This window comes from Oreochromis aureus, linkage group 6, assembly GCF_013358895.1.
Source record: "Oreochromis aureus strain Israel breed Guangdong linkage group 6, ZZ_aureus, whole genome shotgun sequence".
Lineage (NCBI taxonomy): Eukaryota > Metazoa > Chordata > Actinopteri > Cichliformes > Cichlidae > Oreochromis > Oreochromis aureus.
Window position 1 is genome coordinate 7,024,890 of NC_052947.1, and position 72,089 is coordinate 7,096,978.

Sequence of the window (72,089 nt, forward strand, 5' to 3'; positions counted from 1 at the left end):
TTTGTTCACTAGGTTTCTTGAATTCCTGGATTTTAATTTGTTCTCATTTTTGGAGATTTACCTTAGATTGCAAATTTTGGCTTTTTAAAATTAAATTTCCCTCCAAGTTTTGCATTTGCTTCGACTCTTGCTGTACCCAGACATAAAACAGGATACAAATGAAATGAAGTTCTCATCCTCATCTCATCTCATGGTGTTTGTTTATGTTTGTTTCAGTTATTAAGGATTCAGACTTTCCTGTCTTCCACAAAACACTGATACACTAATACAGAGACAGACTGTGGGCTTCACCTCTGTTGTTACTGCCTATATGAGTAGTTACCGAGAAGATATCCCACAATCCAGTATACGTGGATATACGCAGATCTGCTGTTTTACTGATTGTTTTGAAAATATATGCTGTACAAACATGATGTAACACTCAATTAACTGTCATTTGACTTTAATTACTATTTTCACAGCCGTATGGAAATTAAAAGCTGTTGGATTAACTGTTGTTGCCTTCCAGTCTGTCAGCCTCCTCTCTGTCATAGTCTTCTCCATATTCTTGTGGATTTGGTGAGCAAATCTGTTACATTATTAAAGTTCAGTTTGTAACAACCCTTTTGGGTTATAGCACCACTAGGGGGGGTTGCCCTACTATTGTAGTAGTTGTGGGAGTCTCCTAGGGGGTGTGTGTTGTTAGCGGCAGCCATTCTATGCTGCTCATGTTCCCTTCTCTCAAAAGAAACTATACTATTGTGACCAGCTGGCGCCGGCGATACCAACCTCCGCGCACGTATGCATGGACGAGTACAGCCGTGGAGACCTGGCTTATGAGGTGTAATGTTACCACAACAAATAAAGGTCTGTTATTGGATTTAACCGACTGGCTTCGGGTTATTCGGCTAACCTCCACACCACATGCCTGCTGGACCGGCTAGCCGCTCCCGCCTCGCCAGACTGCTGTTACAAGTTTCAGAAATAATAAATGTTATAGATTTAGTCATCACCAATTGTCCTAACCAGGAAAAGGAGGAATTCCAGGGAATCATCTGAGAAGATGACTGAAGACATAGCAGACAACAGAGAACAGGTGAAAATAGTTATATAATTGTTATGCTACACAACAACATTTTGGTTTAGAGAAATAATTCATGCTCCTGTCTTTAATTTAAACACATTTTTATTATGGAACAGTGGTGAGCACTTTTGTGTCACAGCAAGAAGGTCTTGGGTTTGAATCCACCATCTGATCGGGGGTTTTCTTTGTGGAGTTTGCCTGTTCTCGCAGTGTCTTTGTGGGTTCTCTCCAGGTACTCTGGATACTTCCTCCCACAGTCCAAAGACATGAGGTTCTGGGGTTTAGGTTAACTGGTAATTCTTAAGTTTCCCATAGGTGTGAATATGAGTGTGAATGGTTGTCTGTGTCTCTATGTGTTTGCCCTGTGAGAGAGTAGCAACCTGTCAAGAGAGTACCCTACCTCTTGTCTTATGGCACCTGGGATACCCCATCCCCACCTCACATCCTGATCACTGGATAAGTGAATGGACTTTTTTTCATTGCATGTGAAGCTTGTAACTGACACAGATTTTCTATACAGTTCCTGTCTGTTCAGGAAGAGCTAGAAGAACAAGAACTGCTTCAGTATGCCACTTTCTACTTCCCCCAAAACAAAGAAGATCATCTTCACTCCAACATCAGAGCAGTTCAGCTCCACAGAGACACGGAGGAAGAGCAAGTTACTACAGCCCTGAGGTGATTTTTTTGTTACAACACATGTCTGATTTTTGGGATACTAATGAGAATATTCATTTAATGCTCTCTGTCTCTCTTTCTCTTTAAACCAGTGAAGAGACATTAGAGGATTCATCTGCATTGTACTCCACAGTCAACACAACCAGATAAAACACAAACATTCTAAGCTTGTATTATTCATTGCATATACGCTATATATGCAAAAATTATTTAAGTTGATATTTCCAGCTGCACGGCCCTATCGATATTAGGAAAGACAGCTTGATTTAAAAATGGACAAATAGAAATTGAAGAGGAGCTCATGTCTGGAGAACATGAAGTCACCACATGTTAGCTACTGCTCAGAAAGGCATTAAAAGCGAAAATGTTCACTTTTGAGTTCAGCATATCAAATCAGCACTGTGTACTGAGAGCAAAGCAGCAGTACAGCAGGTCTCTGGTGGGGTCATTGAGAAAATGGGGGTGGCAGAGTGTGGTTTTTGGCTCAGCTGCAGGGGAATGGTGGAGCAGTGGTTTCACAGTGCGGTGTCTGGAAAGGCTGACCAACACAGTGGATTTCCATTATCTAAACATGCCTCCCCTATTTGATTAGGATGCCATGACCTGTCGGAAGAGCAGTACTGAACTGAAATGAAGGATGGCAGCTGGAAAGCTACACAAGCAAACTGTTATCACAACAAATAAACAAACTCTTGTCTGGCAATACTGTGTGCGATGAATCCCACTGTTACAGTGAGCATCATCACACATGTTTTGAAGAGAACCACAGCTACGGGAGCTGTGATTAAATTTGCTTACATCAGAAAATGTAATTGATTGGAAATATTTTCTAAGTCTTAGCCAATACATGTTATGTTATTTGTCTAATCAGCCATATAATCTATATTTTACTATAGCAAAGATTTTTAACGGCTGAATTTGGGTGTGAATATTTTAACAGCTTTTAAGAGAACTACTTCATAAGACATAGATGAGTGTGTGTGTGCTTTTACTCAGATTTTGTTGCCCCTTTTTCAAGATGTAAAACAACAAATATGATCAACACAGTTGTTATTAGAAAACATGGTCATCACCGTGTATTTTATAATATTTGTTCTCCTGTGGTTAAATGGGTATAGAGAAACAAGTTGTCCTTTATTCTGCTTGTCAAAATCAAAATTAGTATATCAAAGAACTGTACAATTTCAATCATGCAGACATTTCTTCACTCATACTGTGAAGTAAATATAGATTACTATGTCATCAAGATTATTAATTAATCCAATTTATCAAATCTGCTTTTAGCTTATACACACACTGGAGTTGGTATTTTTATAGAGCCGTTAGCCTGCAGGTGGCACCACTTACATCAGCAAGGATAGTGTGCCCTTCTTCACCTGCTCCTGCTTTTCAAGGATGAAGGGTGTGACCTTGTGAAATGAGTGGGAGGACTCTTTGAATAGGATTAACAAACAAAAAGATCAAAAGAACAAAAAGGGAAGAAAAATTATTCACATGAGTCAGAAGGATGTGATTAATTAAAGCCAGCAAGATTTACTTTACTTTTACAACTGACATCAGTTCACACAGAAGATAAAAGCTCAAAGCAGAACATACTGTGATACATAACAGCAAATCATGTTTATTTAAAACTTGTCTGTGGTACATTAAGTGATAGCCAATGCATTCTTCTTCTTCTCTGCATTTACTCTCTATTTAATCTTAGTCTCCCCTTACTTGGTGTGTGTATCACTGTGTGTGTGAGTGAGTAGGTTTATCCTGGAGTTATGAGATCCTCTGAAGGGCGAGGCCATTTAAGGCCTGGTTCCCACTGGATTCCTGGCTGACTCATCAAACAATGGCTTACCTACATTACTTAAAAACCAGTTCATCTCTCCATTCCTCATCATAGTGTTAGAGCAGGATTGTAAACATGTTCCTTATTTTGCTCCTCAGACTTGATTTTGCTTCTTCTTAAACACTTGAGAGCTCTTTCAGAATTATTCACATATACCGAGGGTACAGTCGGGTGTATATTAACAGTTTCTGCTTTTAATTACATGCCTCAGAAAAAAGCCAATTTTTTTTTTTACAGCTCTTTGAAGACAGCTCCATTGTGGATTGTATTTAAAGGTGTTGCTGGGACTCGTTTACTTCAAATACACATTATCAATCAACAGTTATGTTTTATTGAGATGAGAGGAACAGCTATGAGTTTAATTGCTGCAACCTGTGGACTTCTTGTCCTTCTCAGTTTAACGGGTAGGTCTACTTTACAGTATTTATTCTAACATCAAACCAAAGTGATGCAGGAAAAATATTTGTACAACCACTATTTTACTGTTTTCTTTAAAAAAAAAAAAAAAGAAAAAAAGAAAGAAAATTTTGACATACAACCCCAAATCAGAAAAAGTTAGGACGATATGTTATGAAAATGAAACTGAAAACAGTATTCCAATTTTGGTTCATGCAACACATTGTAAAAAAAAAAAAAAAAAAAAAAAAAAAGTTGGAACAGTAAGGCATTTACCACCTTGAATTGTTGCCATTCCTTTTCACAACACTTTAACAGCATTTAGGGACTGAAGACACCAAGTGATGAAGTGTTTCAGGTGTAATTTTGTCCCATTCTTCCTGCAAACAAGTCTTAAGGTGGGCAACAGTACGGGATCTTTGTTGTCACATTTTGCACTTCAAAAGCGACACACATTCTCTATTGGAGACAGGGCGGGCCTGTGTGTAGAATGTAATATTGCATTGTCTTGTTTAAGTATGGGCTTCCCTGGAAAAGATGTCTTCTTGGAGGCAGCATGTTGTCCTCCAAAATCTCTGTGATGGTGCCATCAAAGAAATGCAAGTTACCTTTGCCAAGGGCACTGATACAGATTCCGTACTGTTGACAGAGCCAACTTGTTGCTGCTAACAGTCTGGATGATCCTTTTCTTCTTTGGTCCATTTCTCCCAAACAATACCTGAAATACTGATTCATCTGACCACAGCACACGTTTCCCATCCCAGATGCCCCGAGCCCAGAGAAGTCGACGACTCTTCTGGACACTGTTAACATAGAGCTTCCTTTGGCACAGTACAGTTTCAGCTGGCATTTGTGGATGTAACTACATGTTGTGGTATTTGACAAAGGTTTGCCAAAGTAGTGCTGAGCCCACGTGGTGATATCGCTCATAGATGAATGATGATTCTTGATGCAGTGCTGCCTGAGTGATCAGAGGTCACGGTGGTTCAGCTTTGGGTTTTGCCCTTGTCCTTTATGCACTGAAATTCTTCCAGATTCCTTGAATCTTTTAATTATGTTATGCAGGGTTGAAGGTGAAATATCCAAATGTCTTCATATCTTTCTTTGAGAAACATTGTTTTTACACATTTCAATTATTGTCTCACGTATTTGTCAGCAAACTGGCCCATCTTTGCTCCTAAAGGACTAGACCTTTCTTGGATGCTGCTTTTGAACCGAAGCATAAGTACAATAACCTGTTGACATCACCTGTTTCAAATCACATCATTATTTAACCAATTTAACTGATTACTAGCCCTAAATTGCTCCTGTCACAACCTTTTTTGGAATGTGTTGCAGGTCTGAATGACAGGAAAGGATGTGCATGTACAAATGAAATGAAGTTGACCAGACAAAACATGAAATATTTTGTGTTCATATTGTCTCCAATGAAATACAAGTAAATTTAAAAATCACTACTTTCTTATTTTATTTGGTTTTCCACACTGTCCCAACTTTTTCTGATTTGGGTTTTTATTATCTTTAAAATGTAGGGTGATAAACTGTATAGCATCAAAGCTCTAAATATGGCACCGAACATTCATGGAAAAGTGATTAACACAATCTCATTATCGACTTGTATAGATGCACAAATTCTCTTTCTCTCTCTCTGTATCCATATATACACACATACACACCACTTAGTTTGGAATACATTATTAGTTCAACTTCAGTATTTACTGTTAGAAAATACAGAGTATGTCCTCTGATGTAATTTTAATAAAAGCAACATCCTTTAGAAAAGGAGCTGAATCTTTTAACATTTTTAATTATAAAAATGTATTATTTATTTTATTATTTTTGTCCTTTCTCTCTCTCTTTTTTTCTTTCTGGTTATTATAGTTGTGATCTCTCTGTTTAATATTGGTATTCTTGCTTTTATTGTCAAGTCTTGAGGTTTCTGTTTTCATTCCTCCCCCTGTGTTCCCCGTCCTCTTTCTAGTTTCCTGTTTTAGTTATTTGTGAAATCAGTCTTTTCTCCATGTTTATTTACCTATTAGTTTCCTCAGTCATATCTCCCCCTGTCTCTCGCCCTCTCTTTGTGTTCTCACTCTCGCTCTCTCTCTGTTTTTAGTCAGACTCTTATTGTGTGTTTCTCATACTTCCTAATTTATTTTGACAGTCTCTTGTCCCATGTGCATTGTGTTCAATTTTGCTTCCAGTGTCTCGTCAGTTAGATTATGTTCAGCTGTGTTCCCCAGATGTGGCAGGGAGGTAGGTTAGGACCCAAATGTAAGACTCTGCCCTGATTCCCTCCTGTATATTGGCACTCCCACTCTGTCTGTTGTTATGATCTCCCTCTTGGTGTGTGTCTGATTTGTTTTGAGCCTGCAGTGTTTATATCCATGAGTATCTGCCAGTTAAGCTGGATTTAGTTATTTTTATTTTCCAGCAATGAAGCTGTTGTTAACTCCAGTCCAGCCTGAGAATCTTACATTTGGGTCCTAACCTACCTGCCAGACACACACAGCACTTCATGACATTTAAAGCTTCCTTTCTATGTAACCTGGCTCAATATTCCCATCAGAGGTGTATTTCTTAAATACACAGGACGTCTGACAGTTTCCCCCTAAATATTTTTATTATACGAGGTGTACTGATGAAAATTCACAACTAATAGATCGTATTTTGTCTTTCTTATGTTTTGCTTTGAGAACGAGCTGGCTATTCACAGTGAAAATCTTGTCCAACAGGTACAGCTGGGTCTGCCAGCATTTGGGTTGTACGTGAAGGAGAGGATTTTTCACTCTATAATCTCTTCACTGTGTCTGGAAACACAAAGTTCTTCTGCAAGGAAAAATGTGAGCGAGCAGAAAACATCCTCATTAAAACAGATGAAACCACAGCTCAGAGCAGCAGATTCAGTATTAAATACAAAGATGCAGCTTCAGGAAGAGGAAGCCTGACTTTTACCATCACAAATATGAGAAAGTCTGACTCGGGAATGTACCGGTTTGGTTTGGGTAAATCTTCAGCTCCAGATTCATACTCAGACTTTGAGGTCAGAGTTTCAAATGGTGAGTTTCTACTAAAAGTCACTGAAGTCAAAATTGGGAAACCATTCACCTACTCTCATACCTCCATAAACTCTCAGGCTAAATACAGACTTATTTAAACTCATTCACTTTAATTATTTATTATGTAATTCATGGATGTTCATCTATTTTACAGAAATTGCAAAAAACTCTGGAGTCTCCCGTGCACAGAGTGAGGGAGAAGAAATCCTATTTCCATGTGTCACTGCTGTCCATGCACAGAGGAAGTTCCTTTGTAAGAATCCATGTGAGAAAGAAGGAAATATTTTCATTGACACAACTAATGACAAAGTTCAGAATGGCAGGTACAGCATTGAATACACAAAAGGATCTGCATTTGAACTTCTAGCAACCATCAGACATCTGACCAAGTCTGACACGGGACAGTACAGGTGTGGTTACGGGGACCCTTTATCTCCTGATTCATATGGCACTGATGAGATTTTGGTTGTAGATGGTAAGTTTCTTTTTCAGAATAATAAAAATTCCTTGATATGTTCATCCTATAGCTAACAAACAAAATCTTGCAAATTAGGGATTAGATTAAAATTCATTGTAAAAGATGCCAGTCTTTCTACAATTCTCTCTGTTTTGTCCTTTTTTTGCCCGTCCTTTCCAGCACTGTAGCATTTAGAATTATTGTCTGAAGACCAAGAAAAATGCCCAACAGATTTATTTTCCCAAGTGGACCATCCTGGCTTTTGATATACTAGTAGATGGCCAGGTGGCCAGGAGGGGACAGAGGTGGAATGTTTTCCCTGCACCTCTGCAAGGCTCTGCATGTGCTGCATGGGTGGTGGTGTGATGGAGCGGGAGGAGGGAGACAATTGGGGATAGGGTGGAAAGGATTTGGGGAGGGGGGGTAGAATCTACCAAGGCCAGTGGGCCTGGGCCCATCCAGACCCGGGCCCCAGCAGCAGCACCACCAAGCCAGAGCATGGGGTGGCCCACCTGATCCCACCGCAGAGGAAAAACTACACCCATCCCAGCATTCACCCACCTCCCAGACTACATAAGACAATAGACTGTAAATTTTGAATAAAATTTTTAATTATAATTAAAAGAATCCCGTTATTCTCCCCTCTCATTTATTCACGGACATTTGGGACATTATTGGACACAATAGTCAGTCCATCATAAAAATTAGTCTTATTTTAATCAACAGGGGTGCAGCCTTTTTTATTGAAAAAACAATTTAAAAAAAAAAACCCCAATAACGTCATGACAGCTCAGTACTCTTCAGCTTTCTTCTCTAAACTTTATTTCAAAGACTTTGGAGGTGGTGGGTCTTCTTCAGTTTAAACCTTTTGCAAACATATATGAGATTCTTGACGGGTTCCAGTCTCACTTTAAAGCACAGTATTATGCTGTATTCTATCTTGTTCTCTATAAAACATGTCTAAATGTAATTTTAAAAATTGAATCCAGATCTATGAAAGTGAATATAAATAAGCCTGTTTACTGATTTTTCTCTAATGTGCTCTGTGTTATAGTGGTGACTTACACTTCTACTCAGGTCTGCGCCTTCAAAGGATCAACAGCAGAAATACACTCCACATTCAGATACCTATCGACTATAGATGACATAAATACAAGAATCCAGAAAATGTTCTGGTTTACTGCAGTCAAAGATAATGAGCCTGTGGACCTGAAAACAGAGGCAGAGTATTCAGGTCGAGTTCAGTATCAGTGTGAAAACAACGACTGCACTCTGAGAATCACAGACCTGAGAGAGAGCGACTCAGCTGAGTACAAGTTCATGCTCATAACAAACGATCCAGGAGGGAAATATACTGGATCACCTGGAGTCACTTTGACTGTTACAGGTAAAAAAATATTTCACTGGAATTCACTTTAAACATTTCCATGTGTATTTGTGCAAATGTTGAGATATTTCTGACATAATGTCATTGCTTTTTTTTTAACTCCCAGATCCACAGCTCCAGGTACATGTGAGGAGATCAAACTCTTATTCTAACTGGACAGAGCTGACATGTCACAACAACTGTCAGCTACCTGTTCAATCTTCCTACATCTGGTACAGGAATGGACACAAACTTTCATCAGAAAAACAATATTTACACCTGAACACATTTGATTCTGCAGATACTTTTTACTGTGCTGTGAAAGGATATGAGACATTCCCTTCTCCAACAGTGTGTGAGTTCACTACTTTTTGTTTCATTAAAGGAATTATATTTAATCTTTCTTTATTTACATCAATGTGTGTGTATGTTAGTTTAGGCAGAGTCCTTTCTTTTGGGAGGTTTGCAATGTTTTCTTTTTAGAATATTAATTTATAACATTTGGTTTTGTTATGACCATGTTATCATTCTTATGTTTCCTCCTCCAGATGCTCCAAAGCTTCCCTCTGTGTCAGTGAGTCCCTCTGGTGAAATAGTAGAGGGTAGCCCTGTGACTCTGACCTGTAGCAGTGATGCTAACCCAGCAGCTAGTTACACCTGGTACAAGGAGGATGTCATCAACCCTCTCAGTTACCAAAACCAACATTTTTTCAGCTCCATCCTGCCTTCTCAATCTGGAAAGTATTACTGTACAGCTGATAATGACCTGGGACAAAAGAGATCTGTAAGCAGAACTATTGATGTGAAATGTGAGTAAAAGACATTTATAAGCTGTAAATTCTTTGATCTCGATTAAACAGTTAACATCAACTTTAGAGATAAGATTTAGTTTTCATCATGAAGAGTGAAAATGGCTTTGCTGTACAATGATGTTTGTTTATTACAACATAAGGAGGTTTGACAAGGAAATAGGAAGGTTTCTGCATATTATTATTTTATAATTTTTGTAGAGTTATGAGAAGCCTGCAAAGACTTGAGTATATGTATAACCAACCACATTTTCATTCTCCTTATATCTCCTCCAGATGCTCCAAAGCTTCCCTCTGTGTCAGTGAGTCCCTCTGCTGAGATAGTGGAGGGCAGTTCAGTCACTCTGACCTGTAGCAGTGATGCTAACCCAGCAGCTAATTATATCTGGTACAAGGAGGATGTCATCAACCCTCTCAGTTACCAAAACCAACATGTTTTCAGCTCCATCCTGCCCTCTGACTCTGGAAAGTATTACTGTACAGCTGATAATAACCTGGGACAAAAGAGATCTGAAAGCAGAACTATTGATGTGAAATGTGAGTAAAAGACATTTATAAGCTGTAAATTCTTTGATCTCGATTAAACAGTTAACATCAACTTTAGAGATAAGATTTAATTCATCATCATGAATAGTGAAAATGGCTTTGCTGTACAATGATGTTTGTTTATTACAACATAAGGACGTTTGACAAGTAAATAAGGAAGGTTTCTGCATATTATTATTTTATAATTTTTGTACCTTTGTGAGAAGCCTGCAAAGACTTGAGTATATTTATAACCAACCATGTTGTCATTCTCCTTATTTCTCATCCAGATCCTCCAAAGCTTCCCTCTGTGTCAGTGAGTCGCTCTGCTGAGATAGTGGAGGGCAGTTCAGTGACTCTGACCTGTAGCAGTGATGCTAACCCAGCAGCTAATTACACCTGGTACAAGGAGGATGGAAATTTACCAAAAGCATTTGGACAGAACTTCACTGTTGCCAAGTTCACACCTGAACACAGTGGGAGTTATTACTGTGAAGCCCAGAACAAGCTGGGACATCATAACTCCACCTTACAGCTGAACATTGTGCCAGGTAATCATTTACACATACATACATACTGGATACACTCAGAAAGGAGTGCAGTCAAAAAGTCAGGCACAATCTACATTCATGCGCTATGGCTAATTATTGGATGGCACTATAATATACAGTGGCTTGCAAAAGTATTCGGCCCCCTTGAACTTTTCCACATTTTGTCACATTACAGCCACAAACATGAATCAATTTTATTGGAATTCCAGGTGAAAGACCAATACAAAGTGGTGTACACTTGAGAAGTGGAACGAAAATCATACATGATTCCAAACATTTTTTACAAATAACTGAAAAGTGGGGTGTGCGTAATTATTCAGCCCCCTGAGTCAATACTTTGTAGAACCACCTTTTGCTGCAATTACAGCTGCCAGTCTTTTAGGGTATGTCTCTACCAGCTTTGCACATCTACAGACTGAAATCCTTGCCCATTCTTCTTTGCAAAACAGCTCCAGCTCAGTCAGATTAGATGGACAGCGTTTGTGAACAGCAGTTTTCAGATCTTGCCACAGATTCTCGATTGGATTTAGATCTGGACTTTGACTGGGCCATTCTAACACATGGATATGTTTTGTTTTAAACCATTCCATTGTTGCCCTGGCTTTATGTTTAGGGTCGTTGTCCTGCTGGAAGGTGAACCTCCGCCCCAGTCTCAAGTCTTTTGCAGACTCCAAGATGTTTTCTTCCAAGATTGCCCTGTATTTGGCTCTATCCATCTTCCCATCAACTCTGTCCCTGTCATTCCCTGTCCCTGCTGAAGAGAAGCACCCCCAGAGCATGATGCTGCCACCACCATATGTGACAGTGGGGATGGTGTGTTCACAGTGATGTGCAGTGTTAGTTTTCCGCCACACATAGCGTTTTGCATTTTGGCCAAAAAGTTCCATTTTGGTCTCATCTGACCAGAGCACCTTCTTCCACATGTTTGCTGTGTCCCCCACATGGCTTGTGGCAAACTGCAAACGGGACTTCTTATGGTTTTCTGTTAACAATGGCTTTCTTCTTGCCACTCTTCCATAAAGGCCAACTTTGTGCAGTGCACGACTAATAGTTGTCCTATGGACAGATTCCCCCACCTGAGCTGTAGATCTCTGCAGCTCGTCCAGAGTCACCATGGGCCTCTTGGATGCATTTCTGATCAGCGCTCTCCTTGTTCAGCCTGTGAGTTTAGGTGGACGGCCTCGTCTTGGTAGGTTTACAGTTGTGCCATACTCCTTCCATTTCTGAATGATGGCTTGAACAGTGCTCCGTGGGACGTTCAAGGCTTGGGAAATCTTTTTGTAGCCTAAGCCTGCTTTAAATTTCTCAATAACTTTATCCCTGACCTGTCTGGTGTGTTCTTTGGACTTCATGGTGTTGTTGCTCCCAATATTCTCTTAGACAACCTCTGAGGCTGTCACAGAGCAGCTGTATTTGTACTGACATTAGATTACACACAGGTGCACTCTATTTAGTCATTAGCACTCATCAGGCAATGTCTATGGGCAACTGACTGCACTCAGACCAAAGGGGCTGAATACTTACTCAAACCCCACTTTGCAGTTATTTATTTGTAAAAAATGTTTGGAATCATGTATGATTTTCGTTCCACTTCTCACGTGTACACCACTTTGTATTGGTCTTTCACGTGGAATTCCAATAAAATTGATTCATGTTTGTGGCTGTAATGTGACAAAATGTGGAAAAGTTCAAGGGGGCCGAATACTTTTGCAAGCCACTGTATAATAACAAATCACTTTCAAACTACCTCAGCACAGATAGAACTGTATTACTAGCTAAACGTACACATGTACAAGTATTTATTTTGCCAAAACATTTCCCCTTTAGTGTTGTATGGATTCATAGTGCTGCTACAGATAATTAAACCGGAGCTGATTTTAAAAACTTTGCTCTTTTGAATCTACACTAATGCATCATCATCTTTAAAAGCATATATTTTGTATGGTGTCTGTCCTGTGAGGGCCATATATTTCAAATCAGTCATTGATGAGTTCAGAAATACAGACCTGCGACTTGATTTACAAAGATAATTTAAATATATTAAAAATAAAATACTGGCTGCACCTGTAACTGTTCAACTTGCCTGTTTGGTTAAACAGAATACGGCAGGAGTCCCACTGTCTGCTGTCAAGGTTTTCCATATTCATGTGCTAAAGAGTCCTAAGAATCAACATTGTAACTTATCTATCACGATGACAAGAAGCATGTTTATTACTAATGCTAGCCCTGTTTCCAGATTGTAACTGATCTCTGAATACTGAAAACAGAGCCAGTGACATTTTTAACCTCCTGTTAAAAACCAGGGATTTATCCATAATGCCCATGTGCACCCAGCCAGATAAAGCTGCAGGCCACTAAGCTTGAAGTGATTTTTAATTGAATGCAGATGAGGCTATTAAATTGAGATGTGCTACAGTTTTCAGTGGAATAAGGGGCACGCCCAGTTAACCCTGTTTCCAGAGACAATAGCCAACTGCTGCCACTGTACAGGATGAATGTTTATCGTGGGGTTTTTACTTTACAGTATAAAGTGCATTGAGACAACTGTTGTTACGATTGGGTGCTGTACAAATTAAAGTGAATTGAATTTAAATTAGGCTAAACTGGCAGAAGAGAAACTTTATGATAAAACACTGTTTGAGATGAACAGAGTGAGATCACTTTACTCTGGTGTGTTTAAATAGATTTCTATTTTTATTTTTCACTAGACAAGAACTTGGCTTCTCTAGCCTAAAACTCCAACACTGTTCAGGCCATACACAGGTCGAACATTATGGAATACTCAATAACTATTAGTGCTTTATTTTGATCTTGATCAGGAGCAAAGAAGACAAAAGCTGCTGGAGTAACTGCTGCTGTTCTCCTGTCTGTCACATTCCTCACTGTCTTCCTTTGGATTCGGTGAGCAGATCTGTCACATTAAACTTTTACTTTTCAGTCATTGTGTTGTTCTTTTGTTCATTATCATTTCACTCCTCAGAAAAAAGAGGAATTCCAAGGAATCATCCAAGCTTAAAGGCAGAGCAGATAACAAAGAACAGGTGACACCAGAAGTATAATTGCAGTAAAAAAAAATCATCATTCACCATTCTAATATAAAAGCTGAAACTTATTTTAACTGAGAAACACTTCTTGTTGCTTCTTTGTCAACCTGCTTGTAATGTAATTGCATTTTATCACATGCTAAATTTTTAGCTAAGATCATTTTTTCTATGCAGTGTCTCTCTGATCAGGAGGAGCGACAGGAACAGGATGATCTTCAGCATGCCAGCATCCACTTCTCTAACAACCAGGCAGATCCTCTCTACACCAACAGCAGTTCAGCCCCACAGACACATGGAGGAACAGAAAGTTACACTTAAAAACTGAAAACGATTTGAATGAACATAGAGTCCAGACAACCAATCAGTCTCCCTAGATTGTATGACATCATCTCAACGAGAATAAATGTAACAATCTTTAAGTTGTTGAACTTCATGCAGATCGTACATGATTTAATTACGCTCACCACCACTGTGTTACACCACTGTTAAATTAAATGAAAAAGTACAGCCCTGGAGTGAGCAGCTCCTCACATAATAAGATGAGCCTCGCTCGAAGAAGCATTCTTCTTCTGTTTTTAAGCTTTTTTCACCATCACAATACAATTTCAAAGGAATTTGGTTCCTGTAGATGGTGCCTCTCACAACAATATGTAAACGAGTAAACGACACAGTATCACACACACACACAGGTGTATAAACCAACAATATAATGTATACTCGGAATCAGCTAATTTCTCTCTGATCCAAAAGTCAGGGAGATGGAGAGGATCCATCCAGACTGCACCCTGCAGTCAACAAGATCTGGTCAACATAACCACAATTCCTATTATCAGAAAGAAGCTGCCTCATGGCAGGTTTGGTCTTTTCACTCAGTGAGCATCATAATTTAGCCAGCATGATGGCCACTGGAGCTATCCCACACAGACCAAGTTCATTCATGAGTGTGCTGACATGGACTGAATTAATTTGTTCTATCCTAATCCAATAGATCTCAACAACACCCCAGGTCAATCTAGATGTTTGCAGTTTTCCAATTCATGGATCTTTGTTTGTGTATTGAATGTTGAGTTCTCATTTTCACAAACCAAAATAATCTTTTGCTGCTCTTTTTCTTTCCTTATCACTTGTAGAAAAATACATGTATGTGATCAAACATGATTATCATAGTCTGTTTTCTGATGTTTGATATCCTGATGTATTATTATCATAATCACATTTATTTCATAAAATTGAGCTAAGAAATTTACTTTTTTAAAAACAATTAAATAACACCTGATTTTTCAATAACCTTAACACTTCATCACTCTGATGTCTCACAGTGATATAAACAGTTTCTCTTATAAAACATTATTCTGCTTCACATCAACTTCTATGTGACTTTAATTTTCCGTGGTACTTTTTTTGCATCAATAAAATTGTATAATATCAAGTTATGTCATGTTAATGCTGACTGGATATTTGACACAACAGATTCAAACAGGATACAATGTCTGGATTTATATACAGTGTGTTTGTTTTGAAAGAAAATCACAAAATGAACATTATATTCATTACAAAAAATATAAATTATGATGATTAACAGAAATATTCAGAACAAATTCTCTGTAAAAAAAACTCCTTTATGTATTGTCACAAATTGGGTCAAGGTAAGAGGCAAATAGAGAGTTCATAGGTACATATTTAACTGAACTCTTTGTGTCATGATAGTCCCATACAGTAGAAGACACATTAGTAAAATCCTTTAGCTACATTTATTTGTAAATTTACTGCTATATTTTGTGTTCTGTGCAAATGAAAGCTCAAACGATCCCTGTCAAAACCACCAAAACAAAGAATAAAAAAATGCCTTGAAACATAAGCAACATGCATTATTAAATTGACATAACTTCAGGTTACAAAAAGACACAGTCACTAATTAGTGAGATACACGCCTCTCACAATAATCAGTCACATGTTACAAATCTCACATGTTGGGATTTATCATAAAGACAACCCTAAATGCATTTGTACAGCTTGCTTTCTTAATAAAAAAAAAAAAAAAAAAACTCTTCCCAAATATAGACTACCACATGTTTGGATAAGAAAAAAAACAATTCCACCAAACATGGTGGAGGAATTATTATGGTATGGGCGTGTGGCTGCCAGTGCTGATGATGTGACTGTGGATATAAGCAGCAGACTGAATTCTGAGTACAGGTATACACTCTCTTCTCAGATTCAACCAAATGCTGCAAAACCAATTGGATGGTCCTTCAGAGTGCAAATAGATAATGAATCAAAGCATATTACAAAACCAACTGGAGAGTTTCTCGGTATTCATCAATGGCCAAGTCACCAGCTGATCTTAACACCTAAGAGCATCCTTTTCAGTTACAGAAGACAAAACTGAAGTCAGAGAGACCCACAAAGAAACAGCTACTAAAGGTAGCCTCAAGAAAGACCAGGCAAAGTGTCTCAAGAGAGGAAACTGTTAAAGTGTTCTCGATTTTTTTTCTTTTTCTTTTGTTTACTGCTCTCTAGTGATAAAATGTTAGCTTGCAGCTTCAGGTTTAATCTGTGCTGCTCTATTCTCTCTCCCTGAGTGAAAAAATCCTTTAAAGAATTTGGTCATTCAAAATAAAGAAAACTGTTTGTATATTGATAATACACCTTACGGTCTGATTTAATTCCACAGAAAGCACAGGCCTTGCCCAAAATCCCCCCTAACCGGGCTGGCCCACAGGTCACATGACCCCTACATAACTAGTAATCGTCCTTTTTTTTTCTTCCCCTGCCATATATAATGTGCAATACATACAAATCGTTTCAGTGTGTCCCCCAATTTCCTATTTTGAGAGCAATTATTTTCTAGATGTCTGATTGATTTATAAAATAAATAAAAAAAATCCAATCTCATGAATGTGAGCCACACCTAATATGCAAACAAGGATTAGTGAGTTCCTTTAAAATGGAAGGCAGGCAGGGTAGGGGAGAGTGAGGTGAGGAGACCAAAGACATTACTGCCAGGCAATCCGACATGTAATATGGCTCCCCAATACCATTCCAGCCTTCCACTAACTCCTATAGTGGATCCTGTTGTGTCATTTGTAAGTATAATTGTCTTTTGTGTTGGCAAGCGCTAAGCTAGTGCTATGTAGGTCTTATTAATGAGCAATAATAACAATTCAAAAGAGAAAAAACACAAGTCTTTTAAAATAAACTGCTAATTGACTTCCATTTTAGACATTCAGATAGAGAGAAGCAGAGTGTAGTTTGAGTTTTTTCTTTCACTTAGAGAAATCACAAGGGCTGGCGGCCTTACTGCAGAGAATGATAAAAGGCACAAAGTTACACGAGAAACAGATCATCAGAAAGAGCAAAACGAAACTAATCTACCACGCTAAGTGACTTGATAATCTGGAGTCTGAGTGACCGTGCTGATCCTTTTTTAAAGCAGTTGATTGCACTGATGATTAGCAGGTGACCTGAAGAGGAGAAGAGAAGGAAACTCCAGCTCCATCCCAATGGGTCAGAGGTAAACAGCTACCGTCCATGACCTTCCTACCTTCCTTCCTTCTTATGACAAGTGCATAAAATGACCTACATTCACATACTGGCCTCAATTATGCAGTTTCTATATTTCACTAGCTGGGACCACATCCTCGGTAACGATGGCCGATGAGGGATGAGGAAGTTGAACTGGTGCTGCAGTTTGGGGAAGGCCTCGAAGGGGACTGGAAACGGCTCCCAGGCCGGGCAGATCCCCCAAAGAAGGCATCCCCTACAGGAGTGAAGACTGAGCATTACGGAGGTCTTGGAGATTGTTGCGAATGTATAACTGGTAGGCTTGTGATGACCATCGGCCTAGGAACTTGATTAAGTGGTCGGGGATTCCTTTGCAGGAGGCAGAAGTTGCAGCGCCAATGCAAAAGGAATGGCCAGAGAAGAGATTGGGAGGAATCCCAGAAGACGAGAGCACTTGGCGAAAGTGTGAAAGAGAAACCACGACCTGGTTGGGGCGTGGCCAGATTCGGTGGTGAACAGTGGATCTGAAGGTAAGGCGTGCTGAAATTTTCTGAGGTGGAGGTAATGGATTAGCGATTCGAAGGGACTTAAAGGTGAGTTTATTTTGAAGTAGTAAATAGGTGTGGGGCTGCCTGATTGATTGGTTTTGCTTCATTTGAGGGAGAAAATGAGGCAGTGTTCGGAGACTGGGTGGATGTCGCTCAAGCACGGGTGAAGATCCAGAGGGATTTCGATTTCGAAGATGAGGAGGTGAATTCTGAAGAGCGTAAGAAGCCAAAGAAGGTGAGCAGGAACAAGGCTTCGAGTGTGCGTGCCAGGAAGTAGCCGCTATACTTCAGCCGGAGGGTAGAGATGCAGCGATGTAGTAGATCTGAAGTTAGGGATAAGCGGTGTAGGGTCGTGGCAGGTGACTGACGCTGGAGACCTTTGATGAGTAATGATATCTGGGACAACGTAATGGTTGGGCATGGCTAGGGATGGGTATTGATAAGATTTTCATGATTCCGATTCCATTTTCGATTCTGTTTAAAAAAGGAGAACACTAAGGTCGATTAGCTTAGAACTTTGTTTTATATCTTCTCTTTGAACAAGATAGAAATTTAGGAGTAACATGGCCTTACAAACCCAGCAGTGAGATCTTAAGAGATCCACAGCCTACGGCTCTTCAATGGGGTGTCACAGGGTCCCCAGGAAAAAAAATTGTAAATGTAAAATGATAAAATAAATATTCTTCTGTAGCAATAACAAAGTATAACATAAATTATTCTGTAGCAATTACACAAGAATATCCAGTAATGTCCCTGCCTACAATTAAACACATTCACTTACCGAAAATCGGGGGCATCTGCTGTGGCAAATGGGTGCAAGCCTTTGACCACAAACTTAGTCACTGCTCGGTGACATTCGTCTATCCTGGCCTGAAAGGAGACGCTACCGGTAGACTGCAGTGAGAACTGCCAGCCACACTCTGTCTCTCTCATTATGGTCACCTAAATGCAGCGCACAGTAATGGCAGGTTTTGTAATAAGGCAGATCGCACTAACATAATATGCACTATTAGTTGATTATTTACCTGCCGTATTAACGGGAGAGGACGTGCAAACGTTACCGCTGCTGCTGGGTTGAGATTCACGACTCCGGAGCGGAATTAAAAACATGACATTCATTTAAGGTTATCGTGTGTTTTGTGAGCGAATCAGAATCAGAATCAGAATCGTGTTTATTGGCCAAGTATATGTGCAGACAAATACAAGGAATTTGGTTCCGGTAGATGGTGGCTATCAAGCACAGCAATGTACACACACACACACACACACACACACACACACACACACACACACACACACACACACACACACGTCTATATATACATTACACATGCATACACATACATACACAAAGCTGTGTAAACCAACTATAAATAACTAAACTTATGTACATAAAATACAGAAATGAAATGAGGTGGAATGAATACTACAGAATGTACATAAGGTGCAGTTGCAGTCTGGCAGTGGGGAGCAGTGTGACAGGTCAACTGTTTAGGAGGGAGATGGCGAGGGGAAAGAAACTGTTCCTGTGTCGGGTGGTCTTGGTTTGCAGGCTTCTGTACCGTCTGCCAGAGGGCAGCAGGTCAAAAGTCTGTGTCCAGGGTGTGAGGGGTCTGTGATGATTTTCCTGCCCGTTTCCTGGTTCTTGAGAGGTACAGATCCTGGATGGAGGGCAGGGGCGCCGATGATCCTTTCTGCTGCCCGTACAGTCCGCTGCAGTCTGCTCCTGTCCTGTTTAGTGGCTGCACCATACCAGACTGTGATGGAGGAGCACAGGACAGACTCAATGACTGCAGTGTAGAACTGGGTCAGCAGCTCCTGTGGAAGACTGTACTTCCCCAGTTGTCTCAGGAAGTACATCCTCTGCTGGGTCTTTTTGAGGATGGAGTTGATGTTGGTCTCCCACTTCAGGTCCTGGGAGATGGTGGTACCCAGGAACTTGAAGATCTTCACAGTCGACACAGGGCTGTCTGACATGATGAGGGGGGGCAGAGTTGGGGGATGTCTCCTGAAGTCCACTGTCATCTCTACAGTTTTAAGAGTGTTCAGCTCCAGATTGTGCTGACTGCACCAGAGTACCAGCCGCTCAAATGCTTTTGCATATTCGTAGTGTTTCCTCCTTTAAATGAAATATCTACTTTGCAAGTATTGCAAGTTGCCCTGTTGTCATCCGTTCTCGTAAAGTATAACCAAACTTTTGAGCATTTGAGCCGCTTAGGCGTCCTGCCAGGTAAATGACGGGGCGACTGGAATCGATAAGGGAATCGTTTGCAAAAATGGCAAACAATTCCAAGGAATTGAAACAGTGGGTTTCGATACTCATCCCTAGGCATGGCGAACCTGTGAGCAGTTTGGCAAAGAAATTGATGCTGCTGAGGTATATCATGGGAAGTTTGATCCTCAGAAACCGGAAGGCGTGAGATATGAAGCTGGAAACTGTTGTGTTGTCGAATGACGGGAAGGGCAGGTTGAAGTTATTATGTTCCAAGCGGTCAAATAGGAGGACAATGTGCTTGCTGAGAGTCTATTTATAATCGCTTCTTGGGAGATACTGATGAGTTCTGCGATGCTAGGGTTTAGATCTCGAACGTCATGGCTGAAAATGGAGGAACTAGGGTCGGAGCTGCCTCTGCAGGGGGGCCAAGGCTCTGAATGTCTGGAGGGAGAGACGATACAGGGAGTCAGCAATGGAATTGAAATGGCCTGGAATGTGTTCTGCTCTGATTAGGAACTGGTGGGTGACTGATAGCCACGTGAGCTGCCGCATGAAGGGCATAACGGAAGGGGAATTGCTTCGGCCTTTGTTGATCATGTCACTACGGCGTGGCCCCACAGTAAGGCTGCGATGACTACCAGGTAGATTTCGTAAATGGCTGACGAAGGCATGAACCACTCGTGGATATATTGACCAGACCCCAAGCTGAAGAGAACCACCTTCCACTGTTGTAGCCCCCAAAGCCGGCAGAAGGGGCAGCATCTGTGTAGAGCTGAACGTCGTCGGGGTGGGACAAGCAGAAGTTGCCAGAGACGCATTTCAGCCCTGGAAGAGCTATTCAGTGTGATTGAGTCAAGAAGTGACGGTTTGGATGCAGCGAGTGAAAGCAAGTGAGAGATAAAGGAGCGGCCTTAAGGGATTATGCGTAGAGCAAAGTTTAAGCGTCCCAAAAGGGAGAGCAGCTGTTGTTTGGAGCAAGTGGGAGCGAGGAGAAAGTTTTGGAGGAGAAGTGTTACACGATTGAGCTTTTGGATGGGCAGGGAGGCCTGGAAATGTTTGGTGTCGAGAGTTATGCTGAGGAACTCCAGGGATGTTGAAGGCCCCTCTGTTTTCCTCTTCCAACAAAGGAACACCGAGTTCGGAGAAGACTGACCTCAGAGTGGATAACCCGTGAGCTGGTGGTGACGTGGGAGGGGAAATGACTAGTAAATCATCAAGAACGTGGACCAAAAATGGCAACTTATGGTTGTTGGAGAGGATCCAACATAGAGCTTCAGAGAGTGAGTCGAAGAGCTTGTGGCTGCTTTTGCAACCGAAGATCAGCCTGACTGCGAAATAATAGGCATCCCTCCACTTGACTCCGAACAAGCACCAGAAATCAGGGTGAATCGGCAAGGCACTTGTGATGTCGGCTTTAGAAAACCATGCGCCTCTGCCGGCGAGTTTAATGAGAGAAATGCCATGGCTCACTGTGGAGTATTTGAGAGAGTAGTCATCGCTGGGAATGAGGCTATTTATGCTTGGAATCTGACTGCCGTGAGGAGCGGAAAGATCTATGCTGATGCGCTTTTTGCCTTAATATTTTCTAGTGGCGATGCCCAGAGGGTTGATGCGAAAGAGGGGAAAAGGAGGTTCAGGGAAGGGTCCGATCATGAACCCCTCCCTAACTTCCTTGGCGAGTAGGCTGTCGACGGTTTCTGGGTCTTTGAGAGCTTACTGCAGGTTTTTACAAGCACAAGAAACTGATGGCTGGGCAACAATCCCTGGGCGGAAGCCTTCTGAAAAACCTTTTACTAAGAAGTTGACAAAGTCTGGGTTAGGGTGATTTTTTTAAGGCGTCTTTTAGTGCCGGAATATGGATGGGTGTGGAACCTGACAAAGCTAGTCATGGCATTGTGGGGTTGTGGGGACATGCGGGGCAGGAATGGCCGCCGCCACAAAAAGAGCAGCAGTGGAGATAGCGGCACTGAGACATGGAACCACCGGAGTTGTTGAAGTTATTGCAAATGGTGCGGCTTCCAAGGTGCATGATGGGCCTGCCCCGCTTGTCTGAACCTTGACGCAATGGCATGCTGGGCATGGAAATTGTAGATTTAGGAAGTTCTGGTACGGGAGCTGGGGTCAAACAGGTAAGAACGGATGAACGGCGCGAGGGCTGTGGATCGTTTTGGGCTGGGACAATGCAGGCGGAAGCAGGATGTGACGGGGCGCCGCATGACTTGCAGGAGAGAGAAGAATGGGCGGCGAAGACGCGGCAGTAGAGTTCCTGATCAAGACTGCCCCAGAAGGTGTCTTGGTTAAACTGCTGAAGGCGAGCAGCTGCCTGAGCAGCAAACTGGATGTGGTACTGATAGAAGCCGGTGCTGCTGAATCGTAATGTGAGATTGAGAATAATAGTCAGATAGGAGTCGAACTCTTGTCTTCGGGAGGGAAAGGCGGTGCAGAGAACGTCTCTGTATAACAAGAAAGCAAAAGCAAACTCAAGCGGAGTGAGCTCTATTGCCCGAGAAGGGGCCGCACCACGTATGATGATGGAACCGTCGTGGCCGTTGATCACCCTGGGAAGAGCAGGCTGCGTGAGAGGAGGGAGAATGAGCTCAGCCAAATCTACATATTTAACGGCGATACTCTTCACAAAACACCATATTGTGTCAAGTATATTAAAAATATACCCTAAAAAACATTAAAGATCTATGCAGTATATTAATCACTTATATTATTATTTTCCATAAAGATAACATTAAAGATTCACCTCTCATCATGATTGGTCAATCAGAGACATTATTCCAGTTTTTCCAACACATTCCAGACATATTCTTGTTTGATGAATTTCCAACAGTTTAGGTTCAAATATATAAGAAGAATATTCTTCCAGGTCCAGTTCACACATTTTTATCATCACTTGCATTTTGAGAAAAGAAATCTATAAATGTGAAGAAAACTTAGCAGTATCTGATTTGGTGAGACTCATTTCCTGCTGAGGCTCCACTTCTCAATGTGTGTTTCTATGAAGTCTCATACATTTAAAATATTTTGTGCTCTAAAAATCCAACCACAGTTTGTAAATATGTTGATGTTTCCTCCTCCAGATCATCCAAAGCTTCCCTCTGTGTCAGTGAGTCCCTCTGCTGAGATAGTGGAGGGCAGTTCAGTGACTCAGACTTCTTTCTGAGCGTGCTCACAAAGAAGAGCCGGCTCTTTTTGGCTCCCAAATGTTTCTTAATTTATTATCACCTGTAGCCTCATATTTTAGCCTTACTTGGCAAATACGAATTCTTTTTGTGTTGATGAACCCTTTTTGCATTTAGTGTTTTTATGAGAAGCCTAATTTTGTGTATTTGTTCTGTTACAAAAGCAGGCAATAACTTTTAGCAGCCAAACAGTCTGTCCTCAGTGCAGGTTGACCTTCAGAAAAATCAAATGCCTCAGCTTGGATGGGCTGATGCGGTTTCTCCTCTTAGTTAGTATCTGCTTCTTCTTTAAACTGCAGCCAGATGCTGCTTCAATTATGGGTGTCAGTCATATTTATGTGTTTTTGCAATGCACTCGCACTCTCCTCCTTACCGCTGTCTACCGTCTCACTCACTGACTGAGGGGTATTGATGTGCAGAGCGATCCTGAAATATTGATACTTCCAATACCAGCGTTTCATGTTGCAGGAATTCCCATATGAAAATATCAATATCTAATTTGATTACAATTGTTTTTATCATAAGGCAATTAGCGGGATAGTCGGCATCGCCTTCCGCCTCTCATTCATGTGAGTGCTATGGCTCCGCATGACTGTGAGCCAATGTTTTGTGTCTGGCACAAAACATTAGACCACAAAACACGCAATTTTGATTTTGTTCAAAGATCATAACTGCATTTACATTTAGCATAGAAATGATGCTGTATGTGATGTATGTGGGAAAACAGTTAAATACTGTTGCAACACAACAAACCCCGTTTAAAAAAAAGTAGGGAGCCGCTCTCACTCGATGGGAGTTGGCTCTTCTGATTCACTACAGAGCATCGGCTTTTAGAGCCATGCTTTTGTGCATGACAGATCTCTGTTCTCTTCATATCTGGGCCTCCTCTCCAGTGCTCAGCCAGCTTTCTTTTAAATAGGTCCTTTCACCAGCTGATAGGACCCTCAGGACACACCCACGCCTCAACAGGTGCCGGCTATTAGCCAATTTGTCCCATGCCCAGCCAGTCCACAGTGGATTAAAATAGTAAAAACATGCAATAGAAACATCAGAATAAAATCATGGAAATAAAACTAGACTCACAAATAAACACTAAAGTTAGAATAAAACAAATTATTATAGACAAATACAAATTTCCACTGTGTGACAAACACATGAAGACATTAAATGGATATCAAATATATCAAAGCTGAACTCATTTCCTGTCCATCTGCATAGAGCAAGAAACTGCTCTGGTTCTCACACCAAGAAATACAAAATTAGTGACACTTCTGTTTTCTGTTTATTTTCAGTTGGCTCATCTGCGTATTAGTGCTGTAAACAGGAAGGAAGCTGGTATTCTACAATAGTTGGATTTCTTTCTTCTTTCTCTTGCTCTTGACGAAGGCGGTCGCACTTTTCTCCTCTCCTCCTCCTCCTCAACTGGTCCCTAAATGCAATTGACACCCTTTTCTCAACGAGAAGTCTGGGCTCGGGTGAGCGTGAGTGCTGAAGATATCTACCTATTCGGAACCATGATAACAGGGTTCTTGCTGATCGGAGCTGGCTTGGCCCTGACTTATCGAAGAATTAAGGAAGCGGAACCAGCTGTTCAAACCCCCACAAGGCTGCCTGCTGGGGTTGAAACGATGGGACGAGGCGTGAGTTTCTCAAAATGGGCTCATTGAGTGCAGCACGGATAAGATCTTGGAGAAGCTTACGGCTGCCGTGAATACTCAGAACAAGACCTCTGAGTGCAAACTGGATTACATCTTGGAGAAGCTCACTGTGGTCATGAGTTCTCAGAATCGGATCTTTGAGCACAAGAATGACAACATCACGGAGCGTAAGTTTGATAACATCATGGAGAAGCTCATGGCTCTCCAACAGGAGATTGAGAGACCAGTGTTGGACTGTTAGAACAACTTTGAAATTCACAGGAGTTGTTTGCACTAAAGTAAAAACCACCATCACTTCATGCGGATACCCTTTGGGCGCCAGCTGCGGTCTCAAGGCTGGAGCTGAACAAAACACCCTGATAACGACTGTGTTTAGACTGTTCTTCCCATTCTATGCAAGGCCACCTGGGTTGGCTGGAAGACTGTTTACTTAGCCTGGCAGGGCGAAGGACACGGTCTCAGCTGAACTCTGGACATACACACACACACACACACACACACAGACATATATACACATGCAGATATACACTCATCCCCCCTCCCCCTCCAAACGCCTTCGACGCTCATTCCCTTCCGATGCTGACGGTGGATCATGGAGACCAGCGCATAGGCTGCAGGCCCGGATGTACTGTCTACACTGGCTGTCTCTCACCCTTTACCCACCCCTGTTGCTTGTCATGTGTTTCTTTGGTGTATTAAGAGTTTTTTTCATGTGCTATGTGCAGAGGTGTTTTTTTTCTGTTCTCAAACTGATCTCCCTGTTGGAGCTCAGTCTGGGGGGAGTTATTCTTTTCTCCTTATCTTTCCTCATGTGGTGCATTTTCCATTGTTATACCTCTCTGACCTGTCTTCCCCATGTGATGTTTTTGTGTAATGTATGTATGGTCGGAGGGTAAGATGGCGCCGCCATTGCGTGCAATAGGTCGGCAGCCTTAACATGAAATTTCCCCTTGTGGGACTAATAAAGGTATATCTTATCTTATCTTATCTTTCTTCTGCTTGGAGAGCACAGCAGAAAGGTATCTCAGTAAAACAGCTCCAATGATCATTTTGAATCAAAACTCTGGTTCAGTCCTGAATGTAGGCGACACCGGTAAAATCCTTCACTCCCTGAGGATGTCAGAGGACTTTTAGTCATGTTCAGGTCACTGAAAAGAGAAGATGGATCTCTGAGAGTCACTGACCAAAGAGAACCATGGAAAACTGATATCCACCACTGCAGTGTGGATTTTAAAAAAGGGAACCTTACAGAAAGGTTAGAGTCTTTAAATACTTGTCCACACTGACCATTTGTTGAAGCTGCTTCTTATGCTCCATTAAAGAAGATTATACCTTTAATTATTTCCTGTTTTCATGATTTTCAGAGTATTATTTTAAATAAGGTCAGAGAAATTTGTTTACTTTTTATAAAAATCCATGAATAAAATCATCTGGTTCCAACCATAAAATGTTTTTCTATTTTTTTTCTTTGAGTTTGTGATGTTTCAGTTTCCCCCTGTGGTGAGACTTTAGTGTTGCTGCTTCAGTACTGAGGACTCCACTGTCTGCATCCATCATTCCACCAATGCTCTTTGCACTGATCCATTTCAGTGCCACAGAAGAATCAGTTCATACAAGTAAAAATTATCTTTAATTTTTCATTGAACAAGTGAAGATAATCAGAGTGGATTAATGGTAGTTTTTAACTTCTGTGTTTACTTGCATTTGTCTTACTGTGAACAGGAAGGAAGGTGGTGGCATTTAAACACTTCCTTTATCTGCCTGCAGACCACAGCAAAAGAAATCTTTAGACAACGTCCTTCACATTTGTAAGTAGAGCTGTTCTTTGATGGGTCTGATTCCTGGATATATTATTTACCTGCTGACGTGTTTTATTGTCTCTGAAGTCACACAGACAGATGAGAGGAGCAGCTATGAGATTAAATACAGCAGTGAGAGGATTTGTTGTCGTCGTTCTCTCTGTGTCAGGTACTGTGTGTCGACATTTACATTCACTGTTGTAAAAGACAAATGTAGGAAAGTTGAATTAAGTCTTTGAAATCAGGCTTAAAATCAGAGTTGAGAGCAAAAAATAATTATAGAAATGTTGGTTTTGTGAAAAAGCAACAATTTCCTGGACACTGAATCCAAATTCTGGGTTAAGGATTTTTCAATTTTTATTTATTCATTTTTTATTGTGACCAAACGTTTGTATAGACTCAACATTACTTTTACAAAGGTTGAAATGGAAACAACATGTATTTGTGGCAACTACATATAATATATGACATCTGTGAACATGGAAAACAACTTTATCCCAAAAGGCTGATTCTGTTCTGGATGTAACGTTTTCAGTGGGAGAAACATGTTGTCACTCATCCAGGTGACTTCTTCAGTCTCAGCTGACTGCAGGTCTCCCCAACCTTATAAACAGTACATCTGCACAATGACTGAAACCAGCCCACTGAATGAACTATAATGGGCTGTGAGGTCAGTTCCTTGATCAATAATATGCAAATTGTCATGGCCATTGATCAAGAACCACGGATCAATGGCCATGAGTACTCTTCACAATGAGTTGGGGAATGGCTGCAATCACAACATTGTAAGATGGTGAAAGATGTTCCCTTAGGCTCCCTCCTGGCCTTCTTGCTCAAACCAGCGTTCCTCCCTGTCCAGGATGTGTACATCATTGAAAGAGTGTCCACTGGCCTTTGGGTGAAAACAGTCCAGGCTGAGTTAGCTCTTCTATGTTGTGCCATCTGCTTCGCCAGAGGTTGTTTGGTTTCCCCAATGTATAAATCATGGCAATCCTCCTGGCACTTAAGAGTGTACACTACATTACTCTGTTTGTGTCAGGGGACCCGATCCTTGGATCACTTGTTGGCACAGCCTGTTTTAGGGTTTAAAAGCCACGGAGATGCAGTGTTTAGAAAAAAAATGCGTCTCAAATGTTCCTCTTTTCCACTTCTTCCATGTACATGTTGGCTGAAACTGGGGAACCCATGGTGCATCATGTTTCTGCCTGTAGTACTGACACTTGTATGTGAAATACGTGGAATTAAGACACAGTTCCAAAAGCAAACACACTTGGTCTGTGCTGAGAGTGGTCCTGTTGCTGAGGCTGGGGTCATCCTGTAATCTCTTACAAACTACCTCCACTGCTTCAGTGACTGGAACACAAGTGAAGAGAGATGTAACATCGTATGAGACCATTGCTTCATCCTCCATAATGACATCTCTCACCTTCCCAACAAATTCCAAGGTGTTCTGGATGTGGTGTTCAGAGCTGTCTACCAACAGGTTAAAGATCAAAGCCAGAAACTTAGAGATGTTATAGGTGACAGAGTTGATCATACAGACAATTGGTCTTAAAGGTGCACCCTGTTTATGTATCTTTGGTAAACCATGTGGACTCCCCTGAGTATAGCCTGTGGTATGAGTTCTGGTCAGTAGCCTTGTTGTGTTCTAACTAGTTCAAACAATCTATCACCCTCTTCCTGTGACCATTTCTTGGGTCTTGTTTCAGGTGGATCATAGGTATTTTTGTCACTGAGCAAAATTTTCTCATGATAGTCTTTTTGGTTTAGCAAAACAGTGCACCTACCCTTGTCTGCCGGAAGGATTGTAACGTTGTTGCCCTTATGAAAGGATGTTTTTCTCTGCTTGGGTGAGTTTTCTGTGAAACAAAATTTTCGCCCCCTTGTCCCCCTACTCAGTGAGGCATCCTTCTCTTGTCTGGCGGCTGAGGACACTCACTTTATTTTGCTGTGGTTTCTGACGCACAGCAACTACAGTAAGTCAATCTTCCTTTGTTGCCTGGTCTTAGACTTTTCATGCTGTGCTGGATGAGCCTTCTCCAGCACCTTTTTAAGAGTATTCTCATCTAGAAGCATCGTAAGTCTCTGTTGAATTTGCAACTCTTTAGATTTTAGCACGTTGATGGTAAAAATTTGTTTGTCTCACTCTTTCATTGAGCAGCTGGTTCTGTGCCTGCTGGAGGATTTCTGTTGCTGTGAATGGTACTCATGGCAATTGATCAATGGTCTTTAATCAGTGGATGTTGATCAGTGGTCATGATAATTTGCATGTTAATGAGCTATAAACTGACCCACAGCCCTTTGTTCTTGCAGTGGGCTGGTTTCAGTCATTGTGGCGATTGTGGCTCAAGAGTTGGGAGTTCGCCTTGTAATCGGAAGGTTACCGGTTCGAGCCCCGGCTCGGACAGTCTCGGTCGTTGTGTCCTTGGGCAAGACACTTCACCCGTTGCCTACTGGTGGTGGTCAGAGGGCCCGGTGGCGCCAGTGTCCGGCAGCCTCGCCTCTGTCAGTGCGCCCCAGGGTGGCTGTGGCTACAACGTAGCTTACCATCACCAGTGTGTGAATGTGTGTGTGAATGGGTGAATGACTGGATATGTAAAGCGCTTTGGGGTCCTTAAGGACCAGAAAAGCGCTATATAAATACAGACCATTTACCATTATGCAAATTTACTGTTTATAAGGTTGGGGACACCTGCAGTCAGCTGAGACTGAAGAAGTCACTTGGATAGGCGACAAAACGTTTCTCCCACTGAAAACGCAACATCCAGATCACCTTTTGGAATTTACTTACCTGGATGATTGCACATGTACCAAGACAAAACTAATTATAATTAACAGTTATCTTAACATGATATTTTAGCTTAACAGGATGTTTTTCAACTGTGGGGAAACATGCAAACTCCACAGAAAGACCACAACTTATGAGGAAGTTTGAATGCATTACCTTGCACTAACACCTAACAGTCTACTTTTAACCACTGAACCATGTTATCTCAGGACAAATCTTGCACTTTGTTTGTTACTACAGGAAGGGGGGTGGGGGCAGTTTTTACAGAATGGAATAGATGAGCAGGTTTAAATAGCTGCTCACCACATCTGTGCAAACACAGTGGTTGATACATATTTTCCAGTTTGTGGAAGATATGGGGAATCTTCACACTCCATAGTTAGTTGTGAAAGATGGAAACAACTTTAGTTTTACTTGTTTTCAGGTCTAATTATTATAATTATTTCTATTTCTATCTATGACCTGCATACATGTACACGTTTCACTTGTTTCAAATGTCTCTTTATATTCCTCTTTCTGTCAATCTATAAAACACTCTGTGTCTGAAAATTGTTGTACAAATAAATCTGAATCGTCCTCTGTATGTTGGTATCTACAGTTATGCTATAGCTGCTCTAAAGAGTTTTCTCACTGTCTGCATGTTTGTTCTGCTTTTCCTTGGTTTCACAACTCGGCTGTGAACAGAGAGGAGAGAAAAGCACATTGTGAGGTTTTCCTTCACAATAATTAAACGACTGCTGTTTGTGTGAAACTGAAGACTGAACAAAGTCAAAGCTCGATATAGATTCATTTTTAACATTAGAAACAAACTATTTATTAGGGATGCAACGATACCAATTTTTTCAAACCGATCCGATACCGATACTTGGATCTGAGTACTTGCCGATACCGAGTACAAAAACCGATACTTCTGCCACACACAAGTTAAACTTAACCGGTAGTAAAGAAACGACCCCACACAACTCTTTAACACAAACGAAACGTTTACTGAACGTAAGGGCAGAGACAAATACTGTACAACACATCCCTTTTTTAAACTCAAATGATATTCCAATTCCTTAACCAAATGAAATACACTGTATAAATGAAATAATTCCCTTTCAAATTATATTAAACAACCCAACTTATGTTATCACCTTTTGGTAAGTGACTCACTAATATACACTCCAAAACACGTTATATAAATCCACTAAACATACAATATTCACACATGGGCGCCACACACACTCACATTCACACTTGTTGCAGGCCTGTTTGCTGCTCACGCCGGACGATGGAGAAAAATCCTCTTCTCCCCAGTAAGAGCACAAAAGTCTGACTTACAGTTCCGTTGCTCGGTAGGTCGCCATTCACCAGTCCCACACTAAATCCACTCCCTGCGGACCCGATGCTGTCTCTGCTACAGCGCGTTAGCCAGTCACTGTCCAGCTCTCCGACAGTCCATAGCAGCTGCCTCCGTGGCGCAGCCAAGCAGTCCGGGCTAGCCTTTAGCCTCGGCGGTCATGGCTGGAAACACAGTTTTCCACGGACGGTGGTGCGACCGTTGAAACAAAAAGTCACTTCACCCACACTCTGTTGCGAAGCTCTCACACGGTTAGCTTTCTAGTCACACACTCTTTTGTGCAAGTTAACCTCAGTAAAACTAGCCGAGTCTCTCACTTTGGTTCAGCTAACCTCGTGCATCTCTCCATGCCGTTCTCTTCTGTGAACTGTGAACACCTTATGTGGCGTTCAAGTCCATGGGAATTATGAGTATCTACTACCAAATTCCCATCCGGGCTACATTAGTATCGGTTCATGCTATCGGTTGACTTTTACGAGTACGAGTACGCACACATTTTACAGTATCGGCACCGATACCCGATACCAGTATCGGGATCGGTGCATCCCTACTATTTATAAGAGTGTAAATGTCCATCCATCCATTGTCTTCCACTGATACAATTCAGGGTCAAAGGGTACACTATCTATTACCCTGAGAAAGGTCACCAGTCTGCTGCAGGGTTAAAACAGAGAGACGGGCAGCCTTTCATACTCACACCTTTGGGCAAATTTAGAATTCACCAGTTAACCTAAACCCATTAACCACTTGCTTTGGACTGTGGGAGGAAGCAGGAGTACCTGCAGAGAACCTATGGAAAAAAATACAAAAAGGCCCTGGCCAGTTGGTGGATTTGAACCCAGGACTTTTTTTGAGACTTTATTCTTTCAGTGATAACCACATGCTGTCTCAGCAACACACACATTTACTTGTCAGTTCATAGTCACTCTGTTACAGCCTCCTGCTGTCAGCTCTGCTCCTCATCACACACACTCCTGGTCCCAGTGACTCAAACTCCTCTGGCACTGCCCCCGAACCCTCTGCTCCACCCCTCCCCTGCAGCTGAGCCACAAACTACACCCAACCACCACAGTCTGTGTTATGAATAATTTTAGAGGCACTTTCTGTACTCTGTGGATAAACCAATAGGAATTGTCATGATCAGATCTGTTATTGTGGCAAAATTGTTGTAATTCCAAGCCACTCAAAAAAGTGTCTAAATATTTGTGTAGAGACTAAAGGTGTGAGCGAAATGTTGGAAAAAGGTTGACAGAGGTATGGAAAAAAACAACATGTACAAGAATTAGAATTGGCTGTGTGGCACTGTTTTATTTGCCAGCCAACAAGTACTAATACAAGCTTGTAGCAGAAATTGAACAACTCAACATGATACCAGGAATAAAAGTCTAAACAGAGGCGCATTAGACACGATATGAATTCTATCAAACTGACAATCAGTTTGAAGTTGATGGGAAACTTCAAAAGCAATTGAAGTGCCTTCAAGCAATGAGTCCAGCTGTAGGATCTGAAATCAAGCCAGTGCAAGAAAGGTAACATTACTGACTACAATTGCTGGACTTCAAGCTATTGTAGTGTAAAACACATTTGTTTATGATGAGCGGGGCGATAATGAGAAGTTTGACAGAGTTATTGAAAAGTTTGAGGCTGAACTGATGTTGAAGGAGCTATAAAGATTTGTCAAGCATGTGAGTTGTCACAGCAGCATGTTTAGCAAGACATTTAGTGAAATGGGCGCTAATGCAGTCAGTGACTGTGCTACTGTGGGAGCAGTTTCAATTCAGACAGGGAAGCACATACAGCCACGATCTGACAACAGGATCTTTGACTGCAAATGCTTTGGTTTAAAGCACATGACTAAACAGTGTCCAGCCCATGGTAAGACATGTTCCATCTGCCACAGCAGGAACTATTTCGCAAGGCAATGTTTCTTAAAAAGTGAAGAGGAAAAGAAAAGGCCATCAGTAAACATGGTAGAAGATACTGATCTAAGTGAGACATTTGTTGTTCTGATCAACTGTGAAAATAAATATTCATGGATCCAAAAGCTCTAAACTACAAAATCAAACAGGAGCATTACCAAATACCTAAGCGTGAAGAAATAACCAATGAAATGGCACCAGATACTTCACAAAACTCAATGTTTCACAAGGTCAAAGCTGAATGAAAGCAGCACCAAACACTGCAACTTCAATACAAAGTTTGGCAGATACTGTTCGGCAGAAACTTCCTTTTGGAATAATCTCAGCATCTGAGACATTTCACAGGGCAATGGGACATATAATAGAAGGACTCTAAGGTGTCTGAGTTTATGTAGATGACATAAATATCCGGGGCTGTAAACGCAAGAACAAATAAGGAGAGACTGATCAGGATATTTGAGCAGGTTCAAAAATATGGACTTAAGCTCAACAAGAGCAAATGTTGGTTTGCAGTGCAAGAAATTGTGTTTTTGGGAGACAAGCTCTCAGCACAAGGAGTTCAGCCTCATCAAGAAAATAATCGAGGCAGTGCTGGACATAAAGATCCACAGACAAGACAGGAGTGCTACACATAATGGCAATGGTGTACTCTGTTAGCAAATTCATTCCCAATTTCTCTGCAAAACATCCTGTATTCATGATGTTTAAAGAACACGATTTCAAATGAAGGTGGATGGGAACATAAGAGAACACTAACAACTGCACCTGTGCTGACACTCTGTGACTCATCAAAGAGGATCAAACTATCAACTGATGCCTCAAAAGATGGAAGCGGTGCAGTTCTTCTGCAGGCTGAAGGTGAACATTGGAAACCTATCGCTGTGCTTCCAGGTCCATAACAGAGAGTGAGCGCTGCTACGATCAAACTGATAAAGAATGCCTATTATTGCTTTTTGCCTTGGAGGTTTCATGGCTATGTATATGGCTCACCCTCCTTTACTGCAGAAACAGAGCCTCACTGCTGGAGAGTGGACTGTCACCTGCTGAGCTGCTGATGAACAGAAAACTGTGCACTGCATGGAAAACCATGTCAAGTTTGAAAAGAGTTCAAAAGAACTACAACAACTGAGGGTGAAGCAAAAGTTGTTTTATGGTAGAACAGCCAAACAGCTTCCACCAATAGCAGCAGAGGACACAGTCAAGACTGAGGATCAGGATGGATGGAGAACCAAAGTGTGAACCAATGTGATGACTGAAAATGGACAAGTCATTCAACAAAATCGACGTAGTCCTCTGAAAATATCAGAGACTTCTCCAGAAGAAACTGAATCCTGGATTGAGAATGAACCATCTCTCCAACCGATTCTAACACCATTAAAAGTTCAAATAAGCCCGTGCTCAGAAGACCTGCACAAGTAATCAGGAGACCTGAAAGACACTGTTATGTGTGTGCCATCTGCCATATTGTTTTGTGTTTGTTGTTTAAGGAACAAATGTTCAGTGATATATATGTTTAAAAACAACCCAAAGAAGGGAGGATGTGATCTTTCTCTTATTGTTATCTTCTTCAAAGATTAGGAGATAAACAAAACAGGGATGACCAAAATAAGTGGACCAAAATTTCACGCTTCAGAACACAAATCACAAATGTGTGATGGAGAGACAGGAAGTTGGCAAATAGTTCACTAAAAGTTCATAAAAAAAATACAAAGGAAAAAAGAGACACAAACAAACAGGAAAACTTGTCAGAACGGATAATGATTAAAAAAATTATCTGGAAATAATAACACAAAAATTATACCATAACTATTTATTTCAATTAATATAAATAACTGTTCTCGTTATTGTGCAGTTTGAGTTTTGTCCAATTATTCTCTTTGTCTTTGAACTCATTGTTAACTGAAGGTTTTAACAGTGATTGTGGTTTCTGATGTGCTCTGTGTTACAGTGGTACAGAATCAGGATGGCTGGGGAGCAGTGTTGGGTAAGTTACTTTAAATTAGTAACTTAGTTACATTACTAGTTACTTCTCTAAAAAAGTAACTCAGTTACTTCAAGTTACTCGTTACTTTCAGAGTAACTAGTTACTAGGGAAAGTAACTTTGGTTTTACTCAGAATTCTCTTGTTAATGTGTTGCTTCCGTAACTGGATACCCAACAAGTTTGCCAGTCTTCTAGCTTGCTTACTTGCCACAAGTGCACTGTGCCACCTACCAATAGAAAGGAAAAATAATGTGCACATTTCCACGAGAGAAATCACGCCTGGACCGTCGTTGACCGCCGCCATGATTCTAGCCTGCTTTTTACATCCAACACAAAAACTGCAGTCGTGGTGCTTTTGATTGTACTCAGAACTTGGAAATTCTGCCTTCTGAATAGGAAGATGTAGGTAACACCAGACTGCAGATGAGCTGCATACAGAGCTGGACAGGGACAAAAAAATAGTCCCGGGCATTTTGACTAGAGACCGGCCCACCATTATAGGAAAAATCATAAAGCCTTTGAATGAAAACAAACACTGTTGTGACAGTGATGTACACTGTTCTGATGGTATATATGTATCAATCTATCAATCGTTTGTTGTAAGACTCAGATAATTATTTTTTTAAAAGCGAGACATTTTAAATGAGAATAATGAAGAAAAGTATTTCCTTGTCCCCCCCTTTCCCTGTTAATGCCCTACCTGGCCCCCTGGCAGCACTTTGCTAGACCCGCCCCTGCACAGTTACCAGCTGTCAGCTACGTAGAAAAGGATCCTGGTGTTATTTGTCTCTCAGAAACAGTTCATAACTTCCCTTCAACTCATCCATGTCACCTAAAAGGTAAACCTGTTTCTCCATCACCTGTTCAGCTCTGATGATTCAGTAAGAACATCTCCTGGTTTCATCTGCATGTTTCCCTCTCACCAGATAACCAAACCGATATCATGACCAGCAGCTTTACAGCTGTGGCTCCAGCAAACATCAGCTGATACTAGAAATTAATATTAAATAAATTCTAACAACAGCTGATCAAGCTTAAACGTGCTGCTGTTGTTTAACGCGACATCCGCTGGTTTCCTCTTTCTGGCGCAAAGTGGACGATAAATAAACAAGAGAGAAAAGCCGATCAGCTGATCATTGATCAGTTTCATGATTGAAGTAGAAACAGGAGAGAATGAGAGAAGAAGAGGCAGCTGTGCAGCTTCAGCTTTGTGTCTTTTTCATTGTAGCTGAAGTCCGGGACAAACTGTGTTCCTTTTCACCTCAGTACGAAACGCGTAATATTTTCTCTGAATACCAGACGATTCTGTTTTTTACTGGACGGTTGGCGACTCTAATAATTAACCGTATGAACAAAATAAAGTTCAACATCAGTAACATAGCACCCACCCAGCTGTATAGAAACTCCGTCATGCTAGCTAGCACGCAGTACGAAAATGTCAGCATACCGAAAATAAACTCCACCTAAACTTGGTTTATATCTGACTGATAGACTGCAGGTCATAACTTCTTACCTGAAGTTCAGTTCACCTGACACGCGGACCGGCGGCAGCTTCGGGTCTCTCCTCTTGCCTCCCTTTTCCTTCATCCACCTGCTGGCTTCCACCACTTGCTAATGTTACTGAATCTGTGGAAGCTCCGCGATATCCACCACACGAAGTAACGAGTAACGAGCCTATCTAAATCCCAGTAACGAGTAACGCGTTCCTGGTTTTGGCATAATAACTAGTTACCGTGCTCGTTACCACAATAATAACGTAGTTACTGTAACGCGTTACTTAATAACGCGTTAGTCCCAACACTGCTGGGGAGTGACTTACACTTCTACTCAGATCTGTGCTGTAAAAGGATCAACAGTGGAAATAAAATACAGATACACATACCCATCCAGGACACAATATCAAATTACTAAAGTTCAAATGAAACTGTGGTTTACTAAAGGATTCGATCATCAACCTGTGGATCTGAAATCAGACTCAGACTACACAGGACGAGTGGAGTATCGTTCTAATCAGGACTGCACTCTGAGAATCACAGAGCTGAGAGAGAGCGACTCAGCTGTGTACAAGTTCAGATTCATAACAAACCATCAAGGAGGGAGCTATACTGGTTCACCTGGAGTCACTTTGACTGTCACAGGTAACATTTTATTTGAATTCATTATTTGCTTCCAGATACAGTTTGCACATATTTTAAGAACATAAACTGAATTTGTGTTGTTTCCTCATGTATGCAGATCTCCAGGTGCAGGTGATCACATCACAGCACCGACAGTTTGGTACCCTGGTACAGCTGAAATGTCACAGCAGCTGTCTGCCTGATCATCCTTCCTATGTGTGGATGAAGAATGGGCAGGTCATTCTGAGAGAAACATCTTCTACTCTTCTGTATTCATTTTTTCCTAAAGACGACATTTCCTGTGCTCTAAAAGGACACGAGGAGTTTCCCTCTCCATCAGTGTGTGAGTTTATTCAACAGACTTTACTAACATGTGGAGCCTGAACATATTATCCTGCATGTTAACAATTAAATTCAGTTCAATTCAATTCAAGTTTATTTATATAGCGACAAATCACAAAAACAGTCACCTCAATGCGCTTTATATTGTAGGGTAGATCCTACAATAATACATACAGAGAAAAACCCAACAACCATATGACCCCCTATGAGCAAGCACTTTGGCGACAGTGGGAAGGGAAAACTCTCTTTTAACAGGAAGAAACCTCCAGCAGAACCAGGCTCAGGGAGGGGCAGGTTCTATTAACACATAGTGAGTGAAAAAGGTGACTGAAAAGGAAAAACTCAATGCATCATGGGAATCCCCCAGCAGCCTATGCCTATTGCAGGATAATTAAGGGAGGATTCAGGGTCACCTGATCGAGCCCTAACTGTCTCCCGAATCCAAACTTGAAGTTGGTTCCACAGAAGAGGGGCCTGAAAACTGAAGGCTCTCCCTCCCATTCTACTTTTAAATACTTTAGGAACAACAAGTAAACCTGCAGTGTGAGACTGAAGTGCTCTAATGGAGTAATATGGTACTACAAGGTCATTAAGATAAGATGGAGCCTGATTATTTAAGACCTTGTATGTGAGGAGCAGGATTTTGAATTCAATTCTGGATTTAACAGGAAGCCAATGAAGGGAAGCCAATATAGGTAAAATCTCTGTTTCTAGTCCCTGTCAGTACTCTTGCTGCAGCATTTTGGATTAACTGAAGGCTTTTAAGGGAGTTTTTAGAACATTCTGATAATAAAGAATTACAGTAGTCCAGCCTGGAAGTAATAAATGCATGAACTAGTTTTTTGACGTCACTAAGAGACAGGATATTTCTAATTTTAGAGATGTTGCGCAAATAAAAGAAGGCAGTCTTACATATTTGTTTAATATGTGCGTTGAAGGACATGTCCTGGTCAAAAATGACTCCAAGGTTCCTCACAGCATTACTGGAGGCCAAGGTAATGCCATCCAGAGTAAGAATCTGCTTAGATACCATATTTCTAAGATTTTCAAGGCCGAGTACAATAACCTCAGTTTGATCTGAATTAAGAAGCAGAAAGTTAGCGGTCATCCAGGTCTTTATGTCTTTAAGACATTCCTGCAGTTTAACTAATTGGTGTGTGTTACCTGGCTTCATGGATAGATAGAGCTGCGTGTCATCAGCATAGCAGTGAAACTGTATACTATGTCTTCTGATGATACTGCCTAAGGGAAGCATGTATAATGTAAATAGAATTGGTCCTAGCACTGAACCCTGTGGAACACCATAACTGACCTTAGTGTGTGAAGAGGACTCTCCATTTACATGAATAAATTGGAGTCTATTAGATACATATGATACAAACCACTGCAGCGCAGTACCTGTAATACCTACAGCATGCTCTGATCGCGCTAATAGAATATTATGGTCAACAGTATCGAACGCTGCACTGAGGTCTAGCAGGACAAGCACAGAGATGAGTCCACTGTCAGAGGCCATAAGAAGATCATTTGTAACCTTCACTAAAGCTGTTTCTGTGCTGTGATGAGCTCTGAAACCTGACTGAAACTCTTCAAATCAGCCATTCCTCTGCAGATGATCTGTTAGCTGTTTGACAACTACTCTTTCAAGGATTTTTGATATGAAAGGAAGGTTTTAGATTAGATAAAACTTTATTAATCCCTCGGGTGGGTTCCTCCGGGAAATTCGGTTGGAGATTGGCCTATAATTAGCTAAGACAGCTGGGTCTAGAGATGGCTTTTTAAGGAAAGGTTTAACTACAGCCAGCTTGAAGGCCTGTGGTACATAGCGGATTATTAGAGATAGGTTGATCATATTTAAGATTGAAGAATTAATTAATAGCAGGACTTCTTTGAGCAGTTTTGTAGGAATGGGGTCTAAAAGACACGTTGATGGTTTGGAGGAAGTAATTATTGAAGTTAACTCAGAAAGATCAATTGGAGAAAAAGAGTCTAACTTAACATCAATGGTACTAAGAGTAGCTGTAGATAATGTTACATCTGTGAGATTGTTATGGGTAATTTTTTCTCTAATGATTAAAATTTTGTTTGTGAAGAAGTTCATGAAGTCATTACTAGTTAACATTAAAGGGATGGTTAGCTCAACAGTACTCTGATTTTTTGTCAGCCTGGCTACAGTGCTGAAGAGAAACCTGGAGTTGTTCTTATTTTCTACAATCAGTGATGAATAGTAAGATGTTCTGGCTTTGCGGAGGACTTTCTTATAAAGCAGCAAACTATTTCTCCAGGCTAAATGATGATCCTCTAAATTTGTGACACACCATTTCCTCTCCAGCTTACGAGTTATCTGCTTTACGCTACGTGTTTGAGAATTATACCACGGAGTCAGGTACTTCTGATTTGAGGCCTTAGTTTTCACAGGAGCTACAGTATCCAGAGTCATACATAGTGAGGATTTTTTGAGGACATTTTGAGAGAAGCCAATTGAATCTAATAACAGATTAAATGCCATGTTGAGGCTGTCATTTTTATCATCTACATGGATGTTAAAATCACCCACAATAATTATTTTATCTGAGCTGAGCACTAAATCAGATAAAAACTCTGAGAAATCAGAGAGAAACTCTGTGTAAGGCCCAGGTGGACGATATATGATAACAAGTAAGACTGGTTTCTGAGTTTTACAGCTGGGGTGGAAAAGGTTAAGCATCAGGCTTTCAAATGAATTAAAAGTCTGTCTTGGTCTTTCGTTAATTAATAGGCTGGTGTGAAAAATTGCTGCCACACCGCCCCCTCGGCCTGTGCTTCGAGGTTTCTGGTAGTTAGAATGACTCGGGGGTGTTGATTCATTTAAACTAACATAATCATCTGGCTGCAACCAGGTTTCTGTAAGGCAGAGTAAATCGATTTGTTGATCAATTATTAAGTCATGTACTAACAGAGACTTGGAGGAGAGAGACCTAATATTTAATAATCCACATTTCACTGTTTTACTCTTTGGTTCAGATGTGGATACTGTATTGTTCTTTCTTTTTATGTTTAAGTTGTTTATTGCTGTTTTTTTTGTTTGTTTTTTGTCTGTTTGGGAGCTGACACAGTCTCTATGGAGATGGGTTTTGGGGGGGGTGTAACAGCAGTGTTGCCAACTTAGCCACTTTGTCGCTATATTTAGCGAGTTTTCAGACAGCCTTAGCGACTTTTTTTCCAAAAAGCAATTAGCGACAAATCTGGTGACTTTCTGGTGTTATTGGAGACTTATGACAACTTTTTCACGTGAAAGCACATATCGCTCTTACTCTCAACAAGCAGCGGGTGCTGCCGTGGGCACCTCGCCTGTGCAAAAATGGTCGCAGGAAGTCCTCACGGAGCAGTTGCCCTGAGCTGATCTCAGAGCAGGAGATATTCACCCCTACGCGTACAAACTGCAAATGAATCGCGCATGAGCAAAGCTTCTGCTTCCCCCGTACTGTAACGTAGGGCGCGAGCAGCGGTAACTGTACATTTTTCTTAGTACACTGATTCTTAAATCAATGCACTAAAATACATCATTCCAATCATTGCAAACTTAGAAATCGGATGTCCTTGCAGAGCCTTAACTACATCTTGTACATCCGATTTCGCCTGAAGCTGTCTGATGAGGCTTGCTATGACTATTTTGATTGTTAATGGTGTAAAATGTTCTTCTTTTACTGTTACTTTTTGTGGATCAAAAGGTTTAAAACTACTTAAAAAGACAAACACACACACACCAAACAGTAACTCCAGCAGAGTGCCTATTTCGGGTCACTTTTGCCAGTCCCAAGTCCGGATAAAGGAGGAGGGTTGAAATTATTGAAAACAATAATTGCTAAGAGAAATTTAATTTGTAGTTCTAAATATATTCTAAATGCTTTTAGGGTGTTTTTTTACTCACTTTATGTCTCTTCCAGGATGTTATTTCTCTCTCCACAATTACATAGGTAGGACCAATGATGCAAATTAGGCGATGACATTATTTAGCGACTTCTAGCAACTTTTAGGACAGCCAATAGCAATTTTCCTTACTGAGCAGTTGGCAACACTGGGTAACAGGAGGAGAGAAGCTGCAGAGAGGAGTGTAAGACTACAACTCTGCTTCCTGGTCCCAACTCTGGATAGTCATATTTTGGGGGGTTTAAAAAATTTGTCCACATTTCTAGAAATGAGAGCTGCTCCATCCAAAGTGGGATGGATGCCGTCTCTCCTAACAAGACCAGGTTTCCTCTAGAGAGTTTCCCAATTATCTATGAAGCCCACATCATTTTTTGGACACCACTCAGACAGTCAGCAATTTAACGAGAACATGTGGCTAAACATGTCACTCCTGGTCTGATTGGGGAGGGGACCAGAGAAAACTACAGAGTCCGACATTGTTTTGGCAAAGTTACACACCAATTCAATATTGATTTTAGTGACCTCCGATTGGCGTAACCGGGTGTCATTACTGCCGACCCTTAGCCAGCAGTTTTAAATTTCCCTGAATGTCGCCTGCTCTGGCCCCTGCAAGACAATTGACTATGGTTGCCGGTGTCTCTAGCTTCACATGTCTCAGAACAGAATCGCCAATTACAAGCGTTTGACCCCCGGCGGGTGTGTCGCCGAGTGGGGGAAAACGGTTAGACACATGAACAGGTTGGTGGTGTACCTGGGGCCTCTGTTTAAGACTATGCTTCCTCCTCACTGTCACCCAGCTGCCCTCTTTCCCCAGCTGCTTGGGGTCTGCCGGGGAACAGCTAGCGGGGCCTATGCTATCTTTAAAATATTTTTTGCTCTAAAAATCCAAACACAGTTTGTAAATACGTTCATGTTTCCTCCTCCAGATGCTCCAAAGCTTCCCTCTGTGTCAGTGAGTCCCTCTGCTGAGATAGTGGAGGGCAGTTCAGTGACTCTGACCTGTAGCAGTGATGCTAACCCAGCAGCTAATTACACCTGGTACAAGGAGGATGGTCATAAACGTCTCAGTGAAGACTCACAGCTCGTCTTCAGCTCCATTCAGTCCTCTGACTCTGGACAGTATTACTGTAGAGCTGAAAACAAGCTGGGGATGAAGAGGTCTGGATCCAAACTTATTGATGTGAAGTGTGAGTAAAAAGAATGAAACCTGAAACATTTCATCAGCTCTGCCTGTTTAACATTCACATTCTGCTGCTGGAGTTCACTCATCAGCTGTAATAGATGATAAAGAGGTGCTTTATTTACAGTTGGCTCCTAGATTGAAAAGATTCAAACTATAAGTGATATTAAAACTTAACCTCTAAATTTACAGATGCATGAACAATATGAGAACACCCCTAACATCTATTGAAGATTTTGTTTACGAGAAATTTTTTAGTGTTTCTGGTGATTTTCTGCTGAATTACGTTTAAACAATTTTTTTTTAGAAAGGCAGTGTTTTTGTTTCTGTCACAGAAAAATGACTTTAAAGACATCATTATGTCATTAATTCGTAGGAAAAGACACTTCAGCAATCACTCTGTTTTATATAAATTTGAGGAGATTTAAAATATTTTCCAGTTTGTTCAACTACATTGTGTAATTAAATAATAAATACGTTCATGTTTCCTCCTCCAGATGCTCCAAAGCTTCCCTCTGTGTCAGTGAGTCCCTCTGCTGAGATAGTGGAGGGCAGTTCAGTCACTCTGACCTGTAGCAGTGATGCTAACCCAGCAGCTAATTACACCTGGTACAAGGAGGGTGATCATAAACGTCTCAGTGAAGACTCACAGCTCGTCTTCAGCTCCATTCAGTCCTCTGACTCTGGACAGTATTACTGTAGAGCTGAAAACAAGCTGGGGATGAAGAGGTCTGGATCCAAACTTATTGATGTGAAGTGTGAGTAAAAAAGAATGAAAACTGAAACATTTCATCAGCTCTGCCTGTTTAACATTCACATTCTGCTTCTGTTGTTCACTCATCAGCTGTAATAGATGATAAAGAGGTGCTTTGTTTACAGTTGATGCCCAGATTCAAGAGATTCAAAATATCAGCGATATTAAAACTTAACATCTAAATTTACAAAACAAGAACACCCCTAACATCTCATGGAGATTTTGTTTACTACTGTTTTTGTTTGTCTCACAGATAAATTACTTTAAAAACTTCATCAGTCATGTCGTTAATTAGCAGGAGGAGAATTATTTCACCAATCTCTCTCTGCGTTGTTGGCAGATTTGAAATATCTTCCAGTGTGTTCTGCTACATTGTGTAATTAAAAACTAAATATATTGATGTTTCCTCCTCCAGATGCTCCAAAGCTTCCCTCTGTGTCAGTGAGTCCCTCTGCTGAGATAGTGGAGGGCAGTTCAGTCACTCTGACCTGTAGCAGTGATGCTAACCCAGCAGCTAGTTACACCTGGTACAAGGAGGATGAAGACTCACCTAAAACGTCAGGACACAACTTCACCATCAGCAACATCAGACCTGAGCACAGTGGGAGTTATTACTGTGTGGCCCAGAACAGCAGAGGGACTCGTAACTCCACCTTACAGCTGACCTTTGTCACTAGTAAGTTTTACACTCTCTAATAATAATCTAATAATATATATATTGATGATATCAGCTTTGGGGTTCAACTCCTGATCATAGCGTCTGTATCCAGTAAGGGTCCCAGGGTTAGAGCCCTCAGGATAACCAAGTCTACCTTCATCTTGAATCCAATGTCTAGAGGCCAACTTCAAGCCAATTGCACCAGTTACTATTAACTGCACACTCTACCAAGGAGATTAAAAATCTTTACCATGTCTTTTTCTTGACAATAAATGACTAATAGCATCACCTGGCAAACAATCTAATCTTACTGCTGAGAAAATCTTTGCCATGTATTTGTCTCATTTTTAGGGAAATCAGAAATAATAATCATGAATATCATCAGGCTGACTCTGGTGGTCCTGATGCTGATTCCTCTGCTTGTCTTGAGCCTGTGGACGAGGTAAAACAATACAAACACTTTAACTCTCTTTTATTTTCCTCATTAGACCTTTAGTTTGAAAGTTGAAGTTGAAAGTTCATAACATTTATATTGAAGTTGTTATTTTTTATTATATCCAGGAGGAAGAAACGTATCGTCTTAAAAACTGAACAAAATAAACCTGTAGAGATGACTGAGGTTTGTTTATTTACATTATTTAAGTTGGGGCAAGTGAGACTCAGCAAATGATTTATTATGAAATACATGCACATGTTTTATGACTGAAGCTGTTTCAGTCTGAGCATTTCATCTCTCTTCATTAGGTATACTCTCATCCTGACTGAATCCTGATGAATCCTCAAAGGCTCTGACTGCAGCACAGACAGATGACAAGGAGGAGCAGGAACAGCTGGTGTAAAGTCCAGTCAGGTTACAGCAGGTGTTCAGTTCATGTGTCACAAACAGCCAGACTGGATCTTTTGTGAGTTAGACCACTAAAACTAAAATATTTGCTTAATAACCTAAACATGCCAAAACTGTCCCCTTTATTCTTTTTCATGTATAAAAGCTGTGATGAACAGCCTGAGGTGTTTTTACACTTTCAGCTAATCTAATGTCATTACAATGAAATCTACTGAGTTTAAGCTCTAATTATTTTTGCATGACATTACAAAGGAATCACAATTTCTGTTAATTCAGAAATATATTTTTGTACTGCCTATAAAAAAATACAATAAATTGTGGAGGGTGATTTGCTTGATAAAATACATATGTTGAGGTCTCTTCTTAGGTCCTTCCTTCAGATTTTTCCTAATGTTATTTTCTTGTGCCTGTGCTTAGGTTTCCAGTAAATCTTATCTTCTCATTAACTTCTTCCTCACATCATTATTTGAATGATAGCACTATATAATCACTCTAGCACTTTATAATCAAAGATGGGCAGCAACGCGTAATCCAGTTACTTTTTTCAAGCAATGAGCAAAGTAAGGGATTATTATTGCAAGAAAAGTAATTAGATTACTGTTACTTTCCCATAAGCATGTTGTGTCACTGTGTTACAAAACTGTGATTTTGTTTGTGAGAGTGTCTCATGACAATGACGTACGAGTGTGCGACGTTCGTGGCAGCTATTAAGCATTAATAAGGTATTAGTACAGTATTAGCAAGTGCTAAATTCATTGTTTATATAGCATTGCTCGTCTTTAATTCAATTCAATTCAATTTTATTTGTATAGCGCCAAATCACAACAAAAGTCGCCTCAAGGCGCTTTATATTGTACAATAGATCGCACAATAATAAATACAGAGAAAAACCCAACAATCATATGACCCCCTATGAGCAAGCACTTTGGCGACAGTGGGAAGGAAAAACTCCCTTTAACAGGAAGAAACCTCCGGCAGAACCAGGCTCAGGGAGGCGGCCATCTGCTGCGACCGGTTGGGGTGAAAGAAGGAAAACAGGATGAAAGACATGCTGTGGAAGAGAGACAGAGATTAATAACAGATATGATTCGATGCAGAGAGGTCTATTAGCACATAGTGAGTGAGAAAGGTGACTGGAAGGGAAAAACTCAATGCATCATGGGAATCCCCAGCCTCACGTCTATTGCAGCATAACTAAGGGAGGATTCAGGGTCACCTGGTCCAGCCCTAACTATATGCTTTAGCAAAAAGGAAAGTTTTAAGCCTAATCTTGAAAGTAGAGATAGTGTCTGTCTCTCAAATCCAAACTGGAAGTTGGTTCCACAGAAGAGGGGCCTGAAAACTGAAGGCTCTGCCTCCCGTTCTACTTTTAAATACTCTAGGAACAACAAGTAGGCCTGCAGAGCGAGAGCGAAGTGCTCTAATAGCGTGATATGGTACTACAAGGTCATTAAGATAAGATGGGGCCTGATTATTTAAGACCTTGTATGTGAGGAGCAGGATTTTGAATTCAATTCTGGATTTAACAGGAAGCCAATTGTGACCAAGTGGTCGGCGGGGTTAGATAAAAGGAAATAAAATGACAACGCCACCTAGGGGAATTTCACCCCCAGGAAATATATTTAAGAAAAATAGATAAAAAAAAGAATAAAAGGAGGCCGCACAGATTCAAGGATGCACACTGAGGCAGGTTGGCTCCAATATTAAAACAGTTTTATGTATAGTAAAAATAAATAAAATATTAGAAACCAAAATGTAGCGTCATTGTTGACAGTGTCTTAACATGAAAATAAAACAATCATGGAACTTGGACTTACCAGCAGCCGTGGACCCAAAAGAAAATCACACAAAACGAAAATCACTGCAGCCCACCCGGTGCTGTACAAAAGAAAGTGTGAAAACGACCCACCACCTAAGGTCCCAGGGCCACTGGTACGTCCTCCGTTCACTAAAAGAAAACACAGAAAAATATGTTAAAGAATAACAGGACACTGAGCGTCAGGCTCGCTACAGATGATACAAAGAACTAAAACACACTTTAATAGCTTTAATAAAAGAAACCACACACACACACACACACACACACACACACACACACACACACACACACACGGGAAGGCTTGTGCCTTGGTCCACTCGTACTGGTAGTAATGGTCCCAGCCTCAATCGCGAGCTGGTCTGGCTCCCCACAGGCTAAGACCAGCAACGGGGCAATTTAAAATCCCGGCACGACACTCAGGCAAAGAATTGCTTCAGCCCGATCACAGAAGCGTGGGCACACGCAACAATCCAGAGATAAAATAAAATAAAACCAGGCGAACCAGGAAATGGCAAGCCTACTTAATAAAACCAGTCTCACGACAAGATAAAACAGAATAAAACAAAATAAACAAAACCAGACAAGACAAGACAGCAGGCTCCACTGAGGAGGAGCCCTCACAACAACGGCTAGGCAGGTGTCTTGATTCTTCACTTAAGGCTGTGTGAGTTGCCACGGAGGTGAAGGCAGCGATCACGCCCTAAAACAGACAAATATAACCTTAGCCTCTGGTAGCTGTGAATGCTAATAAAAATAGTTTGAACAGCTTACCCCAGGACCGGAGGCGTTATACTCTCACTGGTGGGGGAAATCACACAAGCACCTCTCCGCAACGCCGGAATAAAACAACCTGCCGCGCTACAACAAGCCGCAAAAACTATTACTATACATTCCAATACTGAGAGGGAATCTGAGGTTAAGCGAGAGCATACCTGTGGCTGTCATATGATCTACTCTTGCCGATCAGTCCGTCGCAGAGTGTCAGCATTTACTGCTGCTTTGCGCTGAATGCATGGGAGGAATAATCCAAAGAAGCACCGGCTTAGCTTTATACCTGGTGCCAGCCTGCAATCAATATGCAGGTGGGTTCCCAATTGACCTAGTTTTGCAGTTTGAGCGAGCGCAGGAGAGAGCGAGAGCAGTAGAGCGAGCGAGGGAGAGAGAAAAGAAAGGCGAGTAGCCCATCCGGCTACATCTACCCCCCCTTTTTGTATTGGCGCCCCGACAATAACTCAAGAAACCTAACACCATGGCCTGAATACGGCAAGCTGCGCATTAGCGACTGGTGCAGATTCAACAGGACGTGGCAAGTGATGTACATTCGAGTGCTGACCAGCTGTTGAACGTGCTGTTCTCCGCAAGTGTGACCCACTCACCTCAGACTGTTCAACAGAGCCTGAGGAAGAACCTGGGGGAGCAGAGGTCGAGGGTGCTACAATCACACTGGGAGTAGACCTGAGCTCCACCGATGGAACTCTAGAGGCATCAGAAGATGACGCCGCAGGTGCCACAGGTTGTGAAGGTACCTCAGGGACAAGGAGCCACAACTCATCATCACTCAGAGAGGTCCGCTCTGAGTCAGCAGGCACAGGCGGGGGTGGAGCCTGTGGACCAGGTGCAGGAGGCCCCGGGCTGACCTGTGCCTTCAACATGTCGCGATGGACATGTCGAAACTTCTCCAAGTCTCCCATGGGGGCAATGGTATAAACAGCCCCATTCTCTTGGGGTGCCCTCAACACCTGATAGACCACAGAGCTCCATAGGTCCTGGATCTTGTGCCGACCCCGGGCGCTGTGATCTCGAAGATACACCAGCTGACCGACCTTTAAAGGAACAGGATGGACTCTCTGGTCATGGCGCTCCTTGCGACGGTCAGCAGCAAGCGACAACCGTGCCCGAGCTCCCTCAAAAGCCACCATTAACCTGGCTTGATGCTCGGCCACCCAGTCCTGAACCTCTCCAGGCACTGGGTCCTGAACCCGGCCTAGAAGGAAATCAATAGGCAGCCTAGGATCCCTGCCAAACATCAGGAAAAACGGCGACTCTCCAGTGCCCTGATGGGGTGTGCTATTATAGCAAAAGAGCACGTGTGGTAAGCACGCAGCCCAGTCACGTTTCCGAGATGATGGCAGGGTCCGTAGGAGGTTGTGGAGGGTCCGGTTAAACCGTTCGCACTGTCCATTACCTGCTGGGTGGTAAGGGGTTGTACGGGACTTGGCTACCCGATACAACTCGCATAGCTGTTGCATCACCAAACTCTCAAAATTTCTACCCTGGTCAGAGTGGAGGCGGCTAGGAACGCCAAACTTAAAAAACCACTCTGTTAACAGGGCCTGGGCCACAGTAGAGGCCCGCTGGTCCCGGGTAGGGACTGCAACAGTGTATTTGCTAAAAACGTCAGTCATAACCAAGACGTTTTCAACTCCACTACGGGAAGGTTCCAACACTGTGAAGTCTATGGCCAGGATTTCATTTGGCCTAGACGCCAATAGGTGACCCATATAACTATGAGACCCCAACTCCGAGTCCTTTGCAACCTGACAGCGTTCACAACACTGAACCCATTGCTTGATGTCAGAGGACATGCCGGGCCAATAGCAACGCTGCCTGACCAGTTCAGTGGTACGCTCAATACCTTGGTGCCCATGGTCCTGGTGCAGTTGCCTCAAGGTCTCAGGCTTCAGAGCCTCTGGAAGGACAAGTTGGAGGGCTTCCTCACCTCCACCCGGACGCAAAATGCGGCGATAAAGGATGCCATCCTTCTCCACCAGACGATCCCACTGACGCAGCAGAACCATGACTGGTTTGGGGAGCTGACTCCTTTCCTCCGAAGAGGGCCGGGACTGCCTCCTCCAGTATACCAAGAAATCCTTGAGGAGGGGATCAGCCTCCTGCAAAGCACGAATATCCCCTGGAGAATGAGACGGAAAGGCCCCAATCTCCGACTGAGTAACAGCGGGCAGCACTGCTGGACACGGAGCCTGCTGAAGCGAAGTGGGGATGGGAGTCCCAGGCAACACGCCCTCGGCCAGGCTGCAGCTCGTCTCATACTGTCGGGAGAGAGCATCAGCATTCCTATTACTGCGGCCTGAGCGATACTTAATCTCAAAGTCGAATGCCGCCAGCTGGGAGGCCCACCTCTGCTCGGTGGCACCCAGCTTAGCTGAAGAGAGGTAACTGAGTGGATTGTTATCAGTGTAAACCACACACTTGTGCCCCAGCAAGTACTCCCGGAACTTCTCGGCCATGGCCCACTTGAGCGCAAGAAACTCCAGCTTCATAGAGCTGTAATTGTCCATATTGCGCTCATGGGGCCGGAGACCTCGACTGGCATAAGCCACTGGCCGGACAACACCCTCTACTTCTTGGGAGAGGACTGCACCCAAGCCACTGTGACTGGCGTCAATCTCCAATATGAATGGACGTGTGAAATATGCCAGCATATGCCAGCACAGGGGCAGACACAAGTTTGGCTTTCAGGGCCTCAAAACTCTCCTCACACTGAGGTGTCCAGATAGTACTCAAACTCTGTCCCGAGCCCTTCTTTGTCTTGGTGCCAGCCAATTTAGCCACCACTTGATGCAGGGGAGCCGCCAATGTGGCAAACCCCTCCACAAAGCGCCGATAATAGCTGGCGAAACCCAAAAAGGATCGCAACTCTGACACGGAACGAGGACACTGCCACTTGGCTACTGCGTCAACCTTGGCTGGATCTGTGGAGACACCCTCACAAGAGATTACATGGCCCAAGTAGTTAACCTTCTGCTGGAAAAAGGCACACTTTTCTAGCTTAGCCTTGAGCCCCTCTTGCTGCAGCCTTTTCATCACCATCTCTAGCCGTTGCAGATGCTGAGAAACGGACGAGGAAAACACAATGATGTCGTCCAGGTACAGCAGTAGCGACTGACACTGCTGATCCCCGAACATCCGCTGCATTAGGCGCTGAAAGGTACCAGGAGCATTGCACAGCCCGAATGGCATTCGATTCCATTCGAACAAGCCAAACGGCGTGCAAAAAGCGGTCTTAGGCTTATCCTGCTCAGAGACTGGCACCTGGTTATACCCACTGGCCAGATCGATGGTAGAAAACCAGCGTGCGCCAGCAAGGGCATCCAGACTTTCCTCAATGCGAGGTAGCGGGAAGGCGTCCTTCCTCGTTTTGCTATTCAGCAAACGATAGTCAACGCACAAACGGAGACTTCCATCCTTCTTGCGGACCAACACGATGGGGGAGGCGTACGGACTGCTACTCTCCCTAATTACCTGGGCCTCCAATAACTGATTGATATGGACCCTGACGGCCTCATAATCAGAAGGAGGAATCCGCCTATACCTCTGCCGGACGGGTACGTCATCAAGCAGAGGTATATCGTGCGAGATAAGGTTCGTGCAGCCCAAGTCTCCCTCATGAGTGGAGAAAACAGAGCGGTACTTCTGCAAAAGTAACCGTACCTCATGTTGCTCTGACTTAGTGAGAGCAGACAGGTCAATCGCATCTACCATGTCTTGAGCAGGGCTGCTGGTTGTATGGGAGGAAACTGTAATGGGAAAAGAGTGTTCCTCGCTAACACCAGCAGGGAGGCTAACAACAGTAGCTTGGCTGATCACTCCTAAATGGGTCCGTGGGTGGAGGACAGCTTCAGCTGTTCCCACATTAGTGACTGGGATATAGGCAACGCCCTTATCCACCTGGACCAAACATGGAGAGGCCAGCAAACCAACTGGCAGCCCGGACTCAGGAGGCTCAAAAAGCACAGACTGGCCTGACAACTGCTGTGAACAGGTGGTGGCCACCAGCTGCATGACACCACCAGGTATCTGCACGGCCCGCGGGCCCTGTACCTTAACGGTACCGACAGGGTCCTCTGGGGCTTGGGCTGCAGACTGGTGACACTGATATAAGGCCTCCAAAACTGGTCTCGGTGCCTGTGACACAGAAGGAGAATTAAACAAGGAGCCACCGAAAGCCCCAAACAGCTCTTGATAACAGCGACGGATGACATTCATTCCTAAAATACCAGGAACAGAGGGCGTGGCACCAGGAGGATCCTTCACTATAAGGATCCCACAAGAGGGCATTTCCTTGCCACACAGGAGTACACTGAGCTCCAAATAGCCAATGTAAGGAATGGCAAGCCCATTGGCAGCCCGAAGCTGTAACCAATGGCATGACTGAAGGCGTTCTTGTCCCCAAGGGGCAAAATGCGTCAAAAAGAAGCTCTCCGTGATGGTGGAAACCATGGAACCAGTATCCACCAAACAAGGGACAGTCACCCCACCAATCAGCACATCCATCTTTGGACATGATGAAATTAACCTGCCAATCCTATCTTTCTGTGAGCCAGTGAACTCCCCACCTGAACTGTGGCTCTGCAGCTCAGAGGGTTTTAGTTTCCCGACTGGGTAGCGGAAAGGTGATTGCCAACTGCCGTACGAGGAGGGCCTGAATCAGAACCTGCTCTGGTGCGGCGTGAAACCCGCTCCCCAGTGCACTCCCTAGCAAAGTGTCCTGGCTGCTGACACCGGCGACAAATCACCGAGCCAGCCCGTGAAGGCCGAACACCTCTTCGGGGGTTCTGTAAAGAAACCACTGTCTCAGTGAGCTGATTTAACTGCTCTTGCTGGCGCTTTAGGAGTTCCTTTAGCTCATGCCACTCAGACTCAGGCATACCAACAGGAGCAGACCTAGGGCTAGTGCGCACCCCACACTGGAAACCATACGCTGATGGGTGGGAATAGCCACGGTCGCGAACACCGCCTGGAAAACCTTCTCTTTCCCATCTAATTGCTTCCCCACGCACCTCTAACAAGGTGGCAGTAGGCACACGGCGAACATATTGTTTAAGCTCTCTGCGGAGAGCACTATCAGCAACATGTTCTACAAACTGGTCTCGGAGCAACACCTCTGCATTACGCATGCCATCAGGTGCACTTTGTTTCACTTGCTCCATCAAAGCCATTAGCCATGTAGCCATCCGGCTACACAATGAAGGGAAGCCAAAACAGGAGAAATATGCTCTCTCTTTCTAGTCCCTGTCAGTACTCTTGCTGCAGCATTTTGGATTAGCTGAAGGCTTTTCAGCGAGTTTTTAGGACATCCTGATAATAAAGAATTACAGTAGTCCAGCCTGGAAGTAATAAATGCATGAACTAGTTTTTCAGCATCACTCTGAGACAGGATATTTCTAATTTTAGAGATGTTGCGCAAATGGAAGAAAGCAGTCTTACATATTTGTTTAATATGTGCGTTGAAGGACATGTCCTGGTCAAAAATGACTCCAAGGTTTTTCACAGTGTTACTGGAGGCCAAGGTAATGCCATCCAGAGTAAGAATCTGCTTAGATACCATATTTCTAAGATTTTCAAGGCCGAGTACAATAACCTCAGTTTTATCTGAATTAAGAAGCAGAAAGTTAGCGGCCATCCAGGTCTTTATGTCTTTAAGACATTCCTGCAGTTTAACTAATTGGTCTGTGATACCTGGCTTCATGGATAGATAGAGCTGCGTGTCATCTGCATAGCAGTGAAACTGTATGCTATGTCTTCTAATGATGCTGCCTAGGGGAAGCATGTATAATGTAAACAGAATTGGTCCTAGCACTGAACCCTGTGGAACACCATAATTGACCTTAGTGTGTGAAGAGGACTCTCCATTTACATGTACAAATTGGAGTCTATTAGATAGATATGATACAAACCACTGCAGTGCAGTACCTGTAATACCTACAGCATGTTCTAATCCCTCTAATAGGATATTATGGTCAACAGTATCGAACGCTGCACTGAGGTCTAGCAGGACAAGCACAGAGATGAGTCCACTGTCAGAGGCCATAAGAAGATCATTTGTAACCTTCACTAAAGCTGTTTCTGTGCTGTGCTGAGCTCTGAAACCTGACTGAAACGCTTCAAATAAGCCATTCCTCTGCAGATGATCTGTTAGCTGTTTGACAACTACTCTTTCAAGGATTTTTGATATGAAAGGAAGGTTTTAGATTGGCCTATAATTAGCTAAGACAGCTGGGTCTAGAGATGGCTTTTTAAGTAAAGGTTTAACTACAGCCAACTTGAAGGCCTGTGGTACATAGCCGATTATTAGAGATAGGTTGATCATATTTAAGATTGAAGCATTAATTAATGGCAGGACTTCTTTGAGCAGTTTTGTAGGAATGGGGTCTAAAAGACACGTTGATGTTTTGGAGGAATTAATTATTGAAGTTAACTCAGAAAGATCAATTGGAGAAAAAGAGTCTAACTTAACATTGATGGTACTAAAAGTAGCTGTAGATAATGTTACATCTGTGGGATGATTATTGGTAATTTTTTCTCTAATGATATAAAATTTTATTTGTGAAGAAGTTCATGAAGTCATTACTAGTTAACGTTAAAGGGATTGTTGGCTCAGTAGAGCTCTGACTTTTTGTCAGCCTGGCTACAGTGCTGAAGAGAAACCTGGGGTTGTTCTTATTTTCTTCAATCAGTGACGAATAGTAAGATGTTCTGGCTTTGCGGCAATAGCAGCAAACTATTTCTCCAGGCTAAATGATGATCCTCTAAATTTGTGACACGCCATTTCCTCTCCAGCTTACGAGTTATCTGCTTTAGGCTACGTGTTTGAGAATTATACCACGGAGTCAGGGACTTTGGATTTGAGGCCTTAGTTTTCACAGGAGCTACAGTATCCAGAGTCGTACGTAGTGAGGAGGTAAAATTATTAACAAGATAATCGACCTCTGTTGGAGTAGCGTTCAGATAGCTGCTCTGCTCTATGTTGGTACAGGACATTGAAGATGATAACAGTGGGTGGATTATATTCTTAAACTTAGTTACAGCACTTTCAGAAAGACATCTACTTTGATAAAGTCTACTCTCCACTGCTGTGTAATCAATTATTGTAAATGTAAATGTTATCAGGAAATGATCAGACAGCAGAGGGTTTTCAGGAAACACTGTTAAATGTTCAGTTTCTATGTGTTCAGATTAAATGCCATGTTGAGGCTGTCATTTTTAGCATCTACATGGATGTTAAAATCACCCACAATAATTATTTTATCTGAGCTGAGCACTAAATCAGATAAAAAGTCTGAGAAACCAGAGAGAAACTCTGTGTAAGGCCCAGGTGGACGATAGATAATAACAAGTAAGACTGGTTTCTGAGTTTTACAGCTGGGGTGGACGAGGCTAAGCATCAGGCTTTCAAATGAGTTAAAAGTCTGTCTTGGTCTTTCGTTAATTAATAGGCTGGTGTGAAAAATTGCTGCCACACCGCCCCCTCGGCCTGTGCTTCGAGATTTCTGGTAGTTAGAATGACTCGGGGGTGTGATTCATTTAAACTAACATACTCATCCTGCTGCAACCAGGTTTCTGTAAGGCAGAGTAAATCGATTTGTCGATCAATTATTAAGTCATGTACTAACAGAGACTTGGAGAGAGAGACCTAATATTTAATAATCCACATTTCACTGTTTTACTCTTTGGTTCAGATGTGGATACTGTATTGTTCTTTCTTTGTGATTTTTATGTTTAAGTTGTTTATTGCTGGTTTTGGTTTGTTTTTTTGTCTTTTGGGAGCTGACACAGTCTCAATGGAGATGGGTTTTTGGGGGTAGCAGGAGGAGAGAAGCTGCAGAGAGGCGTGTAAGACTGCAACTCTGCTTCCTGGTCCCAACTCTGGATAGTCATATTTTGGGGGTTTAATAAATTTGTCCACATTTCTAGAAATGAGAGCTGCTCCATCCAAAGTGGGATGGATGCCGTCTCTCCTAACAAGACCAGGTTTCCTCCAGAAGGTTTGCCAATTATCTATGAAGCCCACATCGTTTCTGGGACACCACTCAGACAGCCAGCAATCTAAGGAGAACATGCGGCTAAACATGTCACTCCTGGTCTGATTGGGGAGGGACCAGAGAAAACTACAGAGTCCGACATTGTTTTGGCAAAGTTACACACCGATTCAATATTGATTTTAGTGACCTCCGATTGGCGTAACGGGTGTCATTACTGCCGACATGAATTATGATCTTACTGTATTTACGTTTACCCTTAGCCAGCAGTTTTAAATTTCCTTCAATGTCGCCTGCTCTGGCCCCTGGAAGACAATTGACTATGGTTGCCGGTGTCTCTAGCTTCACATGTCTGAGAACAGAATTGCCAATTACCAGAGTTTGACCCCGGCGGTGTGTCGCCGAGTGGGGAAAAGCAGTTAGACACATGAACAGGTTGGTGGTGTACCTGGGGCTTCAGTTTAAGACTATGCTTCCTCCTCACCGTCACCCAGCCGCCCTCTTTCCCCAGCTGCTTGGGGTCTGCCGGGGAACAGCTAGCGGGCCCACGCTATCTTCGGCTGCACCAGCTACAGGGGCCTGGCTAGCTACGGGTGAAGGAAGGGTGCGGCCGAGTCTCCAATTCAGTAATCCTGGCCTCCAGAGCTGCAAATATACTACATTTGTTACAGGTATCATTACTGCTAAAGGAGGCCGAGGAGTAACTAAACATCTGACACAATGAGCAGGAAAGTGCAGGAGGGACAGGTGAAGTAGCCATGGTGCTAACGAGTCGGCTACGAGCTAAGCTAGCGAAACAGTAAAGAGACAGTGAGTGAATACTTTGGCTATAAATTAGGTAGTGAGTACACAGAAAGGGTGATTCAGATGAAGCACGTTAAGATTATACTATGAAAAAGGGATGTATCAAAAGATTTAAATTAAATTGCTAAGCAGAAAAGCTACTCAGAAACACCACTGTGTTTGAGCAGGAACAGGAAGTGATACTCTACCACAAAGCGAGCGAACACCAAGTGACAGCCAAATAGTATGCCATTTATGAACACAGATATGTTTACACACATCTGTTACACCATGTACAGCTGTCACTGCTACTACATCACTGCTAGTCTTAATCATAATCATATTCACAATAATATATCTGTATTTATAAATGACATACAAAGGAGGATTAATGATACAAAAATTATAAATTAAGCACTTGCTAATACTTCACTGGTACCTTAATAAGCTTAATGACATTATTAATTATTTTTATAAAGTGCTACTGTTTTAATATCATTTTCTGAAGAGGTCTTTTTGCTTCACTGTGGGTTTAGTTTCCTATGTCTGGTCCTGCATGTACACGGTCCTCTCTTTTCCTCTGTAAGTAGACAGTCAGTTTTTCCTTTGGTTTGTACTGCTTTCACTCTGAATATTTTTTTATTATCAGTTTTGTTATTTCTCATGAAATGCTTTCATTAGAGCTCATCTCTGTTGGTTTGAATTTTCTGTGGTGTCCTCCATTAGCCATCATCTGTATAGTGGGTTGGAGGGGCAGTTCCCGAATGCTGTTTCTTATAGCCTGAGATGGTTCTGACACTCCTCGAGACATCTGTAGGTGTTTTTCCTTTCCTGATTATCTGCTCTCAGCTTTCTCTGCACACTCTTCAGTTCCTCTTTGTTTCCTGACTTGCAAACTCTCCTTTTTTACTTAAGTGCAGCCTTGATGTCAGGACTGAGCCACGGATTAGTATTTGTGAAACAGGACAGTCCTGGTGGGTACAGCATTATCTGAACAAACATTAATGTAGCCTGTTATGCAAGTCACCAGATCATCAATGTCCTCCGCATCTTTATCACAAAGCACTTCTCACATTGTTGTGTAAAAACGGTCCTTCAGAGCAGTGGCGGTCCTAGCCTGTTTGGCGCCCTGGGCGAACACTGCCTCTGGGCCCCCCCCCCCCCCCCACACACACACACACACACAAAACATGTTAAGGATTGTACATTAACATAAAACCGTTGTCCACACACACATATGAAGAGAGAGAGAGAGTATGCATAGTATGCAAACGGCTACCAAACAGCCATCATAATTCGTCATACAATGAGAACAGGACAAATCAACAATTGACAATGACTAATTAATATTAAAATCTGTAACATAATGTATTGTTTGGAGTTTAGTCTGTTACTGTTACTATTTTTACCATTTCTTCTTGGGGCAACTGTAACCCACATTATTTCCTTAGGGATTAATAAAGTATTCTGATTCTGATTGTTTCAGGATGACCTGCCATTATCCAATGACACATCTGGTTACCTGCATCTTTTGCTCGTTTCTCCTCCGCTTCTTTTCTCTTTTTTCTAAACTGAGCACCTGATGGCTCTGAACTTTTCTTGTCCATCTTCCATTGGTTTTAATTTTGCACTCCAGTATGAACACCCATCCCTCAACCAGAGGATCACCACAACATAACCTAATAGACCTACACCTTAGTTCACAGATTAACTTTGTCTAGGGTTTATTTCTGGGATTTCACACAACCCAGGATTCAAATCATGAATACACAATGGGCTTGGATTTACAACATTATGAATGAAATGTGCTCTATTTGGAAGCAGCCGGCCCCTCCCCCTTTCGACGGGTTATGTGTGAGACTTTAAATCATCAAACTGTAAATTATAAATTTTAAATTGTTATTGATCCCTTTACCCCGAGTCCTAAAGTGTATATTTATTTTCTTACTCTACTATATTTATTGTTCGTTTATTTGCACTGCTGTAACTGGAGCCTCGTCGTCTCATCTCTCTATATACTGGACTGTATGACAATAAAGTTTACTTTGACTTCAGCAGCGCTCACTTTTCGCGTATAGAATTTCGAAAAAACATCGGTGCAAATTATTAGTCTGTATCATGATGTCTGGTGTTTTCGTGTTTGTTGGTTTGTTTTTATTTTGTTTTATTTTGGGGGTGGGTTATTAGATGCTGCTCCAGCCGGTCAGAGAATCCCCCGCCGCCCCGCCCTCTCCTCCCTGTGCGGCAAGCAGCAGGCGCACCTCGCAAACGGAGGGCGCCCTTACTCCCAGCAAATGGGCGATAGAAAACCGATCGGTGCCTATGACATTCCCAATATGCGCTGGCTGCCGTCGGGGCAGCATGAGTACGAGCTTTTTTTTTTTTTTTGCCGATGCCCGTGATGCCGCCCCCCATCATGATGCCGCCCCGGGCAACCGCCCGTGTCACCCGTATCTAAAACCGCTACTGCTTCAGAGCCTCTTCAGTTTCCTCATAACTATGAATTCTGCATATCAATAAATAATGTTCCTCCTGATGATCTCTTCTAATTGAAGTAGAGGAAAGAACTAGTTTGTAGCATCTCTTTCTAGTATCTCCATCTCCATCTCTGTCACATCAGATCAGGCATGATTCAAATGCAGGACTCAGAACTGTGCAACTAAAGGGAGGTTTATTTACAACACCAGGTGAAATATATACATATAGCTCCATTCAGTCCTCTGAATTTGGACAGTATTACTGTTCAAAGTATTAGAACAGCAGAGGACATCAGAACTCTCTCAGCTAATTGTTTTGAAAGGTAGCTTTTACACTCCTCAATGCAAAAAATAAATGCATATACAGGGAGTGCAGAATTGTCTGTGAAGATTCTCAGTCATCCAGGTCATCGTAGTCAAAGGAGTTTGCAAAGAAAAGCGTCTGGACTTCTTTAGGTTGCTTGAAGACGTTTCACCTCTCATCCGAGAAGCTTCTTCAGTTCTAAGGTCAAATGGCCGGGAGTCCCAGATTTAAACCCAGTGGGAGTATCCCCCCCAAGGAGGGACAAAGGACCCCCTGGTGATCCTCTAATCACATGCACCAAGGTGTGAAAGCGGGTGTGGGACCTAATCAGCCAGGGTTTCGGGTGAGCCCATTGTGAAACCTGGCCCCACCTTGTCATGTGAATTCCTGAGGTCAGATGGCCCAGGATGTGAGTGGGCGTTAAGGCGTCTGGGGATGGAACTCAAAACTGGATTATAGATGGCAGACAGTTGGTGTCGTAAACCACCGCCTCTGTTCAAAGATGGTCGCTCACAGTGGACATAGATGGCCTCTTTCACTCCTCTTTCAAACCATCTGTCCTCTCTGTCCAATATGTGAACATTGGCATCCTCGAAAGAGTGACCTTTATCCTTAAGATGCAGGTGGACTGCTGAGTCTTGTCCTGTGGAGGTGGCTCTTCTATGTTGTGCCATGCGCTTGTGAAGTGGCTGTTTGGAATTCACATGACAAGGTGGGGCCAGGTTTCACAATGGGCTCACCCGAAACCCTGGCTGATTAGGTCCCACACCCGCTTTCACACCTTGGTGCATGTGATTAGAGGATCACCAGGGGGTCCTTTGTCCCTCCTTGGGGGGGATACTCCCACTGGGTTTAAATCTGGGACTCCCGGCCATTTGACCTTAGAACTGAAGAAGCTTCTCGGATGAGAGGTGAAACGTCTTCAAGCAACCTAAAGAAGTCCAGACGCTTTTCTTTGCAAACTCCTTTGAGTGCAGAATTATTATGCAAGTTGTATTTTTGAGGAATAATTTTATTATTGAACAACAACCATGTTCTCAATGAACCCAAAAAACTCATTAATATCAAAGCTGAATGTTTTTGGAAGTAGTTTTTAGTTTGTTTTAGTTTTAGCTATTTTAGGGGATATGTGTGTGCAGGTGACTATTACTGTGCATAATTATTAGGCAACTTAACAAAAAACAAATATATACCCATTTCAATTATTTATTTTTACCAGTGAAACCAATATAACATCTCCACATTCACAAATATACATTTCTGACATTCAAAAACAAAACAAAAACAAATCAGCGACCAATATAGCCACCTTTCTTTGCAAGGACACTCAAAAGCCTGCCATCCATGGATTCTGTCAGTGTTTTGATCTGTTCACCATCAACATTGCGTGCAGCAGCAACCACAGCCTCCCAGACACTGTTCAGAGAGGTGTACTGTTTTCCTCCTTGTAAATCTCACATTTGATGATGGACCACAGGTTCTCAATGGGGTTCAGATCAGGTGAACAAGGAGGCCATGTCATTAGTTTTTCTTCTTTTATACCCTTTCTTGCCAGCCACGCTGTGGAGTACTTGGACGCGTGTGATGGAGCATTGTCCTGCATGAAAATCATGTTTTTCTTGAAGGATGCAGACTTCTTCCTGTACCACTGCTTGAAGAAGGTGTCTTCCAGAAACTGGCAGTAGGACTGGGAGTTGAGCTTGACTCCATCCTCAACCCGAAAAGGCCCCACAAGCTCATCTTTGATGATACCAGCCCAAACCAGTATTCCACCTCCACCTTGCTGGCGTCTGAGTCGGACTGGAGCTCTCTGCCCTTTACCAATCCAGCCACGGGCCCATCCATCTGGCCCATCAAGACTCACTCTCATTTCATCAGTCCATAAAACCTTAGAAAAATCAGTCTTGAGATATTTCTTGGCCCAGTCTTGACGTTTCAGCTTGTGTGTCTTGTTCAGTGGTGGTCGTCTTTCAGCCTTTCTTACCTTGGCCATGTCTCTGAGTATTGCACACCTTGTGCTTTTGGGCACTCCAGTGATGTTGCAGCTCTGAAATATGGCCAAACTGGTGGCAAGTGGCATCTTGGCAGCTGCACGCTTGACTTTTCTCAGTTCATGGGCAGTTATTTTGCGCCTTGGTTTTTCCACACGCTTCTTGCGACCCTGTTGACTATTTTGAATGAAACGCGTGATTGTTCGATGATCACGCTTCAGAAGCTTTGCAATTTTAAGACTGCTGCATCCCTCTGCAAGATATCTCACTATTTTTGACTTTTCTGAGCCTGTCAAGTCCTTCTTTTGACCCATTTTGCCAAAGGAAAGGAGGTTGCCTAATAATTATGCACACCTGATATAGGGTGTTGATGTCATTAGACCACACCCCTTCTCATTACAGAGATGCACATCACCTAATATGCTTAATTGGTAGTAGGCTTTCGAGCCTATACAGCTTGAAGTAAGACAACATGCATGAAGAGGATGATGTGGACAAAATACTCATTTGCCTAATAATTCTGCACTCCCTGTAGATCATAGAAATGTCTAAGTTGAAAGCTGTGTTATACAGTAGGAGAAAACTCCATGATTATCTGATTGATCAATCTAATCTCATTGGAAAGACCTCGCTCCTGTCCGTTTTTCTCATTTTTAGAGAAATTTGTAATAATAATAGGAAATATCATCAGCTGACTCTGGTGGTCCTGATCCTGATTCCTCTGCTTGTCCTAAGTCTGTGGATGAGGTAAGACTACATAAATATATAACTGAGTCACATTATATCAACATATTTTTTATTTTTAATCATTTATTTTGAAAGTTATTGATGCCATTTGTTGTGATTTTTTGTTATTTGGTTGAATCCAGGAAAAAGAAACTTATCGTCTTAAACAATGAACTAAATGAAAGTAAAGAGATGATGCAGGTAAGAGCTCCTCACTGAGTGTTTAATGTCTTGAAACACATTTTTTATTGATGATGAAGTTACTTTCATATAAATGGTGAGTAGGTGAGTAGAACTGTTGGTATTAACACACACAGATTAAGCTTACAAAATGTTTTCATAAAATATGAGAAAAATCTTAAAAACTCATCATTTTCTCTCTCTGTTAGTCAGACTCTCATCCTGATTATGAAAACGTGTCAGCCCTGAAGTCCATCATCGCAGCACATACAGATGACACAGAGGAGCAGGAGGACCTGGTTTAAACACCAGTCAAGTTCGAGTTTCCTGTGAGGAAGAAAAGACTAAACTAAAATCCATAGTTCGTTAATGAGAAGTAGAACAATTTCAGATTAGCACAAGACACAGAGTTTGTGGAGGATCCAACAGTGCTTACATGTTCTTCATCTGCAATCATGATGAATGACAAGTTCCAATTTGTTTTCATTTATTAACAGGTTTTCTCAGAAAAACAAACGTTAGATTATGGTGATGTAAGTGGAAAATATCTTTTGTTTTTTTTCTTGTTTATGTTTTTTAAATAGTCTCCAGGTCTTTGCTGGATAAAACAAGATGGTTGCGTTTTATCGTGTTTGTTGTCATGTACAGTTTGAGGTCGTAACAGGTTTGGACTTAATGCAGTGAAACAATTTAAATAACCTTTAGCATGTTCTTCTTGCTAAAGGTCATTGAAATTGTATATAAAAATTTGTATATACGATTGGATGCATGTTTAGCTGTTTGGATTATTGAAAAGAATCAGTCCTGTAAAGGTTAATCCACCAGTATGCACAAATTCTTTAATGAAAATGATAATATCAATGATAAAATACAATTATTGTGGTTACCCATGAAGGGGGGAAAGTAAAGGATATTGTTATTTCTGTTTAAGAGGCCAAATTCAATTCAATTCAATTTTTTCAATTCAATTTTATTTATATAGCGCCAAATCACAACAACAGTCGCCTCAAGGCACTTTTTTGTAATTATATTTAGTTGCATTCCTGAACAGAAAAGTTATTTTTAGTGGTCGAATGTTATGTGTAATTAATTTCTGTCTCTTCAGAGAAATCCAGTGTGTCGGCCCAAACTTGAGTACAAAAATGTGAATTCAGTCATTTTAGCAGCACACTGAACGATGTGTACAAGAGTAAAAACATCCAGAATGATTAGCCCAAAGTTTCAAGCTTCAGCAAACACTGGAAAGTGTCCATGTGTATACAGCCTGTTTAAAACAATGCTGTAAGATCACATGAGGCTCAGTGTTTAAGATGTAATTCTTAGTCCATCTTTGGGACTTTGTAGTTTCTACATGACAAACACACAGAACAACTTTTATTTGTCTTCATATCTTCCCTTGACCACATGACCACATGACCTGACATCAAGATCAATGAAAAGTGATTATGAAAAGAAAATGACAAAAGTGTCATTTTTCAAACTTTTTCAACTTTTTCTGTATGTTAGAGCTTAATGAATTAAATCATCAGTGTAAACAACGTAAAATTCCAATAATCTCAACAATCAAACAGGAGAAATGTGTTTTTAATGCTCCTGATTCAGCGTGTCTGATATTTCTCTGCCCTCTCGTGGTGAAACTATAGTGTTACAGTTCCAGGTTCAATCTGAGCGCTCTCTCATCTGTACAGAGTCCGTTCATCCTAAATAAAGAAAGAGTAAATATGGAGAGTAAATATTGAACTATTTGAATATTTGTGATTCACACCAGTACAGTATCAGTGGTGTTAAAGTGGTTTTTTGTGTGACCTGCAGTGAAAGGGGCACTAGTTCACTGATTCCACCTGTTTTGAGGTTTATTGGTTTGTTCAAATTAAAGCTAAATTAGCTAAATTGTATTTTGCTTTGTATGTAAGTGAAAGAGCAGAGCTACATCAATGTGGCAGACTGTTAAAACAAGAAATAGTTAGAAACAGTCCACCTGTCAGCTGATCATACAGCTCATCTTTCTCTGTGTGCTAATCTGGGCTTTTTATGGCCCCTACGTAAGAAACTGTTTGAAGGCCCAATTTTGAAAAACTACAATGGGATATGCTTTTAAGATGATCCATGGTGATAGATCAACAATGTAAAACGTCAGACTTTAAGAAGAAAACAGGCCCAGTTTGTGAACCCAAAATTCAGTTAAATAAACTCCTTCTCTGGGTGGAATCCTATGTTGGAATCCAGGAATGGAAATGCAGCTCACCTGCCTCATCATCATCATCATCATCATCATCACTATCATCATCATCATCCTCATCTGTCCTGAGACTCACTTTCCTGTCCTCTCGGAGCAGGGTGATTCCTTTGGAATCAATCATCAGAATACTCCCCTGCAGCTTCCACTGGCATGCCCACCCTCCCAGTGGCCCTCCTCAAAGATGCCTCCTCACCATGTCCAAGTAAAAGCTCACTCTCTCTCCGATGAACTCTCCTGTGGAAATTCTCTGCAATCTCTGAAATTCCATTTTTTACTTCCACAGCAAACCCACTCATCCAGGTCTTTTTGATCCTTGCTTTGTGCACTGGTGGGCAGTCATGTTGGAGCAGGAAGAGGCTGTTGCAGGAGCTGTCTGGCTTGTGTGTGATGGAGTGTTCAGTGTGAAGAGTGTATGTGTGTGAGCATGCACGTGGCTCGACTCCTGACGGCAGAGTGGAATAGTGTTGTGTTTGGAGTGGGTGACCGCGGGCAGCGTTCCAGCTGGCTACAGCCTGTACATTGTGTACTAAAATGTGCAGCACTGCTATTAAAACCTCATCTCTTCAGTATCCTCGGGTGTCTCGGCTAATTTCTGTCTGCCTCACTACTCTACAAAAGTGAAGGAAGTTGGCCCCAAAGGAGGACATCTACTTCAGCCCTGAAGTAGGCATCATCTCCCCTTACAACCACGGTCAGGGGACCGACGGTGAGGAAAGGTTAACAAGGCCATCCCCAAACTGTTCCCATTGTCTGAATTTTCCTGATATGATGATTTTACATTTCCTACCACTTCATGGCTGAGTTGCTGTTGTTTCCAATCACTTGCAGTTTGTTATAATTCCACAAACAGCTGACTGTGGAATATTTAGTAGTGGGGAAATTTCATGACTGGACTTGTTGCACAGGTGGAATTATATCACGGCACAATGCTGGAACATTCTTTCACAGACACATGTTTGAAATCCTGCAGCTGGAAACACATTCATAAACACATGAAGACATTAAATGGATATCAAATATATCAAAGCTGAACTCATTTCCTGTCCATCTGCATAGAGCAAGAAACTGCTCTGGTTCTCACACCAAGAAATACAAAATTAGTGACACTTATGTTTTCTGTTTATTTTCATTTGGCTCATCTGCATATTAGTGCTGTGAACAGGAAGGAAGCTGGTATTTTATAATAGTTGGATTTCTTTCTTGTACTTGGAGAGCACAGCAGAAAGGTATCTCAGTGAAACAGCTCCAATGATCATTTAATAATAATGCGTATGTGTTAGTCCCCGTAGGGAAATTACTCCTCTGCATTTAACCCATTCACCCAGTGAAGCAGTGGGCAGCCACCAATGCAGCGCAGTGTGTAGGGACGGTACCTTGCTCAAGGGTACCTCAGGGTAGCCGTTTGGTGGAATCGAACCCCCGACCTTCCGATCATGGGGCAACCACTCTACCTACTGAGCTATCCCTGCTACTTTTTTTTTTTTTTTTTTTAATAATGTTAATTTGAATCAAAACTCTGGTTCAGTCCTGAATGTAGGCGACACCGGTAAAATCCTTCACTCCCTGAGGATGTCAGAGGACTTTTAGTCATGTTCAGGTTACTGAAAAGAGAAGATGGATCTCTGAGGGTCACTGACCAAAGAGAACCATGGAAAACTGATATCCACCACAGCAGTGCGGATTTTAAAAAAGGGAACCTTACAGGAAGGTTAGAGTCTTTAAATACTTGTCCACACTGACCATTTGTTGAAGCTGCTTCTTATGTCAAACAAAATAAAGCTTATACCTTTAATTAGTTCCTGTTTTCATGGTTTTCAGAGTATTATTATAAGTAAGATCAGAGAAATTTGTTTGCTTTTTAAAAAATCAACCAACCATAAAATGTTTTCTATTTTTTTCTTTCAGTTTGTGATGTTTCAGTTTCCCCCAGTGGTGAGACTTTAGTGTTGCTGCTTCAGTACTGAGGACTCCACTGTCTGCATCCATCATCCCACCAATGCTCTTTGCACTGATCCATTTCAGCGCCACAGAAGAATCAGTTCATACAACTTAAAGAAAAAAGAGCACATGCTGAGAATAACATTATCTTTATTTTTTAATTGAACAAGTGAAGATAATCAAAGTGGATTAATAGTAATTTTAACTTCTGTGTTCACTTGCATTTATCCTACTGTGAACAGGAAGGAAGCTGGTATATTTAAACACTTCCTTTATCTGCCTGCAGACCACAGCAAAAGAAATCTTTAGACAACGTCCTTCACATTTGTAAGTAGAACTGTTCTTTGATGGGTCTGATTCCTGGATACATTATTTACCTGCTGACGTGTTTTATTGTCTCTGAAGTCACACAGACAGATGAGAGGAGCAGCTATGAGATTAAATACAGCAGTGAGAGGATTTGTTGTCGTCGTTCTCTCTGGGTCAGGTACTGTGTGTCGACATTTACATTCACTGTTGTAAAAGACAAATGTAGAAAAGTTGAATTAAGTCTTTAAAATCAGGCTTAAAATCAGAGTTGAGAGCAAAAAATTAGGATTAAAAACGTTGGTTTTGTGAAAAATCAACATTTTCCTGGATGCTGTGGGTCCAAATTCCAGGTTATGGATTTTTCTATTTTTATTTATTTATTTTTTATTGTGACCAAAAGTTTCTGTAGACTAAACATTACTTTTAAAAAAGTCGAAATGGAAACGACATGTATTTGTGGCAACTACATATAATAAATGACTAGACATCTGTGAACATGGAAACAACTTTAATTTTACTTGTTTTTCTGTCATGACCTGTAAACATGTACACGTTTCACTTGTTTCTAATGCGTCTTTATATTCGTCTTTCTGTCAATCTATAAAACACTCTGTGTCTGAAAATTGCTGTACAAATAAATCTGAATTGTCCTCTGTATGTTGTTATCTACCCTTATGCTATAGCTGCTCTAAAGAGTTTTCTCACTGTCTGCATGTTTGTTCTGCTTTTCTTGGTTTCACAACTCGGCTGTGAACAGAGAGGAAAGAAAAGCACATTGTGACGTTTTCCTTCACAATAATTAAACGACTGCTGTTTGTGTGAAACTGAAGACTGAACAAAGTCAAAGCTCACTATACAGGTTGGGCCATTTATATGGATACACCATAATAAAATGGGAATGGTTGGTGATATTAAAGTCCTGTTTGTGGCACATTAGTATATGTGAGGGGGCAAACTCCTCAAGATGGGTGGTGACCATGGTGGCCATTTAGAAGTCGGCCATCTTGGATACAACTTTTGTTTTTTCAATAGGAAGAGGGCCATGTGACACATCAAACTTATTGGTAATGTCACAAGAAAAACAATGGTGTGCTTGGTTTCAACGTAACTTTATTCTTTCATGAGTTATTTACGTTAAGTTTCTGACCACTTATAAAATGTGTTCAGTGTGCTGCCCATTGTGTTGGATTGTCAATGCAACCCTCTTCTCCCACTCTTCACACACTGATAGCAACACCACAGGAGAAATGCTGGCACAGGCATCCAGTATCCGTAGTTTCAGGTGCTGCACATCTCGTATCTTCACACACGACGACCAATCCACTTTCCAGGAAACTGTTCATCTAGGAATGCTCGGACCTGGCACCCATAATGTGGTGGTGCACCATCTTGCTGGAAAAACTCAGGGAACGTGCCAGCTTCAGTGCATAAAGAGGGAAACGCATCATCATGTAGCAATTTCAAATATCCAGTGGCCTTGAGGTTTCCATTGATGAAGAATGGACCCACTATCGTTGTACCCCATATACCACACCAAACCATCACTTTTGTTGTTCCAACAGTCTTGGAGAGATCCATCCAATGTGGGTTAGTGTCAGACCAATAATGGTGGTTTTGTTTGTTAACTTCACCATTCAGATAAATGGTGGGCTCTTGCTGAATGAAGCTAGGACAGCCACTGATCTTTCTTCATTAATAACAGTTTTCTTGCGTCCACATTTTGGCAAATCCAACACTGAACCAGTTTCACGAAACTTAGCAAGCAGTTTGCTAACTGTAGCATGGGGGATGGGTGGTCTCGTAGGGTGTCTTGCATTGAAATCTGCTGCAATGACCCGGTTACTGCGTTCACCAGATATCAACACAATTTCGATCTGCTCCTCACGTGTTAACCTCTTCGACATGTCAAGATAAGATAAGATAAGATAAGATAACCTTTATTAGTCCCACACGTGGGAAATTTGTTTTGTCACAGCAGGAAGTGGACAGTGCAAAAGTTATGAAGCAAAAATTAGAATAAAATAAAATAAGAATAAATACAGTACACAGCTGTACAGAATAGAATAAAATAAAATACTATATACAGTAGAATAAAATAGAATAAAATATACAATAAGATAAAAATAGAATACAAATGCTATATACAACTGAGTAAAAATACAACGATGCCAGAAAAGATTATTGCACTTAGTCTTATTGCACATGTGTGGATGTGTGTGTTTGATCAGTTAAAGTCTTGTTGTGGAGTCTGACAGCAGTGGGGAGGAAAGACCTGCGAAATCTCTCCGTCCCACACCGTGGGTGCCGCAGTCTCCCACTGAAGGAGCTGCTCAGTGCTGTCACAGTCTCATGCATGGGGTGGGAGATGTTGTCCAACAGGGATGACAGCTTAGCCGCCATTCTCCTGTCACTCACCACCTCCACTGGGTCCAGAGGGCATCCTAGAACAGAGCTGGCCCTTCGGATCAGCCTGTTCAGTCTCTTCCTGTCCCCAGCAGAGATGCTGCCGCCCCAGCAGACCACGCCATAAAAGATGGCTGAGGCCACCACAGAGTCATAGAAGGTCTTCAGGAGTGGGCCCTCCACCCAAACGACCTGAGTCTCCCGCAGCAGGTACAGTCTGCTCTGCCCTTTCCTGTAGAGGGCATCTGAGTTATGAGTCCAGTCCAGTTTGCTGTTCAGATGAACACCAAGGTACCTGTAGCTGTCCACAGTCTCAATGTCCATACCTTGGATGTTCAGTGGTTGCAGTGGAGGATGTTTGTGCCTGCGGAAGTCTACCACCAGCTCCTTGGTTTTACTGGCATTGATCTGGAGGTAGTTCAGCTGGCACCAGTCCACAAAGTCCTGAGTCAGTCCTCTGTACTCCTTGTCGTCCCCATCAGTGATGAGGCCGACTATTGCAGAGTCATCAGAGAACTTCTGCAGGAAGCACTGGGTGGAGTTGTGGGAGAAGTCTGCAGTGTAGATGGTGAAGAGGAACGGAGCCAGAACCGTTCCCTGTGGGGCCCCCGTACTGCAGACGACCCTGTCCGACACACAGCCCTGAGTCCTCATACTGTGGTCGGTCGGTGAAGTAGTCCACCAGAGGTGGTGGTCCACTCCAGAGTTCTCCAGCTTGTCCTTCAGAACCGAGGGAAGAATAGTGTTGAAGGCACTGGAGAAATCAAAGAACATGATTCGCACAGTGCTCCCAGCGGTCTCCAGGTGAGCGAGGGAACGATGTAGGAGGTGAATGACGGCATCATCCACTCCAATGCCAGGCTGGTAGGCAAACTGAAGTGGGTCCAGTGATGAGCTCACAAGGCGCCGAAGCTGAGCCAGGACCAACTGCTCCAGGGTCTTCATCAGGTGGGATGTCAGAGCCACCGGCCTGTAGCTGTTGAGGTCCTTGGGGCGTGAAGTCTTTGGCACTGGTACAACACAGGAAGTTTTCCAGAGCTGTGGGACTCTTCCCAGCCTCAGGCTCAGGTTGAAGAGGTGCTCCATCACACCACACAGTTGGTCTGCGCAGGACCTGACGACCCTCGAGCTGATGCCATCTGGACCCGCTGCCTTCTTGGCTTTAATCCTCCTCAGTTCCCTCCTAACCTGGGTGGTTGAGAGAGACAGGCTGGAGCCTTGTGTTGAGTGTGTATTGGATGCTGTTGTTGTTGGGGTTGGGAGGAGTGAGCAGGGTGAATAGAGGAGGTGTGAAGTGTCTGAGGTGGAACAGCAGCAGTGGGGTGGGTGAGTCTGCAGCCGATGTTGGAGACTGCCTCATGGCTGAATCAAATCTGTTGAAGAAATGATTCAGTTCATTTGCCCACCTCACATCCCTCCCAGGCAGAGAGTTCTGATGTTTGTGGCCCGAGATGGTTCTGAGGCCTCTCCAGACTTCACCAACGTTGTTTTGCTGAAGCTGGTTCTCCATCTTTTGCCTGTAGCTGTCCTTCCCATTCCTTATCAGTCCCCTCAACTCTCTCTGCACCCTTTTCAACTCCTCTTTGTCTTTGGATTTGAAGGCCCTCCTCTTCTGCTTGAGGACAGCTTTAATTTCTGGAGTAATCCAAGGTTTGTTGTTGGAGAAACACCGTACAGTCCTGGTAGGTACGGTGTTATCCACACAGAAATTAATATAGTCAGTAATGCATGTAGTAAGGCTGTCGATGTCCTCTCCGTGGTCGTCACAGATCACCTCCCACACAGTCAACTCAAAACAATCCTTAAGAGCCTCCTCGCTCTCCTCCGACCATCTCTGCACTGTGCGGGTGGCTGGTGGCTCCCTGCGCTTTTCCTGCTCCCTGTCAATGGCTGTGAACAAAGAGAAACTTGTAAATAACTCATGAAAGAATAAAGTTACGTTGAAACCAAGCACACCATTGTTTTTCTTGTGACATTACCAATAAGTTTGATGTGTCACATGGCCATCTTCCTAATGAAAAAACAAAAGTTGTATCCAAGATGGCCGACTTCTAAATGGCCACCATGGTCACCACCCATCTTGAGGAGTTTGCCCCCTCACATATACTAATGTGCCACAAACAGGACTTTAATATCACCAACCATTCCCATTTTATTACGTTGTATCCATATAAATGGCCCACCCTGTAGATTCACTTTTAACATTAGAAACTAATTAAAAGAGTGTAAATATCCGTCCATCCATTGTCTTCTACGTCTACAATTCAGGGTCAAAGGGCAGCACTATCTATCACTATCAAAAGGTCACCAGTCTGTTGCAGGGCTAACACAGAGAGACGGGCAGCCTTTCATACTCACACCTATCAGCAAATTTACAATCACTAGGTAACCTAAACCCACTAACTGGTTGTCTTTGGACTGAGGGAGGAAGCAGGAGTAGTGCAGAGAACTCATGGAGGCACAGGGAGAACAAGGCAATGCAGGGCAAGTTTATTCATATAGCACAATTCAACAGCAAGGTGATTCAAAGTGCTTTACAGAGACATTAAAAAACAAAAACAAATAAAAAGCATGATTTAAAATGGAAAAAAAAGAAAAGAACAGTAGATAAAATCAGTAGTTAAAATGTAAGTTTTGAAATTTAAGCTTAAAAGTAAAACAGTGCGGATTTGGTGCTTTATTCAAATGCAGCTGAGAACAGGTGAGTCTTCAACCTGGATTTAAGTAAACTGAATGTTTCAGCTGATCTGAGGCTTATCTGGGAGTTTGTTCCAAATATATGGATAAAAAAAACCAGATCCAGATGAGCTGAGGGATCTGGAAGGTTCATACTGGGTCAGGGGATCACTGTATTTTGGTCCTAAAACATTCAGAGCTTTATAGACCAGCATCAGAAATTTAAAGTCTATCCTCTGGCGGACAGGCAGCCAGTGTAAACATGTAAACTTGACACAAAAAGGCCCTGACCAGTTTGTGGATTTGAACCCAGGACCTTCTTGTTGTGAAGCAAGAGTGCTAACATGTAATATGTGTAACATGAGTCTCTATTCTTTCGGTGATAACCACATGCTGTCTCAGCAACAAGCACTTACTTGTCAGTTCACAGTCACTGTGTTACAGCCTCCTGCTGTCAGCTCTGCTCCTCATCACACACACTCCTGGTCCCAGTGACCCACACTCCTCTGGCACTGCCCCTGAACTCTCTACTCCACCCCTCCCCCTCCCCTCCTGTGGTGGTTGGGTGTGGTTTGTGGCTCACACAAACTACACCCAGCCACCACAGTCTGTGTTATGAATATTTTTAGAAGCCCTTTCTGTCCCCTGTGGATACACCAATAGGAAATGTGATGATCAGATCTGTTGTAGTGGCAAAATTGTTGTAATTCCACGCCACGCAAAAAAGTGGCTACCTACTTGTTTAGAGACTAAAGGTGTGAGCGAAAATGTGGAAAGAGGTAGGGAAAAAATAACAACATGTACAAGAATTAGAATCGGCTGTGTGGCACTGTTTTATCCTTCCAGCCAACAAGTATTAATAACAGCATGTGGCAGAGATTGAAAAAAATAATTCTTCAAAGAAAAGGAGATAAACACAACACAGTACCAGGAA

The 72,089-nt window shown here is 42.2% G+C and overlaps 2 protein-coding genes across 2 annotated transcripts in view; both read left to right on the forward strand.

Moving 5' to 3' along the window:
* Positions 1-3,649: 3,649 nt before the first annotated feature.
* LOC116333406 (hemicentin-1-like) lies at positions 3,650-44,778 on the forward strand. The gene is made up of 13 exons (XM_039612976.1): positions 3,650-3,979; positions 6,704-7,027; positions 7,182-7,502; positions 8,539-8,871; positions 8,978-9,205; positions 9,399-9,659; positions 9,936-10,196; positions 42,021-42,281; positions 42,772-43,032; positions 43,444-43,704; positions 44,038-44,128; positions 44,248-44,305; positions 44,431-44,778. The coding sequence occupies exons 1-13, from the start codon at positions 3,778-3,780 to the stop codon at positions 44,449-44,451; spliced, it is 2,883 nt and encodes a 960-aa protein (XP_039468910.1). The 5' UTR covers positions 3,650-3,777; the 3' UTR covers positions 44,452-44,778.
* A 21,263-nt stretch (positions 44,779-66,041) lies between these two features.
* The window catches only part of LOC120440451 (B-cell receptor CD22-like), a 13,826-nt gene continuing 7,778 nt past the window's right edge, over positions 66,042-72,089 (forward strand). Inside the window, exons 1-2 of the mRNA XM_039612977.1 lie at positions 66,042-66,094; positions 66,173-66,254. Coding sequence (XP_039468911.1) covers positions 66,185-66,254 — 70 coding nt within the window. The 5' untranslated portion in view covers positions 66,042-66,094; positions 66,173-66,184. The remainder of the gene's footprint in view (positions 66,095-66,172; positions 66,255-72,089) is intronic.

What these genes read in the sequence shown, in the direction of transcription:
- LOC116333406 (XM_039612976.1), top strand. Translation starts at nt 3,778, where the DNA reads ATGCCTCAGAAAAAAGCCAATTTTTTTTTTTACAGCTCTTTGAAGACA. An exon ending in CAGAACTATTGATGTGAAAT is followed by an intron (nt 9,660 to 9,935) that starts GTGAGTAAAAGA and finishes TATCTCCTCCAG; the next exon opens with ATGCTCCAAAGCTTCCCTCT. An exon ending in CAAACTTATTGATGTGAAGT is followed by an intron (nt 43,033 to 43,443) that starts GTGAGTAAAAAA and finishes TTCCTCCTCCAG; the next exon opens with ATGCTCCAAAGCTTCCCTCT.